The sequence below is a fragment of the Zosterops lateralis genome (genome assembly GCF_965231275.1).
Source record: "Zosterops lateralis genome assembly, chromosome: 31".
NCBI lineage: Eukaryota > Metazoa > Chordata > Aves > Passeriformes > Zosteropidae > Zosterops > Zosterops lateralis.
This window is the reverse complement of record NC_139791.1, coordinates 5,914,217-5,985,376: the sequence shown is the minus strand read 5'-3', so window position 1 is coordinate 5,985,376 and position 71,160 is coordinate 5,914,217. Positions and strand designations below refer to the sequence as shown.

The following is a 71,160-nucleotide window of genomic DNA, read 5'->3' as shown; positions in this document are numbered from 1 at the left end:
TGGGAATGGACGGGGCCTGTGATTGGCTGGGGCCTGTGGGTGGGCGGGGCTTGTGGCATGAGTGGGGCTTATGGGAGTGGGCGGGGCTTGTGAGGTGGGCGGGGCCTGATTCCTCAGGATCGCCCAAAAAAACCCCAAAACTGGCCAAAATTCATTCAGGGACCCCCCAAAATCACTCCAGGACCCCCAAATTTGACTCGGGACCCCCAAAATCTCCTCAGGGACACCCAAAATCCCCCTCAGGATGCCCCAAAACCCACCCAGGACCACGTAAATTCCCCCCCAGGACCCCCAGATCTCCCAAAACTCCTTCAGGACCCCCCAACTCTCCCTCAGGGACCCCCAAAATCCCCCCCAAGGACCCCCAAATTCTAATCAAGACCCCCCAAACCTCTTCAGGACCCCCCAAATCTCCCTCAGGGACCCCCAAAATCCTCTCAGGATCCTCAAACCCTCTCAAGACCCCCCAAATTCTACTCAGGACTCCCAAAAATCCCCTCAGGACCCCCCAAATCCTTCCTCAAGTTCCCCAAAATCCCCCAGGATCCCCCAAATCTCCCAAAACTCTTTCAGGACCCCCCAAAATCCCCCTCTGGACCCCCCAAATCCTCTCAGGACCCCCCAAATCCCACCCAAGAACCCCCAAAACCCCCTCAGGACCCCCCAAAATTCTCTTAGAATCCCCCAAACCCCTTCAGAACCCCCCAAACCCCTTCAGGACCCCCCGAAATCCCCTCAGAGACCCCCAAGCCCCCCTGATCCTCCTTCAGGGACCCCCAAACTCCCCCCAGAACCCCCAAAATCCCCCTCAGGGATCCCCAAAATCCTTTCAGGACCCCCCAAACCCCACCTAGGACCCCCCAAAATCCCCTCAGGACCCCCTAAATCCCTCCCCAAGATCCCCAAAATCCCCCAAAACTCCCTCAGGACCCCCCGAAAGCCCCTCAGGACCCCCCGAAAGCCCCTCAGGACCCTCATAATCCCAAAATTTCTCCCATGACCCCCCAAAATCCTTTCAGGACCCCCCAAAATCCCCTCAGGACCCCCTAAATCCCTCCCTAAGGCCCCCAAAATCCCCCCAGGACCCCCCAAATCCCTCCAGGACCCCCCAAACCCCCCTCAGGACCCCCCAAAATACCCCCAAAAGCCCCTCATGACCCCCCCAAATCCTTTCAGGACCCCCCAAACCCCCCCAAGACCACCCAAAATCCCCTCAGGGACCCCCAAATCCTTCCTCAAGATCCCCAAAATCCCCCAAAACTCCCTCAGGGAGCCCCAAAACCCCCTCAGGACCCCCCAAAACCCCCTCAGGGAGCCCCAAAACCCCCTCAGGACCCCCCAAAACCCCCTCAGGACCCCCCAAAATACCCCCAAATCCCCCCAGGACCCCCCAAATCCCCCCAAAACCCCCTCAGGACCCCCCAAATCCCCCCAAAACCCCCTCAGGACCCCCCAAATCCCCCCATTTCCCCCCCAGGTGTCAATCAAGGCGCTGTGCAAGGCCCGGGAGGCGGAGCTGAGGAGGCCCCGCCCCCCCAGGTGAGCCCCGCCCCTTTCCTCATTAACCCCCCTCATTAACCCCTTAATTAACTCATTAATTAGCCCTGACCTGTCAATCACCCCAGGAAACCCCGCCAGGACCCGCCCCAGGCTCGGGATTGGCTGGAACAGGCCGAGGTGGGCGTGGCTTGTGAGGGGAAAGGGGGCGTGGCTTTGCCGCGGCCCCGCCCCCTTTGCCCTGACTGACAGCGCCCCCCGCAGGCCGCGCTGATTGGCTACAGCCCCGAGGCCGTGCTGTGGGCGCTGGAGACACTGGCCAATCAGAGCACCAGGTGGGCGGGGCTTAGAGCGGGTGGGCGGGGCTTTAAAGGGGAGGGGCCAAGGGGCCCCAAAATCCATTTTTGGGTCCCCAAATTTCACTTTTGGGGTTTTTTGACCCTCCAAATCCCAATTTTGGGGTTTCTTGATGCCCCTAAATCCAATTTTTGGGGTTTCTTGACCCCCAAATCCCATTTTTGGGGTCCCAAAATCCATTTTTAGGGTCCCTAAATCAATTTTTTGGGGGTTTCTTGACCTCTAAATCCCAATTTTGGGGTTTCCTGGGTCCCAAATCCCATTTTGGGGTTTTTTGACCCCCAAATCCCATTTTTAGGTCCTAAATCCCATTTTTGGGGTCACCAAAATCCATTTTTGGGGTTTCCTGACCCCCCAAATCCCCTTTTTGGGTCCCCGAAATCCCATTTTTGGGTCCTCAAATCCCATTTTTGGGTCCCCAAATCCCATTTTTGGGTCCTCAAATCCCATTTTTGGGTCCCCAAATCCCATTTTTGGGTCCTCAAATCCCATTTTTGGGTCCCCAAATCCCATTTTTGGGTCCTCAAATCCCATTTTGGGGTCCCCAAAATCCATTTTTAGGGTCCCTAAGTCAATTTTTTGGGGGTTTCTTGACCTCTAAATCCCAATTTTGGGGTTACCTGGGTCCCAAATCCCATTTTTGGGGTCTCCAAATCCATTTTTGGGTCCTCAAATCCCATTTTGGGGTCCCAAAATGCATTTTGGGGATTTTTTGACCCTTCAAATCCCATTTTTGGGGTTTTTTGACCCCCAAATCCCATTTTTGGGGTTTCCTGAGCCCCAAATCTCATTTTTGGGTCCAAATTCCTTAAATTCCTCCCCAAAATTCCCTTTTTGGGCCCTTCTGTCTCATAAATCCCTTCAAATTTCCTCCAAAAAATCTTTTTTTTCGAGATTTTTTGTCCCCAAAATTCCTTTTTGGGCCCCCCCGACTCCCCCAAACCCCCCAGGACCCCCCAAAGCCCCCCCACCCTTCAAGGGGGACCCAAAAAAGAGGATTTTGGGGGGTCACAGGAGCCCAAAAAATATTTTGGGGGGTCCTGAGGGAATTTTGGGACCCCTGAGGTAATTTTGGGGGGGTCCTGAGGGGGTTTTGGGGGGTCCTGAAGGGATTTTGGGGCCTTGATGGGGATTTAGGGGGGTCCTGAGGGGGTTTTGGGGGGTCCTGAGGGAATTTTGGGGTCTTTGATGAATTTTTCGGGGGTCCTGATTGAATTTTGGGGATCCTGAGGGGATTTTGGGGGGTCCTGAGTGGGAATTTTGGGACCCCTGAGGTAATTTTGGGGGTTCCTGATTGAATTTTTGGGACTGGGAAGGAATTTGGGGTATTTGATGACATTTTGGGGGGTCCTGGGTGGGTTTGGGGGTCCTGAGGACATTTAGGGGGGTCCTGAGGGGGTTTTTGGGGGTCCTGAGGAAATTTTGGGGGTCCTGAGGAAATTTTGGGGGGTCCTGGGTGGGGCTTGAGGGATCCTGAGGGGATTTTGGGGTCTTTGGTGAAATTTGGGGAGTCCTGGGTGGGTTTGGGATCCCTGAGAGGATTTTGGGGGGTCCTGAGGGGATTTTGGGGGTCCTGGGTGGTTTTTGGAGGTCCCTGAGGGTGTTTTGAGGGTCCCTGATGGAATTTTGGGGGGTTCTGGGTGGGATTTTGGGGGTCCCTGAGGGGATTTTAGAGGGTCCTGATGGGATTTTGGGGTCTTTGATAGAATTTTGGGGGGTCCTGGGTGGGGTTTGGGGGTCCTGAAAGGATTTTTGGGCTTGATGGGGGTTTTGGGGAGTCCTGGGTGGGTTTGGGGGTCCTGAAGGGATTTAGGGGGGTCCTGAGGGGGTTTTAGGGGGTCCTGAGGGGATTTTGGGGGTCCTTGATGAAATTTTGGGGGCCCTGGGGAGATTTTGGGGGTCCTGAGGGAATCTTGGGACCCCTGAGGGAATTTTGGGAGGTCCTGGGTGGGATTTTGGGGTTCCCTGATGGAATTTTGGGGTCTTTGATGAATTTTTGGGGGGTCCTGGGTGGTTTTTGGGGGTCCCTGAGGAAATTTTGGGGGGTCCTGAACAAATTTTGGGGGGTCCTGGGTGGATTTGGGGGGTCCTGAGGGTGTTTTGGGGGTCCCTGATGAAATTTTGAGGGTCCCTGAGGGGAATTTTGGGACCCCTCAGGTAATTTTGGGGTCCCTGAGGGAATTTTGAGGGGTCTTGGGTGGGATTTGGAGGGTCCTGAGGGGATTTTTGGGGTCTTTGATGGAATTTTGGGGCATCCTAAGGGGATTTTGGGGACTTTTGGGGGGTCCTGAGTGGATTTGGGAGCGTTTTAGGGGCGTGGCCACAGCAACAGGGGCGTGGTTTGTCCATTTATGGGCGTGGTTTGTCCATTTATGGGCGTGGTTTATCCATTGGGGGCGTGGTCTGTCCATTGGGGCGTGGTTTGTCCATTTGGGGGCGTGGTTTGTCCACTGGGGGCGTGGTCTGCCCATTTATGGGCGTGGTTTGTCCATTGGGGGCGCGGTTTGTCCATTTATGGGCGTGGTTTGTCCATTTATGGGCGTGGTTTGTCCATTTATGGGCGTGGTTTGTCCATTGGGGGCGTGGTTTGTCCATTGGGGCGTGGTTTGTCCATTTGGGGGCGTGGTTTGTCCATTGGGGGCGTGGTTTGTCCATCGGGGGCGTGGTTTGTCCATCGGGGGCGTGGTTTGTCCATTGGGGCGCGGTTTGTCCATTTATGGGCGTGGTTTGTCCATTTATGGGCGTGGTTTGTCCATTTATGGGCGTGGTTTGTCCATTTATGGGCGTGGTTTGTCCATTTATGGGCGTGGTTTGTCCATTGGGGGCGTGGTTTGTCCATTTATGGGCGTGGTCTGTCCATTTATGGGCGTGGTTTGTCCATTTATGGGCGTGGTTTGTCCATCGGGGGCGTGGTTTGTCCATTGGGGGCGTGGTTTGTCCATTTATGGGCGCGGTTTGTCCATTTATGGGCGTGGTTTGTCCATTTATGGGCGTGGTTTGTCCATTTGTGGGCGTGGTTTGTCCATTTATGGGCGTGGTCTGTCCATTTATGGGCGTGGTTTGTCCATTTATGGGCGTGGTCTGTCCATTGGGGGCGTGGTCTGTCCATTTATGGGCGTGGTTTGTCCATTGGGGGCGTGGTCTGTCCATTTATGGGCGTGGTTTGTCCATTTATGGGCGTGGTTTGTCCATTTATGGGCGTGGTTTGTCCATTGATGGGCGTGGTTTGTCCATTGGGGGCGTGGTTTGTCCATTGATGGGCGTGGTTTGTCCATTTATGGGCGTGGTTTGTCCATTGGGGGCGTGGTTTGTCCATTTATGGGCGTGGTTTGTCCATTTATGGGCGTGGTTTGTCCATTGGGGGCGTGGTTTGTCCATTGGGGGCGTGGTTTGTCCATTGGGGGCGTGGTTTGTCCATTGGGGGCGTGGTTTGTCCATTGGGGGCGTGGTTTGTCCATTGGGGGCGTGGTTTGGCCATTTATGGGCGTGGTTTGTCCATTGGGGGCGTGGTTTGTCCATTGGGGGCGTGGTCTGTCCATTGGGGGCGTGGTTTGTCCATTGGGGGCGTGGTTTGTCCATTTATGGGCGTGGTTTGTCCATTGATGGGCGTGGTTTGTCCATTGATGGGCGTGGTTTGTCCATTGATGGGCGTGGTTTGTCCATTTATGGGCGTGGTTTGTCCATTTATGGGCGTGGTTTGTCCATTGGGGGCGTGGTCTGTCCATTGGGGGCGTGGTTTGTCCCTTTATGGGCGTGGTCTGTCCATTGGGGGCGTGGTTTGTCCCTTTATGGGCGTGGTTTGGCCATTGGGGGCGTGGTTTGTCCATTTATGGGCGTGGTTTGTCCATTGGGGGCGTGGTTTGTCCATTTATGGGCGTGGTTTGTCCATTTATGGGCGTGGTCTGTCCATTGGGGGCGTGGTTTGTCCCTTTATGGGCGTGGTCTGTCCATTGGGGGCGTGGTTTGTCCCTTTATGGGCGTGGTTTGTCCATTGATGGGCGTGGTTTGTCCATTGATGGGCGTGGTTTGTCCATTGGGGGCGTGGTTTGTCCATTGGGGCGTGGTTTGTCCATTGGGGGCGTGGTTTGTCCATTGGGGGCGTGGTTTGTCCCTTTATGGGCGTGGTTTGTCCATTTATGGGCGTGGTTTGTCCATTTGTGGGCGTGGTTTGTCCATTGGGGCGTGGTTTGTCCATTGGGGGCGTGGTTTGTCCATTGGGGGCGTGGTTTGTCTATTGGGGGCGTGGTTTGTCTATTGGGGGCGTGGTTTGTCCATTTGTGGGTGTGGTTTGTCCATTGGGGGCGTGGCTTGTCCATTTATGGGCGTGGTTTGTCCATTGGGGGCGTGGTTTGTCCATTTATGGGCGTGGTTTGTCCATTGGGGGCGTGGTTTGTCCATTGGGGGCGTGATTTGTCCATTTATGGGCGTGGTTTGGCCATTTATGGGCGTGGTTTGTCCATTGGGGGCGTGGTTTGTCCATTGATGGGCGTGGTTTGGCCATTGGGGGCGTGGTTTGTCCATTGGGGGCGTGGTTTGGCCATTGGGGGCGTGGTTTGTCCATTGGGGGCGTGGTTTGTCCATTTATGGGCGTGGTTTGTCCATTTATGGGCGTGGTTTGTCCATTGGGGGCGTGGCCTGATCCTGTCCTCTGATAGGTCGCTCCTGTCAGGCCCCGCCCCCTCCCCGGAGGCCCCGCCCCCTCTGAGGAGCCTCATCCAGGTAAAGGGGAATTGGGGATTTGGGGGAAATTTGGGGGTTTTGGGGGAGAATTTGGGGGGATTTTGGAATTTGGGGGGATTTTGGGGGGGTCCTGAAGGGATCTGGGGAGAAATTTGGGATTTTGGGGGAGAAATTTGGGGTTTTGGGGGAAGACTTTGGGATTTTGGGGGAAGAATTTGGGGTTTTGGGGTCTCTGGGGTGATTTTGGGGAGAATTTGGGGATTTTTGGGGGGACCTGAGGGGATTTTTGGGGGGAAATTTGGGGTTTTAGGGGGAAATTGGGGGATTTTGGGGGAGAAATTGGAGATTTTGGGGGCATTTTGAGGGGATTTGGGTGGGGGAATTTGGGATTTTTGGGGGGATTTGGGGGGCGAAATTTGGGGATTTTGGGGAATAAATTTGGGATTTTGAGGAGGTCCTGGGAGGATTTTGGGGGAAATTTGGGATTTTAGGGAGTGAATTTGGGGATTTGGGGGGTCTTGGGGCATTTTTCGGGGGAATTTTGGAGGAGAATTTGGAATTTTGGGGTAAAAATTTGAAATTTTGAGGAGAAATTTCAGATTTATTGGTGGGTCCTGGGGGAAATTTGGGATTTTGGGGGGTCCTGGATGGGATTTTGGGGGATAAATTGGGATTTGGGGGAGAAATTTGGGGATTTGGGGGGAATTTTGAGCGAGAATTTGGGAGAGAATTTGGGGATTTTGGGGGGAAATTCGGGATTTTGGGGTCCCTGGGGGGATTTTGGGGGCAATTTGGGATTTTGATTTTTGGGGGGAGGATTTGGGATTTTGGGGTCCCCGAGTTCATTTTTGGGGGTGAATTTTGGGGGTTTTTTGGGGTGTTTTTGGGGTTTTTGGGGTTGGCTTTGGGGATTTTGGGGTCCCTGAGCTCATTTTTAGGGAGAATTTTGGGGTTTTTGGGGCAGATTTGGGGATTTTTGTGGCAAGTTTGGGGGTTTTGGGGTCCCCGAGTCCATTTTTGGGGTCCCTGAGTTGTTTTCTGGGTGAATTTTGGGGTTTTCTGGGGCACATTTGGGGTTTTTGGGCTCAGTTTGGGGTTTTTGGGGTCCCTGAATCGTTTTCTGGGTGAATTTTGGGGACTTTGGGGTCAGTTTGGGGGTTTTGTGGCTCCCTGAGCTCATTTTTTGGGTGTTTTGTGGCTTTTTGGGGGCGAATTTGGGGTTTTTGGGGCAAATTTGGGTGTTTTTGGGGCTCTTGAGTTGGTTTTGGGGGCACATTTGGAGGTTTTGGGGGTCCTGAACTCATTTTTGAGGGTGAATTTTGGGGTTATTTGGGGGCAAATTTGGTGTTTCTTGGGTTGGGTTTGGGGTTTTTTGGGGTGGATTTGTGGTTTTTGGGGTCCCCGAGTTGATTTCTGGGGTCCCTGATCCCATTTTTGGGGTCCCTGATGTTGTTTTGGCCCCCCAGGGCTGCTGGGGGTCGGTGGGGGGTCTCTGGGGGTCTCTGCCCCCCCTCCTGTCCCGCCTGGGGCGGCTCCGGCGCCGCCTGGACGAGCTCAGGGCTCACCTGGGCCCGGCACACCTGCACAGGTAACACAGGAACCCCAAAATGTGCCCCAAAAACACCCAAATACACCCCAAAATACACCCCAAAATCCCTGAAATTTATCCCAAAATACACCCAAAATACACCCAAATACAGCCCAAAATACACCCCAAAATCCCTGAAATTTATCCCAAAATACAGCCCAAAGTTCGCCCCAAAATCTCCAAAATTCACCCCAAAATTCGCCTCAAAATCTCCAAAATTCAGCCCAAAATTCACCCCAAAATTCGGCCCAAAATCACTGAAATTCACCTCAAAAATATCCCAAAACCAGCCAAAAATCCAGCCCAAAATCCCTGAAATTTATCCCAAAATACAGCCCAAAATTCACCCCAAAATCCCCAAATTTCACCCCAAAATTCACCCCAAAATCACTGGAATTCAGCCCAAAATTCACCCCAAAACCCCCAAAGTTCATCCCAAAATTTACCCCAAAAACCCCAAAAATTAATTCCAAAACCTGCCCCAAAAACCCCAAATTTCACCCCAAAATTCTCCCCAAAACCCCTGAAATTCACCTCAAAATTCACCCCAAAACCTGCCCCAAAGTCTCCAAAATTCACCCCAAATTTTACCCCAAAATTCACCTCAAAAATCCTCAATTTCACCCCAAAACTCGTCCCAAATTTCACCTCAAAAACCCCCAATTTTATCCAAAAATTCACCCCAAAATCCCCAAAATTAACCCCAAAACCTGCCCCAAAATCTCCAAATTTCACCCCAAATTTTACCCCAAAATTCACCCCAAACTCCCCAAATTTCAAAGCAAATTTTACCCCAAAAACCCCAAAATTCACCCCAAAATCCCCAAAATTCATCCCAAAACCCGCCCCAAAATCTCCAAATTTCAACACAAAATTCACCCCAAAATCCTCCCCAAAGCCACCCCAAACCCCCCAGATTTCACCCCAAAATTCACCCCAAGAACCCCCAAATTTTACCTCAAAACCCCCAAAATTCATCTCAAACTACACCCCAAAATCCCCAGATTTCACCCCAAAATCCTCCCCAAAATCCCTGAAATTCACCCCAAAATACACCCCAAAATTGATCCCAACGACCCCAAAATTCAGCCCAAAACCCCTGAAATTCACCCCAAAACTCACCCCAAAAACCCCAAAATTCACCCCAAAACCCCTGAAATTTATCCCAAAACTCACCCCAAAATCCATCCCAAAATCTCCAAAATTCATCCCAAAGTTCGCCTCAAAAATCCCAAAATTCATCCCAAAACCTGCCCCAAAATCTCCAAATTTCACCCCAAAATTCACCCCAAACTCCCAAAATTTTACACCAAATTTCACCCCAAAACCACCAAAATTCAGTTCAAAATTCACCCCAAAATCCCTGAAATTCACCCCAATATTCACCCCAAAATCCTCCCCTAAACCACCCCCAAAACCCCCAGATTTCACTCCAAAATTTTACCCCAAAACGCCCAAAATTCATCCCAAAACCCTCCACAATGACCCCAAAATTCGCCCCAAAACCTGCCCCAAACACCCCAAATTTTACCCCAAAATTCACCCCAAGAACCCCCAAAATTCACCTCAATTTTCACCTCAAAATCTCCAAAGTTCACCTCAAAAACCCCAAAATTAACCCCAAAACCTGCCCCAAAAATCCTAAATTTTACCCCCAAATTCACCCCAAAATCCCTGAAATTCACCCCCAAATCCACCCCCAAAACCCCAAAATCCACTCCTAAATTTCACCCCAAAATCCAAAAAACACACCTCAAAATTCATCCCAAAATCCCCGAATTTCACCCCAGAATTCATCCCAAAACCCTCAAATTTTACCCCCAAACTCACCCCAAAATACACCCCAAAATATATCCCAAAACCCCCAAAATTCAACCCAAAACCTGCCCCAAAATCCCCAAATTTTCCCCCAAAACCCCTCGTTTTTTCCCCAAATCCCCTTTTTTAGTTCGCCAGAAAAATCCCAAAATTTCCCATTTTTTCCCTGAAATTCCCAGTTTTTCCCCCCATTTTCCCCCCTTTTTTACCCCAAATTCCCCATTTTTCCCCAAAATTTCCCCCAAAAAGTCCCATTTTTCCCCCATTTTCCCCCCATTTCCCCCCAAACCCCAAATTTTCCCCAAAATCCCCAATTTTCCCCCCAAAACCCCAAATTTTCCCCAAAATTCCATATTTTTCCCCCAAAATCCCCAAATTTTCCCCCCAAACCCCCCAAATTTCCCCCAAAATCCCCATTTTTCCCTCAAATTTACCCCAAAAATCCCATTTTTGCCCCATTTTCCCCCCCAAAATCCCCAAATTTTCCCCCAAACTCCCCAAATATTCCCCAAAACCCCTCATTTTTTTCCCAAAATTTCTCATTTTTCCCCCAAACCCCCAAATTTTCCCCAAAATCCTCAATTTTTGCCCCAAATTTACCCTAAAAATTCCCATTTTTCCCAAAATTTTCCCCATTTTCTCCCCCAAACCCCTCATTTTTTCCCCCAAAATCCCCAAATTTTCCCCAAAATCCCCATTTTCCCCCCGAATTTACCCTAAAAATCCCATTTTTCCCCTCAAAACCCCCAAATTTCCCCCCAAATCCCCATTTTTCCCCCATTTCCCATTCCAGGCCGTTCCTGTCCCGGGCGTTTCTCGGGGCCTTTCGGGGCTCCCTGGGCCGGGCCCTGGGGGGGCTCCGGGGGGACCCAAAATTCCCCCAAAATAACCCAAAATCCCAAAAATTCACCCCAAAATTCCCCCAAAAATCCCCAAAATCCCCAAAATCCCCCCCAAATCCCCCCCTGGGGCGGCTCCGGAGGCGCCTCCACAAGGGACGGGCTCGAGTGGTGAGTCTGAACATTTGGGGAAATTTCGGGATTTTTGGGGAAATTTGGGAAAATTTGGGATTTTTTGGGGATTTGGGGAAATTGGGGGAAATTTGGGAAAATTTGGGATTTTTGGGGGGATTTAAAGGGATTTTTTGGGATTTTTTTGGGAATTTTGGGAGGAGATTTGGGGATTTTTGGGGGAATTTTGGGGGAATTTGGGAAAATTTGGGGATTTGGGGGGTTTTTTGGGGGAGATTTGGGGAATTTTGGGGGATATTTGGGGGATTTTTGGGGGGAATTTTGGGGATTTTTGGGGGGAATTTTGGGGAAAATTTGGGGGATTTTTGGGGATTTTTGGGGATTTTTGGGGGATTTAAAGGGATTTTTTGGGATTTTTTGGGGGAATTTTGGGAGGAGATTTGGGGGATTTTGGGGGGAATTTTTGGGGGAATTTGGGAAAATTTGGGGATTTTGGGAAATTTGGGGGATTTTTGGGGGTTTGGGGAAATTTTGGAGATTTTTGGGGGAGTTTTTGGGTGAGTTGGGGGAGTTTTGGGGATTTTGGGGGAACTTTGGGGATTTTGGGGGGATTTGGAGCAATTTTGGGGGGATTTTGGGGGGATTTTGGGGAATTTTCCAGGAATTTGGGGTATTTTGGGGGGATTTTTGGGGGGATTTTTGGGGATTTCTGGGAATTTGGGGATTTTGGGGGGAGTTTTTGGGTAAGTTTGGGGATTTTTTGAGGGATTTGGGGGATTTTGGGGGAAATTTTGGGGAATTTTGGGGATTTTTGGGGAGTTTTTGGGTGAATTGGGGGAGTTTTGGGGGAATTTTGGGGGATTTTGAGGTGAATTTTGAGGGGAATTTTGGGGAGGTTTGGGGGATTTTTTGGGGGATTTTTTGGGGGAGATTTGGGGATTTTTTTGGATTTTTCAGGAATTTTTGAGGGAGATTTGGGGATTTTGGGGGGATTTTTCAGGGATTTTTGGGGGATTTTAGGGGAATTTTGGGGATTTGGGGATAATTTGGGGGGATTTTTGGGATTTTTTGGGAAATTCGGGGGAATTTTGGGGATTTTTTTTGGGATTTGGAGAAAATCTGGGGGATTTTTGGGGGGTTTAAAGGGATTTTTTGGGATTTTTTTGGGGATTTTGGGGGGAGATTTGGGGATTTTTGGGGTTTTGGGAAATTTTTGAGATTTTTGGGGGGAATTTTGGGGATTTTGGGGGAACTTTGGGGATCATGAGGTAGGAATGTGAGATTTGGGGTTTTTTGGGGGGAATTTGGGGAATTTTGAGGGATTTTTCAGGCATTTTTGGGGGAGTTTTAGGGATTTTTTGAGATTTTGGGGGGGAAGTTTTTGGAGAATTTTTGGGGGAGTTTTGGGGGAATTTGGGGGAAAATTTGGGGAATTTTGGGGAATTTTGAGGTGAATTTTGGGGGGATTTGGAGCAATTTTGGGGGGATTTTGGGGAGTTTTGGGGGAGTTTTGGGGGATTTTGGGGGAGATTTTTGGGAATTTTCAGGGATTTTTCGGGGATTTTGGGGGAATTGGGGGATTTTTTGGGGAGTTTGGAGAAATTTGGGGGAATTTTGGGGAATTTTCCAGGAATTTGGGGGATTTTCAGGGATTTTTTGGGGGAATTTTGGAGATTTTTGGGGGGAATTTTGGGGATTTTGGGGGGGGATTTTCAGGGATTTTTTGGGATATTTTGGGAATTTTGGGGATTTTTGGGGGGGATTTTTTGGGAATTTTGGTGGAATTTTGGGGAATTTTTGGGGAATTTTGGTGGAATTTTGGGGAATTTTTGGGGAATTTTTGGGGGATTTTGGGGAATTTTTGGGGAATTTTCGGGGGATTTTTTGGGGGAATTTTGGGATCTTGGGGGGGTTGGGGGATTTTCAGGGATTTTTGGGGAATTCAGGATTTTTTGGGGGGGATTTTGGGGGTTTTTGGTGAATTTTGGGGGATTTTGGAGGGAATTGGAGGATTTTGGAGGATTTTTTGGGGAGTTTGGGGAGTTTTGGGGAATTTTGAGGGATTTTAGAGGATTTTTTTTGGAATTTGGGGGATTTTTTGGAAAATTTTTGGGCCATTTTTGGGGATTTTGGGGAGTTTTTTGGGGATCCAGAGGTGGGAATTTGAGATTCGGGGATTTTGGGGGGGGGATTTTGAGGGAAAATGGGGATTTTTTTTTTGAATTTTGGGATTTGGGAATGAAGAGTTGGGAATTTTGGGGAATTTCAGGGATTTTGGGGGAAAATTTGGGGGAATTTTGGGGGATTTTGGAGATTTTTTGTGAATTTTGGGGGGTCTCGAGGTGGGAAATTGGGATTTAGGGGGGATTTTGGGAATTTTGGGGAATTTGGAGGATTTCGGGGAATTTTAAGGAATTTTTGGCGATTTTTAGGGGATCCTGAGATGGGAATTTGGGATTTACTGGGAGGATTTGGGGGGAATTTTCGGGGATTTGGGGGAATTTTGTGGCGACCTGAGGTGTCAATTCGGGCTTTGGGGGTGAAGATTTGGGGATTCGAGGAATTGTGGGTGAATTTGGGCTGATTTTGGGTGAATTTTGGCCGATTTTGGTGTTTTTCCCCCCAAAGCTCCGGCGGCAGCAGCGGCTGCGCTTCCTGAGCGCCGCCACCAGGGGGCGCCGTGCGGGGCTGCGCCGCCTGCAGGACACGGTGGGTACTGCAGCGGTATGGACCAGTATAAACCAGTGTGGGCCAGTTCCCTCCCAGTAACTCCCAGTCCCCTCCCAGTCCCCCCCAGTCCCCCCCAATTCCCTCCAGTTCCCTCCCAGTTCCTCCCAGTATAAACCAGTCCCCTCCAGTTTATCGCAGTTCCATCCCAGTCTCTCCCCCGGCTCCCCCTGGTGGCCACTTTGGGAACTGCAGCGCCCTCCCAGTAACTCCCAGTATAACCCAGTTCCCTCCCAGTCCCTCCCAGTTTATCCCAGTTTGTCCCAGTCCCTCCCAGTTTGTCCCAGTCCATCCCAGTTTGTCCCAGTCCCTCTCAATATAACCCAGTTCTCTCCCAGTATAACCCAGTCCCCTCCCAGTATAATCCAGTCCATCCAAATTCTCTCCCAGTATAACCCAGTCCCAACCCAGTCCCTCTCAATCCCCTCCCAGTCCCTCCCAGTCTGTCCAAGTCCCTCCCAGTCCCTCCCAGTTTCTCCCAGTCCGTCCCAGTATAACCCAGTCCCCTCCCAGTATAACCCAGTCCATCCCAGTCCCTCCCAGTCCCTCCCAGTTTGTCCCAGTCCCTCCCAGTCCCCTCAATGAACTCCCAGTGTCTCCCCGGCTCCCCCTGGTGGCCACTTTGGGAACTGCAGCGCCCTCCCAGTAACTCCCAGTATAAACCAGTTCCCTCCCAGTAACTCCCAGTATAAACCAGTATAACCCAGTTCATCCCAGTCCCTCCCAATCCCCTCCCAGTTTATCCCAGTATCCCCCAGTCCCCCCCATTCCCCTTTCTAACCCCGCTCTGTGATTGGCCGCAGGTTGTGGGCGTGGCGCGGGCGGGGCCGGGCTCAGCCCCGCCCCGTCTGTCGGGGGAGGGGCAGCGGCGCCGGGGGCTGGTACTGGGAGCACTGGGAGCACTGGGGGCGCCCCTCCCCCACCCCCCGGCCCCGCCCCCGCTGCGGGCGCTGATGGACATGGCGGGAAAACAGGTGGGGGCGGGGCCTAAACACAGGGGGCGGGGCTTGTGAGAGTGGAGGATGAATGGAGGGGCGGGGCTTAAACAGAGGGGCGGGGCTTATGAATGGTGCCTGAACAGAGGGGGCGGGGCTTGTGAGTGGTGCCCAAACTGAGGGGGCGGGGCTTAAACAGAGGGGCGGGGCTTATGAATGGTGCCCAAACTGAGGGGGCGGGGCTTAAGTTGGGGCGGGGTTTGAACAGGGGAGGGGCTTAAAATAAGGGAAAGGAGCTTGTGGGAGTGGGGCTGAAAGGGCGGCTAAAAGGGGAGGGGCTTAAAAAGAGTGGGAGGGGCTTGTGGGAGTGGGGTTTGAACCGAGGGGGCGGGGCTTAAATGGGGTGGGGTTTAAATGGGCGAGGCTTAAATTGGGCGGGGCTTAAACTAAAGGGGCGGGGCTTGTGAGAGTGGAGGATGAATGGAGGGGCGGGGCTTAAACAGAGGGGCGGGGCTTATGAGTGGTGACTGAACAGAGGGGGCGGGGCTTAAAAAGAGGGGCGGGGCTTATGAGTGGTGACTGAACAGAGGGGGCGGGGCTTGTGAGTGGTGCCCGAACAGAGGGGGCGGGGCTTAAGTTGGGGCAGGGTTTGAATGGGCGGGGCTTAAATTGGGGTGGGGTTTGAACAGGGGAGGGGCTTAAAATGAGGGTGAGGAGCTTGTGGGGGTGGGGCTTAAAGGGAGGCTAAAAGGGGAGGGGCTTAAAAAGAGTGGGCGGGGCTTGTGGGAGTGGGGTTTGAACTAAGGGGGTGGGGCTTAAAGAATGGGGTGGGGCTTAAATGGGGCGGGGCTTGAACTGAGGGGGAGGGGCTTGAAGAGGGGATGTGGGTCAAAGGTGAGGGGCTTGTGGGGGTGGGGCTTAAAGGGAGGGTAAAAGGGGGAGGGGCTTAAATGGGAGGGGCTTAAATGGGATGGGAAGGGGGAGGGGCTTAAATTGTGGGGGAGGGGTTTTAAGGGGAGGGGCTTGAAGGTGGGGGAGGGGCCAAGGTTGTTGGGACAAGGCTCAGAGGGGGAGGGGCTTGGAGGTCAACAGGGTGGGGGAGGGGCTTTAGGGGTGTGGCCTGATGGGTGGGGGAGGGGCTGCCAATTGTGGGCGTGGCCAACCCGCCCCCATTTCCCTCCTCCAGCAGGGGGCGCTGCTCCCCTGGGCGGCCTCCCTGCGGCAGCAGCTCCGCCAGGGGGCGCTGTCCCTGCGCCGGAGGGCGGGGCCCGCGCGGGGGGCGTGGCCACAGCCCGCCCCGCCCCTCCCCGCCCTCCCCGAGGGCGTGGCCGAGCTCCTGCCCCGCCTGCGATTGGTCAGCGCCGGCTGCCGGCAGCGAATCGCGGCCTGGCCCCACCTCCGGGGGCTGCTCGGCCAATGGTGAGACGGGGATGGGAGATGGGGGCGTGGCTTGTCCCGCCCGAGCCCCGCCCCCTTTTCTCTAACCCCGCCCCTCCCCAGGTGGGAGCAGCCGGCTCAGTTTGCCTTGGCCACGCCCCCCGGCCGCACCCCCTTCTCCCATTGGCTGCAGCGCTGGAGAGACGCCGCCCTGGCCCTGCAGGCCACGCCCACCCCCGGCCAGGCCACGCCCACTCTGCCTCTGGCCACGCCCCCCGAGGAGGAAGGGGAGGGGCGCGGGGAGGAGGCCACGCCCCCCTGAGGGGCTCCGCAGGCTCTGATTGGTTGGGAATAAAGAGATGCACAGCAAAGGGGGCGTGGCCTCAGTCTGTGCACAATGGAGGGTCCCCAGAGTGTCCCCAGGGGGGTCCTGAGGTGTCCCCAGGGTGTCCCCAGGGTGTCCCCAGGGTCCCTTCAGGGTGGCCCCGCCCCCGTCAATGCCGAGGGAAACCGGCAGGGGGCGCCCCCAGTTCATCCCAGTACAGACCAGTGTCCCCCAGTTTCCTCCCAGTCCCTCCCAGTTGATCCCAGTTTGTCCCAGTGCAAACCAGTTCATCCCAATGTGATCTCTGTGCTTCCCAGTTTATCCCAGTCCCTCCCAGTTCCCCCCAGTTCCCTCAATGTGTGGTCAGAGCCCGCAGTGACCGCCAGGGGGCGCTGAGCCGCCACTTCCCGGACTACAACTCCCATCGTGCCCCGCGCCCCATAGATTGCCGTTACTTCCGGGACTACAACTCCCGTCGTGCCCCGCGGCGGCTTCCCCGCGGTCCTTAAAGTGTAACCCAGACCCTCCCAGCGACTCCCAGTCCCTCCCAGTTTATCCCAGTCCCTCCCAGTACAACAAACTCCCTCTGTCCCAGTTTATCCCAGTCCATCCCAGTATAACAAAGCCCCAGTTTATCCCAGTTTATCCCAGTTTATCCCAGTCCATCCCAGTATAACAAAGGCCCAGTTTATCCCAGTTTATCCCAGTATAACAAAGGCCCAGTTTATCCCAGTTTATCCCAGTCCCTCCCAGTATAACAAAGCCCCAGTTTATCCCAGTTTATCCCAGTCCATCCCAGTATAACAAAGCCCCAGTTTATCCCAGTTTATCCCAGTATAACAAAGCCCCAGTTTATCCCAGTTTATCCCAGTATAACAAAGGCCCAGTTTATCCCAGTTTATCCCAGTTCCCCCAGTATAACAAAGGCCCCTCTGTCCCAGTCTGGGCCCAACAATCGCCGCCTTTGTACTGGGAGGGGGCGTGGCCTCTTTGCCCCGCCCACATTACCCATATATGGTCATAGCCCCGCCCACATGGGCGTGGCCTCGCCAAGCCCCGCCCACTCCAGCGAGCGCCGCCGCCGAGCCCGGGGGGGCTCAGGGGGGGGAAAATCCGAATTTTGGGGGAAATTTGGGGGATTTTGGGCAAATTTTGGGATTTTTTTTGGGGTCAGGGAGGAGCCCGGGACAGCGGAGGGGAAAAGGGATTTTTTGGGATTTTTTTTGGATTTTTTTTGGATTTTTTGGGGGGATTTTTAGGGATTTTTGGGCGGATTTTTGGGGTTTTTTGGGGGTTATTTTGGGGGATTTTGGGCAAATTTTGGGATTTTTCTGGGGTCAGGGAGGAGCCCGGGACAGCGGAGGGGAAAAGGGAATTTTGGGGATTTTTTTGGATTTTTTTGGATTTTTTTTGGATTTTTTTGAATTTTTTTGGATTTTTTTTGGGATTTTTTGGGGATTTTTTGGGGGATTTTTGGGCGGATTTTGGGATTTTTATTGGGATTTTTTTGGGGAGATTTTGGTGGTTTTTTTGGGGTTTTTTTTGGGATTTTTTGGGGCTTTTAAAGGATTTTTTCAGTGTTTTTATTTTCGGGGCTCGGGCTCCGCCCTGAGCTCCAAATTTGGATTTTTTGGGTTTTTTTGGTATTTTTAAAGTATTTTTTTAAAGGTTTTTTTGGGTTTTTTTTTGTGTTTTCGGTTTTTTTAAAAAGGATTTTTTGGGGATTTTTTTGGGGTTTTTTTTTTGTTTTTTTTGGGGGATTTTTAAAGTGGTTTTTAAAGGGGGTTTTTGGGTGATTTTTTAAAGGATTTTTGGGGTTTTTTTTAAAAGAATTTTAAATATTTTTAAAAAATTTTGGGTTTTTTTTTTGGTATTTTTAAAGTGTTTTTTTAAAGGTTTTTTTGGGGGATTTTTTGTGGTTTTGGGGTTTTTTAAAAGGATTTTTTGGGGATTTTTTAGGGTTTTTTTGGGGGATTTTTAAAGTGATGTTTTAAAGGGTTTTTTTGGGTTTTTTTAAAGGATTTTGGGGTTTTTTTAAAAAGGTTTTTAAATATTTTTAAAAAATTTTTTGGGTTTTTTTGGGGATTTTTAAAGGATTTTTTTTTGGTTTATTTTTTTTTTTATTTTGGGGGTTTGTTTAAAAGGATTTTTTGGTGTTTTTTTTTAAAAGGTTTTAAAATATTTTTAAAATTTTTTGGGGATTTTGAAAGTGTTTTTTTAAAGGTTTTTTTGGTGTTTTTTTTTGTGGTTTTGGGGTTTTTTTTTAAAGGATTTTTTGGGATTTTTTAAAGGATTTTTTAGGGATTTTTAAAAATATTTTTGGTTTTTTTTTTGGGATTTTTAAAGTGTTTTTTTAAAGGTTTTTTGGGGGAATTTTTTGTGGTTTTGGGTTTTTTTAAAAGGATTTTTTTTTGATTTTTTAAAGGATTTTTTAGGGATTTTTAAAAATATTTTTGGGGGATTTTTTTGGGATTTTTAAAGTGTTTTTTAAAAAGTTTTTTGGGGGAATTTTTTGTGGTTTTGGGGTTTTTTTAAAAGGATTTTTGGGGATTTTTTTGGGTTTATTTTGGAATTTTTTGGGATTTTTTGGGGGATTTTTAAAGGTTTTTTTGGGTTTTTTTTAAAGGATTTTTGGGGTTTTTAAAAGAATTTTAAATATTTTTAAAAAATTTTTGGGGTTTTTTTTGGTATTTTTAAAGTGTTTTTTTTAAAGGTTTTTTCGGTGTTTTTTTTGTGGTTTTGGGGTTTTTTTAAAAGGATTTTTTGGGATTTTTTAGGGTTTTTTTGGGGGATTTTTAAAGTGATGTTTTAAAGGGTTTTTTTGGGTTTTTTTAAAGGATTTTGGGGTTTTTTTAAAAAGGTTTTTAAATATTTTTAAAAAATTTTTTGGGTTTTTTTGGGGATTTTTAAAGGATTTTTTTTTGGTTTATTTTTTTTTTTATTTTGGGGGTTTGTTTAAAAGGATTTTTTGGTGTTTTTTTTTAAAAGGTTTTAAAATATTTTTAAAATTTTTTGGGGACTTTGAAAGTGTTTTTTTAAAGGTTTTTTTGGTGTTTTTTTTTGTGGTTTTGGGGTTTTTTTTAAAAGGATTTTTTGGGATTTTTTAAAGGATTTTTTAGGGATTTTTAAAAATATTTTTGGGGGATTTTTTGGGATTTTTAAAGTGTTTTTTTAAAGGTTTTTTGGGGGAATTTTTTGTGGTTTTGGGTTTTTTTAAAAGGATTTTTTTTGGATTTTTAAAAGGATTTTTTAGGGATTTTTAAAAATATTTTTGGGGTTTTTTTTGGGGATTTTTAAAGTGTTTTTTTAAAGGTTTTTGGGTTTTATTTTTGTGGTTTTGGGTTTTTTTAAAGGATTTTTTTGGGTTTTTTTTCAGGATTTTTTTTTTTATTTTTTTCCGGGAAATTTTCGCGAATTTTTGGGGGATTTTTTTTTTTTTTTTTTAATTTTCGGGATTTTTTTTTTGTAATTTTGGGGGGAATTTTTTCAGGAACTTTTCAGGAATTTTTCGGGATTTTTTTTTAAATTTTTTGGGAAATTTTGCGGATTTTTCCAGGATTTTTTGGGGAATTTTTTTTAGGAATTTTTGAGGGTTTTTCCAGGAAATTTTTGTGGTTTTTTTCCCGAAATTTTTGGGGAATTTTTGACGATTTTTTCCAGGAACTTTTTCGGGATTTTTTTGGGGAATTTTCGTGATTTTTTTGGGGACTTTTTGACGATTTTTTTTGGAATTTTTGGGGAATTTTTTGGGAATTTTTGACGCTTTTTTTCTGGATTTTTCCAGGAATTTTTCGTGATTTTTTTTTTTAAATTTGGGAGATTTTTTTCCAGGATTTTTCGTGAATTTTTGGGGGAATTTTCCAGGATTTTCCAGGATTTTTTCGGGAATTTTTGGGGAATTTTTGACGATTTTTTCTGGATTTTTGGGGGGAATTTTTGACGATTTTTCCAGGAAATTTCACCGAATTTTTGGAGAAATTTTTTTTTGAATTTTCAGGAATTTTTCGGGAACTTTTCGGAAATTTTGGGACAAATTTTTTCAGGAATTTTCCGGAATTTTTTCAGGATTTTTTGGTGAATTTTTTTGGATTTTTCCAGGAATTTTTCGGGAATTTTTGATGATTTTTTTTCTGGATTTTTTGGTGAATTTTTGGTGATTTTTTGGCGATTTTTTTCTGGAATTTTGGGGGCTTTTTTGGGAACTTTCCGACGATTTTTTGGGGAATTTTTCGTGATTTTTTGGGGACTTTTTGACGATTTTTCCAGGAATTTTTCGGAATTTTTGGGGGAATTTTTGACGTTTTTTTCTGGATTTTTTTGGGATTTTTTGGGAAATTTTCGTGGTGTTTTTTTTTTTTTTTTTTTTTTTTTTTTGAATTTTCGAGGATTTTTTTTTTTTTTTTTTTTTTTTGAGAATTTTTGGGGAAATTTTCGTGATATTTTGACAATTTTTCCCGGATTTTTTCGTGAATTTTCCACTATTTTTTTTAAATTTTTTCCGATTGTTTCTCCAGATTTTTCCCTGAATTTTCCCCAATTCCCCCCCCAAAAAAGCCCCAAATTTTTTTCCTTTTTTCCCCCATTTTCCCCCATTTTCCCCCATTATTTCCCCATTATTCCCCCATTATTTCCCCATTATTCCCCCATTATTTCCCCCATTATTTCCCCATTTTTTCCCTATTTTTTCTCCATTTTTCGTGAATTTTTCAGGATTTTTTTCGTGAAATTTTCGTGATTTTTTGGTGAATTTTTTTTTCCTTTTTCCCCCATTATTTCCCCCATTATTTCCCATTATTTCTCCATTTTTTTGCCATTTTTTCTCCATTATTTCCCCATTTTTTCCCCATTTTTTCTCCATTTTCCCCCCATTATTTCCCCCATTATTTCCCCATTATTTCCCTATTTTTTCTCCATTTTTTCTCCATTTTTTCTCCATTTTTTCCTCCATTATTTCCCCATTTTTTCCCAATTTTCCCCCCATTATTCCCCCATCATTTCCCCCATTTTTCCCTGAATTTCCCCAATTCCCCCCCCAAAAAAAACCCCAATTTTTTTTCCTTTTTCCCCCCATTATTTCCCCCATTTTCCCCCCATTTTTAGTGAATTTTTCGTTATTTTTTTCGTGACTTTTCCACTATTTTTTTTTTTAATTTTTCCGATTTTTTCCATATTTTTTCCCCCATTTTTCCCCCACTTTTTCTCCATTTTTTCCCCCATTTTTTCTCCATTTTTCCCCCATTTTTTCTCCATTTTTTTGCCCATTTTCCCCCCATTTTTCGTGAATTTTTCAGGATTTTTTTCGTGAATTTTTCGAGAATTTTTCGTGAATTTTGGGGGATTTTTTTCCTGGACTTTTTGGGGGAACTTTTCATGAATTTTTTGGGGAATTTTTTTGCGGATTTTTTGACAATTTTTCCGAGAATTTTTTTTTTTTTTTTTTTTTTTTTTTTTTTTTTTTTTTTTTTTTTAATTTTTGGGAATTTTTTACAATTTTCCCAGGAATTTATCGTGATTTTTTGGGAATTTTCCGTGAATTTTTGGGGACTTGTTGACGATTTTTTTTCTGAATTTTTCGGGATTTTTTGAGGACTTTTTCACGATTTTTTCCTGAATTTTTTGGGGCATTTCCACCAAAAAAAATTTAAATTTTTAAATTTTTTTTTCCTTTTTCCCCCATTTTTCCCCCCATGTGGGCCATGCCCCTCCCCCTCCTGTGTCTATTCCTGTGTCCCCTCCCCCTCGGGGCCCTGGGGGGGGTCCCGGTGTTCGGGGTCTCCCCCGGGGGGGGTCCCTGTCTTGGGGGTCCCTGTCCCGGGGGGGGGTTTGGGGGTCCCTGTCCCGGGGGCTGCGCCTGCGACGGGCCCGGCGGGTGGTGCCGGGGGGGAAAGGGGGGAGTCCCCCGGGGGTTCCCCCCCGGCCTCAGGACACTGTGAGTGAACCCCAAAAACACCCCGAATCCCCCCGAGACCCCTCCCCAAATCACCCCAAAATCCCTCCCCAAATCACCCCGAGACCCCTCCCCAAATCACCCCGAGACCCCTCCCCAAATCACCCCAAAACCCCTCCCCAAATCACCCCAAAAATACCCCAAATCACCCCGAGACCCCTCCCCAAATCACCCCAAAATCCCTCCCCAAATCACCCCGAGACCCCTCCCCGAATCACCCCGAAACCCCTCCCCAAATCACCCCAAAAATACCCCGAATCACCCCAAAAATACCCCAAATCACCCCAAAAATGCCCCAAATCACCCCGAGACCCCTCCCCAAATCACCCCGAAACCCCTCCCCAAATCACCCCGAGACCCCTCCCCAAATCACCCCGAAACCCCTCCCCAAATCACCCCGAGACCCCTCCCCAAATCACCCCGAGACCCCTCCCCAAATCACCCCAAAATCCCTCCCCAAATCACCCCAAAAATACCCCAAATCACCCCGAGACCCCTCCCCAAATCACCCCAAAAATGCCCCAAATCACCCCGAGACCCCTCCCCAAATCACCCCGAGACCCCTCCCCAAATCACCCCGAGACCCCTCCCCGAATCACCCCAAAATCCCCTCCCCAAATCACCCCGAAATCCCTCCCCAAATCACCCCCTTGACCCCAAATTTGGACCCCAAAAACCACAAAACCCCTCCCTGAACCTCCCCTTTGACCCCAAAATCCGGACCCCAAAAATTCTCCCCAAAATCTCCCCCAAAACCCTCCCTGAGCCCCCCCAAATCCTCCCCAAATCCCCCCCTTTGACCCCAAAATCTGAGACCCCAAAATCCCTCCCTGGACCCCCCTTTAACCCCAAAATCCGGACCCAAAAAACCCCCCAAAACCCTCCCCAAATCCCCCCCTTTGACCCCAAAATCCGGACCCCAAAAACCCCCAAAACCCTCCACTTGGACCCCAAAATTGGGACCCCCAAAACCCCAAAATCCGGACCCCAAAAACCCTCCCTGAACCTCCCCAATCCCTCCCCTAATCCCCCCCTTTGACCCCAATATTTGGGGCCCCAAAAACCCCAAAATCCCTCCCTGAACCCCAAAATCCCGACCCCAAAAACCCCAAAAAACCCAAAAAAATCTCCCCAAAATCCTCCCAAACCCCTCCCCAAATCCCCCCCTTTGACCCCAAAATTTGGACCCCAAAACCCCTCCCTGACCCTCCCATTTGCTCCCACAATTTGGAAGCCCAAAACCCCCCAGAAATCCTCCCCAAATCCCTCCCTTTGACCCCAAAATCTGGACCCCAAAAACGCCCAAAACCTTCCACTTGGACCCCAAATTCGGGACCCCAAAATCCCCAAAATCCCCCCAAAAAACCCTCCCCAAATCTCCCCCCCGTGCCCCAAATTTGGGACCCCAAAAACCCCAAAAACCCTCCCTGAGCCCCAAAATCCCGACCCCAAAAAACCCAAAAAAGCCCCCAAAAATTCTCCCCAAAATCCCCCCAAAACCCTCCCCAAATCCCCCCCTTTGACCCCAAAATTTGGACCCCAAAAACCCCTCCCTGACCCCCCCCTTTGACCCCAAATCTGGCACCCCCAAAACCCCCAAATTCCCCAAAACCCCTCCCCAAATCCACCCCTTTGACCCCAAAATCCGGACCCCAAAACCCCCTCCCCAAATTCCCCCCTTTGACCCCAAATTTGGGACCCCAAAACCCCCAAAATCCCCCCCCAAACCCTCCCTGAACCTCCCCAAACCCCTCCCCAAATCCCCCCCTTTCACCCCAAAATTTGGGGCCTCAAAAACCCTCCCTGAGCCTCAAAATCCAGACCCCAAAATCCCCCAAAACCCTCTCTGAACCCCCCCTTGGACCCCAAAATTGGGACCCAAAAATCCCCCAAAACCCTCCCTGAGCCCCAAAATTGGGACCCCAAAACCCCTCCCTGAACTTTCCCCTTTGACCCCAAAATCCGGACCCCAAAAACCCCCAAAAAATTCTCCCCAAAAACCCCCCCAGAAACCTCCCCAAACCCTCCCCAAAAACCTCAAAAACCCTCCCCAAATCCCCCCCTTTGACCCCAAATTTGGGACCCCAAAATCCCTCCCTGAACCCCCCTTTGACCCCAAAATCTGGACCCCAAAACCCACAAAATCTCCCCAAAAATTTTCCCCAAAAACCCTCCCCAAAACCCTCCCCAAATCCCCCCTTTGACCCCAAAATTTTGGGACCCTCCCCTTTAATGGGACCCCCAAAACCCTCCCCAAAACCCCCCCAGGACCCCAAATTTTTGGTCTCCGAGTTTGGACCAGTTTGGACCAGTTTGGTCCCAGTTTTCCCCAAAATTTCCCCAATTTCCTTCAAATTCCCCCAATTTTCCCCCAAAATTTCCTATTTTTTCCCCCAATTTTCCCCAATTTCCCCCCAATTTTCCCCCAAATTCCCAGTTTTTTCCACCCAAATTTCCCTCAAAATTTCCCCCAATTTTCCATCCAAATTTTCCCCCAAATTCCCCCAATTCCCCCCAAAATTCCCATTTTTCTCCCAATTTTCCAAATTTCCCCCAAATTTCTCAATTTCCCCCAATTTTCTCCCAAAATTTCCCCCCAAATTTCCCCCAATTTTCCAAATTTTCCCAAATTTTTCGATTTCCCCCAAATTTTCCCCCAAATTTCCCCAATTTTTCCCCCAATTTCTCCCAAAATTCCCATTTTTTCTCCAATTTTCCAAATTTCACCCCAAATTTCCCCCCAAATTCCCAGTTTTTCCTCCCAAAATTTCCCCAAAATTTCCCCAATTTTCCATCCAAATTTTCCCAAAATTCCCATTTTTACCCCCAAACTTCCCATTTCCCCCCAATTTTCCAAATTCCTCAATTTCCCCCAAATTTCCCATTTCCCCCCAAAATTTCCCCAAAATTTTCCCAAAAATTTCCTAAAAAATTCCCCCGATTTTCCCCAAAATTCCCATTTTTCTCCCTAATTCCCCCCAAATTTTCCCAAATATCTCAATTTCCCCCAAAATTCCCATTTCCCCCCCAAATTTTCCCAAATTCCCGTTTTTCCCCCCAAATTTCCCATTTTTTCCTCCAATTTCCCCCAAATTTTCACCCAAATTTCCCCCAAAAATTTCCCCAAATTTCCCCAAAAATTCCCATTTTTTCCCCCAAATTTCCCCCCAAATTCCCATTTCACCCCCAATTTTCCCAAATTTCCCCCAAAATTATCCCAAATTTCTCAATTTCCCCAAAATTTTCCCGATTTCTCCCCAAATTTCCCCCAAAATTTCCCCCAAAATTTCTCCCAAATTCCCCCAAATTTCCCCCCAAATTTCCCCAATTTTCCATCCAAATTTCCCCCAAAATTCCCCAAATTTTCCCCCCAAATTCCCCAAAAAATTTCCCCAAATTGCCCCAAAAATTCCCATTTTTTCCCCCAAATTTCCCCCAAACCCCCATTTCCCCCCAAACCCCCATTTCCCCCCGAATTCCCCATTTTTTATGTTTTTTTTCCCCGTTTTCAGCTCTTTGATCCGTTGGGATCTCGAGGCTCTTCCCGAGGGCGGCTTCCGGCACCTCCCGCAGCTCACCCTGCTGTGAGTCACCAAAAATCACCCAAAATCACCCAAAATCACCCCAAAACACCCCAAAACACCCCAAAACACCCCAAAATAGCCCAAAAATAGCCCAAAAATGACCCAAAATACCCCAAAAATCATCCAAAACAGCCCAAAAATGACCCAAAATAGCCCCAAAATAGCCCCAAATGGCCCCAAAAACCCCAAAACTGCCTCAAAATAGCCCAAAATGACCCAAAAATGCCCAAAAATGACCCAAAAATGACCCCAAATAGCACAAAATATCCCAAAATAGACCCTAAACAGCCCAAAACATCCAAAACGTCCCAAAATATCCCAAAATGGACCCAAAATATCCCAATATAGACCCAAAATAGCCCAAAAATGACCCAAAATATCCCAAAAATCACCCCAAAATACCCAAAACCATCCAAAATCACCCCAAAAATGACCCCAAAAATGCCCAAAATAGCCCAAAAATGACCCAAAACATCCCAAAATATCCCAAAACTGCCCCTAAATGACCCAAAATCACCCGAAACACCCCAAACACCCCAAAATAACCCAAAATAGCCCCCAAATTTACCCAAAACAGCTCAAAAAAGCCACAAAATGCCCCAAAACGGCCCCAAAATGACCCAAAATAGCCCAAAAACTGCCCCAAAATGCCTCAAAATAGCACAAAATAGACCCAAAATAGACCCAAAATGGCCCAAAATGGCCCAAAAATGCCCCCAAATGACCCAAAATCTCCCCAAAAATGACCCAAAACAGCCCAAAATGACCCAAAAAACCCCAAAAATGCCAAAAAATGACCCAAAATTGCCCCAAAATATCCCAAAATCTCCCCCGAATAGGCCAAAATGGACCAAAATCACCCCAAGTCACCCCAAAATAGCCCAAAAATGACCCCAAACTGCCCTAAAACACCCCAAAAACCACCCAAACCACCCCAAAATAGCCCAAAACACCCCAAAATTCACCCCAAAATCACCCCAAAATGACCCAAAAGAGCCCAAAATATCCCAAAATTACCCAAAAAACCCCAAAACTGCCCAAAATAGCCCAAAAATGACCCAAAATAGCCCAAAAATCACCCAAAATAGCCCAAAATGGACCCAAAATCTCCCAAAATATCCAAAACCAGCCCCAAAATAGACCCAAAATATTCCAAAATGGCCCCAAAACAGCCCCAAAGACCCCAAAATAGCCCAAAAATGACCCAAAACTTCCCCAAAACATCCCCAAATAGCCCCAAACTGCCCCTAAATAGCCCAAAAATGACCCAAAACGCCCCAAAATATCCCAAAATCAGCCCCAAACAGCACAAAATGACCCCAAAATAGCCCAAAAATGACCCAAAAATGCCCAAAACACCCCCAAAGGCCCCAAAATATCCCAAAATCAGCCCCAAATAGCACAAAATGACCCAAAAGAGCCCAAAATATCCCAAAATGCTCCAAAATAGCCCCAAATAGCCCCAAAAATGCCCCAAAATGACCCAAAATTGCCCCTAAAACATCGCAAAACATCCCAAATTATCTCAAAATAGCCCCAAAATGCCCCAAAACACCCAAAAAATAGCCCAAAAATGCCCCCAAACAGCCCAAACTGCCCCCCAAAATGCCTCAGGACACCCCAAAACAACCAAAAATAGCCCCAAATCCCCCCCAAAATCACCTAAAACACCCCCCAAAAAGCACAAAGCCCCCCAAAATATCCCAAAACGCCCCAAAATCGCCACAAAACCATCCCAAAATATCCCTAAAATACCCCAAAATAGCCCCAAAACCACCCAAACCACCCCAAAAATGCCCCCAAACACCCATAAAACTCCCCAGAAATGCCCCAAAATATCCCAAAATCACCCCAAAAATAGCACAAAACCCCCAAAAGAGCCCAAATGTCAAAAAAGCCCCTCAAACCACCCCAAAATATCCCAAAATGGCCCCAAAATCACCCCAAAATTACCCCAAAAAATCCCAAAAATGGTCCCAAACCCCCAAATTTTCCCAAAATGGCCCAAAATATCCCAAAATGGCCCCAAAAATAGCCCCAAATCATCCCAAAATATCCCCAAATGGACCCAAAATGGACCCAAAAATGACCCAAAATCACCCAAAATCACCCCAAAACCACTCCAAAATAGCCCCAAAATAGCCCAAAAATGACCCAAAATCACCCAAAACACGCCAAAAATGACCCCAAAAATGCCCAAAATAGCCCAAAATCACCCAAAACACCCGAAATCACCCAAAAATAGGCCCAAAATCACCCCAAAAATGCCCCAAAATGACCCAGAACTGCCCTAAAACATCCCCAAATAGCCCAAAACTGCCCTTCAGTACCCCAAAAATGACCCAAAACAGCCCAAAATAGCCCAAAATATTCCAACATCACCCAAAATATCCCAAAATAGCCCCAAAACTGCCCAAAAATGCCCCAAAATGGACCCAAAATGACCCAAAATAGCCCCAAAATATCCCCAAAATAGCCCAAAATATTCCAAAATGACCCAAAACATCCCAAGATAGCCCACAATCACCCCAAAATAGCCCAAAATGGCCCCAAAATGCCTCAAAATAGCCCCAAAACACCCCAAAACACCCTAAAATGTCCCTAAAATAGCACAAAACACCCCAAAATTCCCCAAATAGCCCAAAACACCCCAAAAACATCTCAAAGCAGCTCCAAATGGACCCAAAACAGCCCCAAACACCCAAAACATCCCGAAACGCCCCCAAATGCCCCAAAATAGCCCAAAAATGCCCCAAAAACGTCCAAAATGTCCCAAAATAGCCCAAAATACCCCCAAAATAGCACAAAACACCCTAAACAGCCCCAAACTGCCCCAAAATAGCCCAAACTGACCCAAAATAGCCCCAAATAGGCCAAAATGGACCCAAAATAGCCCCAAATAGGCCAAAATGGCCCCAAAATCACACCAAAAAAGCTCAAAAATGCCGAAAACTGCTCTAAAACATCCCCAAATAGCCCCAAACTGCCTCCAAATCGCCCAAAAATGACCCAAAATGACCCAAAACTGCCCAAAACACCCAAAAATCACCCAAAATATTCCAACATCACCCAAAATATCCCAAAATAGCCCCAAAATAGACCAAAATGGCACCAAAACTGCCCAAAAATGCCCCAAAATGGCCCCAAAATGACCCAAAATAGCCCCAAAATATCCCCAAAAATTACCCAAATGGCCCAAAATAGCCCAAAAATGCCCAAAAATATCCCAAAACAGCCCAAAATAACCCAAAATAGCCCAAAATATTTCAAAATGGCCCCCAAATGACCCAAACACCCCAAAATACCCCAAAAATTACCCAAAACAGCCCAAAAATGCCACAAAATAACCCAAAACTGCCCTAAAACATCCCCAAAAAGCCCAAAACTGCCCCTAAATAGCCCAAAAACTGCCCCAAATGACCCAAGTATCCCAAAAACACCCCCAAAACATCCCAAAATATCCCAAAACACCCACAAAAATCACTCAAAACACCCCAAAAATGCCCCAAATCGCCCCAAAATAGCCCAAGAACTGCCTCAAAATGCCCCAAAAACACCCAAAACGCCTCAAAAATGCCTCAAAATCGCCCCATATAGCCCAAAATAGCCCCAAAATAGCCCAAAACTGCCCCAAATTGACCCAAAATATCCCAAAATCACCCCCAAATAGCCCAAAATATTCCAAAATCGCCCAAAATATCCCAAAATAGCCCAAAATGGCCCAAAAATGACCCAAAAAATACCCAAATCACCCCAAAATATCCCAAAATGAACCCAAAATACCCCAAAACACCCCAAAACAACCAAAACCTGCCCAAAAATGCCACAAAATAGCCCAAATCACCCCAAAACCACCCAAATGGACCCAAAATATCTCAAAATATCCCCCAAACACCTTGAAACAGCCCAAAACACCCCAAAAACATCCCAAAAAAGCCCCAAATAGCCCAAAACTCGCCAAAACACCCCCAAAATAGCCCAAAAATGACCCAAAATAGCCCCAAAATATCCCAAAAAATCCCAAAATTGCCCCAAATGGCCCCAAAATTATCCCCAAATGGCCCCAAATGTCCCCAAAATTGCCCCAAAATGTCCCAATTTTGCCCCAAATTGTCCCAAAATTGTCCAAAAATGTCCCAAATTTACCCCCAATTTTCCCCAAATGTCCCCAAATTGTCCCAAAAATTCTCTCAAATTGATCCCAAAATTCCTAAAATTGACCCCAAATTGTCCCAAAATGTCCCAAAATGTCCCCAAATGTCCCCAAATTGTCCCCGAAGTGACCATAAAATGTCCTGATTTTCCCCCAAATTGTCCCAAAATTGTCCCAAATGACCCTAAAAATATCCCAAAATGTCCCCAAATGTCCCAAATTTGCCCCAAATTGACTCAAAATGTCCCCAAGTTGTCCCTAATTGACCCCAAATGTCCCCAATGTCCCCAATGTCCCCAATGTCCCCCCAATGTCCCCAATGTCCCCAATGTCCCCAATGTCCCCAATGTCCCCCAATGACCCCAAATGTCCCCCCAATGTCCCCCCAATGTCCCCAATGTCCCCAATGTCCCCAATGTCCCCAATGTCCCCCAATGACCCCAAATGTCCCCCCAATGTCCCCCCAATGTCCCCAATGTCCCCCCAATGTCCCCCCAATGTCCCCAATGTCCCCAAATGTCCCCCCAATGTCCCCCAATGTCCCCAATGTCCCCAATGTCCCCAATGTCCCCCAATGACCCCAAATGTCCCCCCAATGTCCCCCCAATGTCCCCAATGTCCCCAATGTCCCCCAATGTCCCCAAATGTCCCCAATGTCCCCAATGTCCCCAATGTCCCCAATGTCCCCCCAATGTCCCCAATGTCCCCAATGTCCCCCAATGTCCCCCAATGTCCCCAAATGTCCCCAATGTCCCCAATGTCCCCAAATGTCCCCAATGTCCCCAATGTCCCCCCAATGTCCCCAATGTCCCCCCAATGTCCCCAATGTCCCCAATGTCCCCAATGTCCCCCCAATGTCCCCCAATGTCCCCAATGTCCCCAATGTCCCCAATGTCCCCCCAATGTCCCCAATGTCCCCCCAATGTCCCCAATGTCCCCAATGTCCCCAATGTCCCCCCAATGTCCCCAATGTCCCCCCAATGTCCCCCAATGTCCCCAATGTCCCCAATGTCCCCAATGTCCCCCCAATGTCCCCAATGTCCCCCAATGTCCCCAATGTCCCCAATGTCCCCCAATGTCCCCAATGTCCCCACTGTCCCCAATGTCCCCCCAATGTCCCCCAATGTCCCCAATGTCCCCAATGTCCCCAATGTCCCCCCAATGTCCCCAATGTCCCCCCAATGTCCCCCAATGTCCCCAATGTCCCCCCAATGTCCCCAATGTCCCCCCAATGTCCCCAATGTCCCCCCAATGTCCCCAATGTCCCCAATGTCCCCAATGTCCCCCCAATGTCCCCAATGTCCCCCCAATGTCCCCCAATGTCCCCAATGTCCCCAATGTCCCCAATGTCCCCCCAATGTCCCCAATGTCCCCCAATGTCCCCAATGTCCCCAATGTCCCCCAATGTCCCCAATGTCCCCACTGTCCCCAATGTCCCCCCAATGTCCCCAATGTCCCCCAATGTCCCCAATGTCACAGGTTGGTGACCTCGGGCCGTTTGGGGACAATCGGGGACGGCGCCTTCGACGGGCTGGGGGCGCTCGAGTACCTGTGAGAGACTGGGGGGACTGGGGGGACTGGGGGGGACTGGGTTATACTGGGAGGGCACTGGGATAAACTGGGACAAACTGGGAGGGACTGGTTTATACTGGGAGGAAAAACCCGGGGGTTTTGGGGTGAAAAATGGGGATTTTAGAGGCAAAAATTGGGATTTTTTTGGGGTAAAAATGGGACTGGGATATACTGGGATATACTGGGGTGGACTGGGATGGACTGGGAGGGACTGGGAGGGAACTGGTTTATACTGGGAGTTACTGGGAGGGCGCTGCAGTTCCCAAAGTGGCCACCAGGGGGAGCCGGGGAGACACTGGGAGTTCATTGAGGGGAACTGGGACAAACTGGGAGGGGACTGGAGGGGAACTGGGTTATACTGGGTTATACTGGTTTATACTGGGAGTTACTGGGATGGACTGGGAGGGGACTGGGTTATACTGGTTTATACTGGGAGGGAAAAATCCGGGGGTTTTGGGGTGAAAAATGGGGATTTTAGAGGTAAAATTTGGGACTTTGGGGATAAAAAATAGGACTGGGTTGGACTGGGATATACTGGGAGATACTGGGTTATACTGGGAGGGAACTGGGATAAACTGGGATGGACTGGGATCAACTGGGTTAAACTGGGAGTGGCTCGGAGGGACTGGGGCCACTTTAAGGACCGCGGGGCACGATGGGAGTTGTAGTCCCGGAAGTAACGGCAGTCTATGGGGCGCGGGGCACGATGGGAGTTGTAGTCCCGGAAGTGGCGGCTCAGCGCCCCCTGTCGGTCACTGCGGGCTCCGCCCCCACATTGAGGGGACTGGGGGGAAACTGGTCCACACTGGTCCACACTGGTCCATACTGGTCCATACTGGTCCGTACTGGTCCGTACTGGTCCGTACTGGTCCATACTGGTCCATACTGGTGCAGGTTCATCGAGGACACCCAGCTGGGCTCCATCGCCCCCACGGCCCTGAGGGGACTCCGGGGGCTCCTGTTCCTGTGAGTGTCCCCAGAGTGTCCCCAAATGTCCCCAATGTCCCCAAAGTGTCCCCAAATCACCCCAAAATTCCCCCCAAATTGTCCCCAAATTTTCCCCAAATTTTCCCCAAAATGTCCCTAAAATGTCCCCAAATGTCCCTAAAATGTCCCCAAATCTCCCAAAATGTCCCCTAAATGTCCCCAAATGTCCCAAATTCACCCCAAATTTTCCCCAAATCATCCCCAAATGTCCCCAAATGTCCCCAATGTCCCCAAACATCCCCAAATGTCCCCAATTTCCTCAATGTCCCCCACTGTCCCCAAATGTCCCCAAAATCACCCCAAAATTCCCCCAAAATTGTCCCAAATTTCCCCAAATTTCCCCCAAATTTTCCCCAAATTATCCCCAAATTATCCCCAAATGTCCCCAATGTCCCCAAAATTCCCCCAAAATCTCCCCAAAATTCCCCCAAATTGTCCCAAATTTACCCCAAATTTTCCCCAAATGTCCCCAAATTTCCCCCAAATTATCCCAAATTTCCCTCAAAATTCCCCCAAATTTTCCCCAAATTATCCCCAATCTTCCCATTGTCCCCAAATGTCCCTAAACTGTCCCCAAATGTCCCCACAGGAGTTTGGCCAACAACCGCCTGGAGTCGCTGCCCCGGGGCCTCTTCCAGGATCTGGGGACACTGACCCAGCTGTGGGTGACACTGGGGACACTGGGGACACTGGGGACATTGGGGACACTGACCCAGCTGTGGGTGACACTGGGGACACTGGGGACATTGGGGACATTGGGGACACTGACCCAGCTGTGGGTGACACTGGGGACACTGGGGACACTGGGGACACTGACCCAGCTGTGGGTGACATGGGGACACTGGGGACACTGAGGGGACACTGACCCAGCTGTGGGTGACATGGGGACACTGGGGACACTGAGGGGACACTGACCCAGCTGTGGGTGACACTGGGGACACTGGGGGGACATTGGGGACATTGGGGACATTGGGGACATTGGGGACATTGGGGACATTGGGGACACTGAGGGGACACTGACCCAGCTGTGGGTGACACTGAGGGGACACTGGGGACACTGAGGGGACACTGACCCAGCTGTGGGTGACACTGAGGGGACACTGGGGGGACATTGGGGACACTGGGGACACTGACCCAGCTGTGGGTGACATGGGGACATTGGGGACATTGGGGACATTGGGGGACATTGGGGGACATTGGGGACATTGGGGACATTGGGGACACTGAGGGGACACTGACCCAGCTGTGGGTGACATGGGGACATTGGGGACATTGGGGACACTGGGGACACTGGGGACACTGGGGGGACATTGGGGACATTGGGGACATTGGGGACATTGGGGGACATTGGGGGACATTGGGGACATTGGGGACACTGAGGGGACACTGACCCAGCTGTGGGTGACATGGGGACATTGGGGACATTGGGGACACTGGGGACACTGGGGACACTGGGGGGACATTGGGGACATTGGGGACATTGGGGACATTGGGGACACTGGGGACACTGGGGGGACATTGGGGACACTGGGGACACTGGGGACACTTGGGGGACATTGGGGACATTGGGGACACTGGGGACATTGGGGACACTGGGGGGACATTGGGGGACATTGGGGGGCACTGGGGACATTGGAGACATTGGGGACACTGGGGGGACACTGGGGGACACTGGGGGGACATTGGGGGACATTGGGGACATTGGGGACATTTGGAGACATTGAGGGGACATTGGGGACACTGGGGACATTGGGGGCACTGGGGACATTGGAGACATTGGGGACACTGGGGGGACATTGGGGACACTGGGGGGACATTGGGGGACATTGGGGGACATTGGGGACACTGGGGACATTGGGGACACTGGGGACATTGGGGGCATTGGGGACATTGGAGACATTGGGGACACTGGGGGGACACTGGGGAGGTTGGTGGCACTTTGGTGTCACTTCAGTGTCACCTTGATGTCACCTGCTGTCATTTGATGTCCCTTTGGTGCCACTCGGGGCCATTTTGTGCCACTTTGATGCCATTTTGTGTCCCTTTAGTGTCACTTTGGTGCCATTTGTTGTCACTTTGGCGCCACCTGGTGACACTTCGGTGACAATTTGGTGCCACTTGATGACACTTGGTGACACTTTGGGGCCATTTTGTGTCCCTTTAGTGCCACATTGGTGCCATTTGATGCCACTTGGGGCCATTTGGTGTCACTTGGTGCCACTTGATGTCACTTTGATGCCACTTGGGCCCATTTGGTGCCACTTTAGTGTCCCTTTAGTGTCACTCTGGTGACATTTGATGACAATTTGGTGCCACTTGGTGACACTTTGGTGCCACTTGGTGCCATTTTGTGCCACTTTGGGGCCATTTGGTGTCCCTTTAGTGTCACTTCGGTGCCATTTGGTGCCATTTGGTGCCACTCTGTGTCACTTTGGCGCCACCTGGTGGCATTTGCTGACAATTCAGTGCCACTTAGTGCCACTTTGGGGCCATTTGGTGTCACTGTGGTGTCACTTTGGTGACACCTGGTGCCATTTGATGTCCCTTTGGCGCCACCTGGTGTCACTTTGTGTCCCTTTAGTGTCACTTTGGTGCCATTTGGTGTCACTGTGGCGCCACCTGGTGTCACTTGATGCCACTTTGGTGACACTTGGTGTCCCTTTAGTGCCACCTGGTGACACTTGGTGTCCCTTTAGTGCCACCTGGTGACACTTGATGACACTCAATGACACTTTGGTGACACTTGATGACACTTTGTGTCCCTTTACTGTCACTTGGTGTCATTTTGATGCCATTTTGTGCCACTTGGGACCATTTAATGTCCCTTTAGTGCCACTTTGGTGACATTTGGCGCCACCTGGTGCCATTTGGTGTCACTTGATGACACTTTGGTGCCACCTGGTGACACTTGGTGCCATTTTGTGCCACTTTGGTGCCATTTAATGTCCCTGTGGTGTCACTTTGGTGCCACTTCAGTGTCACTTTGATGCCACCTGGTGCCATTTGCTGACACTTGGTGTCCCTTTACTGTCACTTGGTGTCACTTTGGTGCCACTTGGTGCCACCTGGTGTCACTCAATGACACTTTGGTGACGCTTGGTGTCACTTTAGTGTCCCTTTGGTGCCACCTGGTGCCACTTGATGGGACTTGGTGACACTTTGGGGCCATTTTGTGTCACTTTGGTGTTGCTCTGGTGGCATTTGATGCCACCTGGTGCCATTTGGTGACAATTTGGTGCCATTTAATGTCCCTTTAGTGTCACTTGGTGCCACTTGGTGTCACTTTGGCGCCACCTGGTGGCATTTACTGTCACTTTGGTGCCACTTGATGTCACTTGATGACACTTGGTGTCCCTTTAGTGCCACTTTGGTGCCACCTGGTGCCACTTGGGGCCATTTGCTGAGAATTTGGTGCCACTTGGTGCCACTTTAGTGTCACTCCATGACACTTTGGTGCCATTGGGGCCATTTAATGTCCCTTTGGTACCACCTGGTGACACTTTGATGACACTTGGTGACCCTTTAGTGCCACTTGGGGCCATTTGGTGTCACTCAGTGCCACTTCGGTGACACCTGGTGCCATTTAGTGACAATTTGGTGCCATTTGATGTCCCTTTAGTGTCACTTGGTGCCACTTGGTGTCACTTTGGCGCCACCTGGTGGCATTTACTGTCACTTTGGTGCCACTTGATGTCACTTTGGTGACACCTGGGGCCATTTAATGTCCCTTTGGTGCCATTTGATGTCACTTGATGACACTTGGTGTCCCTTTAGTGCCACTTTGGTGCCACCTGGTGCCATTTGGTGCCACTTTGGTGCCATTTAATGTCCCTGTGGTGTCACTTTGGTGCCACTTCAGTGTCACTTTGATGCCACCTGGTGCCATTTGATGACACTTGGTGTCCCTTTACTGTCACTTGGTGTCACTTTGGTGCCACTTGGTGCCACCTGGTGTCACTCGATGACACTTTGGCGACGCTTGGTGTCACTTTAGTGTCCCTTTGGTGCCACCTGGTGGCACTTGATGGGACTTGGTGACACTTTGGGGCCATTTTGTGTCACTTTGGTGTCGCTCTGGTGGCATTTGGTGCCACCTGGTGCCATTTAACGTCCCTTTAGTGCCACTTTGGTGCCATTTGGTGTCACTTGGGGCCATTTTGTGTCCCTTGAGTGTCACTTGGTGCCATTTAATGTCACTCTGGTGCCACTCTGGTGGCCTTTGGTGACATTTCATGTCACTTTGGGCCCATTTGGTGACACTCAGTGTCCCTTTAGTGCCACTCTGGTGCCACTTGATGACAATTCAGTGCCACTTAGTGCCACTTTGGGGACATTTGATGTCACTTTAGTGTCACTTTGATGCCACTTGATGACACTTTGGTGTCACTTTAGTGTCACTTGGTGTCACTTTAGTGCCATTTGGCGCCACCTGGTGTCATTTGCTGACACTTTGGTGCCACCTGGTGCCATTTGATGACACTTGGTGTCCCTTTACTGTCACTTGATGTCACTTTGATGCCATTTTGTGCCACTTGGGGCCATTTTGTGCCACTTGGGGCCATTTTGTGTCCCTTTAGTGTCATTTTGGTGCCATTTGGTGCCACCTGGTGCCATTTGGTGTCACTTGATGACACTTGGTGCCACCTGGTGATACTTGGTGCCATTTTGTGCCACTTTGGTGCCATTTAATGTCCCTTTGGTGTCACTTTGGTGCCATTTGGTGCCACTTGGTGACACTCGATGTCCCTTTGATGCCACTTGGTGTCACTTCAGCGTCACTTTGATGCCACCTGGTGCCATTTGCTGACACTTGGTGTCCCTTTACTGTCACTTGGTGTCACTTTGGTGCCACTTGATGTCACTCGATGACACTTTGGTGTCACTCTGATGCCACTTTGTCCCCCTGTGACCTCAGTGACCTCCGTGGGAACCCGTTCCGCTGTGACTGTCACCTGCGGTGGCTCCTGCGCTGGTTGGGGACCCGCCCCGGCCCCTCCCCCACCGAGGGCGGGGGGCGCTGCCGGGGGCCCCTCCCCCACCAGGGCACCCCCCTGGCCCTGCTCAGCCCCCGCCAGCTCCAGTGCCACCGCCACGGTAACTGGGGGGACTGGTTTATACTGGGAGGGGCTGGGGGGAAAAAACCCGGGGGTTTTGGGGTGAAAAATGGGGATTTTAGGGGTAAAAATGGGACTGGGAGGGAACTGGTTTATACTGGGAGTTACTGGGAGGGCGCTGCAGTTCCCAAAGTGGCCACCAGGGGGAGCCGGGGAGACACTGGGAGTTCATTGAGGGGAACTGGGAGGGACTGGGACAAACTGGGAGGGGCTGGGAGGGAACTGGGTTATACTGGGAGGGACTGGGAGGAAAAAATCCGGGGGTTTTGGGGTGAAAAATGGAGATTTTGGGGTGAAAAATGGTATTTTTTGGGTAAAAATGGGACTGGGAGAGGACTGGGTTATACTGGGTTATACTGGGAGGGACTGGAGGGAACTGGAGGGAACTGGGAGGGAAAATCTGGGGGTTTTGGGGTGAAAAATGGGGTTTTTAGGGGTAAAAATTGGAGTGGGAGGGGACTGGGTTATACTGGGATATACTGAGAGGGACTGGGAGGAAAAAACCCGGTGGTTTTAGGGTGAAAAATGGGGATTTTAGAGGTAAAAATGGGATTTTTGGGGTAAAAATGGGACCGGGAGAGGACTGGGTTATACTGGGATGAACTGGAAGGGACTGGGAGGGACTGGGAGGAAAAAATCCGGTGGTTTTGGGGTGAAAAATGGGGATTTTGGGGGTAAAAATGGGAGTGGGAGGGGACTGGGTTATACTGGGACATATTGGGTTATACTGGGAGGGACTGGGAGGAAAAAACCCGGTGGTTTTTAGGGTGAAAAATGGGGATTTTAGAGGTAAAAATTGGGATTTTGGGGGTAAAAATGAGACTGGATTATACTGGAGGGAACTGGGATGAACTGGAAGGGACTGGGAGGGACTGGGAGTGGTAGAAAAGGGGATTTGGGGTTACTGGTTTATACTGGGAAGGACTGGGAGGGAATGGGAGGAAAAAATCGGGGGGTTTTGGGGTGAAAAATGGGGATTTTAGGGGTAAGAATTGGGATTTTTTTTGGGTAAAAATGGGACTGGGAAGGAACTGGGTTATACTGGGATGAACTGGGAGTGTCCCCAGGCTGTCCCTTGGTGTGTCCCCGTGTCCCCGTGGATGTCCCCATGTCCCTGGTGATGTCCCCAGGCTGTCCCTGGCTGTGTCCCCATGTCCCCAGGGATGTCCCCGTGTCCCCAGGGATGTCCCCAAGCTGTCCCCGTGTCCCTGAGGATGTCCTTGGGGTGTCCCCGTGTCCCCAGGGATGTCCCCGTGTCCCCTGGGCTGTCCCTGGGTGTGTCCCTGTGTCCCCAGGGATGTCCCCATGTCCCCAGAGCTGTCCCCAAGCTGTCCCCATGTCCCCAGAGCTGTCCCCAGCTGTCCCCGTGTCCCCAGAGCTGTCCCCAGCTGTCCCCGTGTCCCCAGAGCTGTCCCCAAGCTGTCCCCATGTCCCCAGAGCTGTCCCTGGCTGTGTCCCCATGTTCCCAGTGATGTCCCCTGTCCCCAGAGCTGTCCCCAAGCTGTCCCTGTGTCCCCTGAGCTGTCCCTGGCTGTGTCCCCGTGTCCCCAAGCTGTCCCCTGTCCCCAGAGCTGTCCCCAAGCTGTCCCCAAGCTGTCCCCTGTCCCCAGAGCTGTCCCCAAGCTGTCCCCATGTCCCCAGAGCTGTCCCTGGCTGTGTCCCCATGTTCCCAGTGATGTCCCCTGTCCCCAGAGCTGTCCCCAAGCTGTCCCTGTGTCCCCTGAGCTGTCCCTGGCTGTGTCCCCGTGTCCCCAAGCTGTCCCCTGTCCCCAGAGCTGTCCCCAAGCTGTCCCCAAGCTGTCCCCTGTCCCCAGAGCTGTCCCTGGGTGTGTCCCCGTGTCCCCAGAGCTGTCCCCTGTCCCCAGAGCTGTCCCCAAGCTGTCTCCATGTCCCTGTGTCCCCTGGGCTGTCCCTGGCTGTGTCCCCGTGTCCCCAGAGCTGTCCCCAAGCTGTCCCCAGAGCTGTCCCCAAGCTGTCCCCAAGCTGTCCCCTGTCCCCAGAGCTGCGGCCGTTCCAGTCTCTCCCGTTCTCGTCCCTGGGGGCCGAGCCCTTCACCCTGGGGGGGCACCCCGGGGTGGCCCTGGCCCAGCCCGTGGCCGGAGCCTGCGCCCTGCTGGAGTGGGACCAGCTCGGGGGGCGCTTCCGGGCCCCCACCGTCATCAACAGTGAGAGAAACGGGGGGAAAATGGGGGAAATGGGGAAAATGGGAAAAAATGGGGGAAAATGGGGAAAAACAAGGAAAAAATGGAGGGAAATGGGGGAAATATGGGGAGGAGGTTCTGGGCCCCACCGTCATCAACAGTGAGAAAAAATGGGGGGAAATGGGGAAAAATGGGGAAAAAATCAGAAAAAACTGAAAAAAAGGAGAAAAATGGGGAAAATGGGGAAAAATGGGGAAAAAATGGGACCAGGTCAAGGGGAGGTTCTGGGCCCCACCGTCATCAACTGTGAGAGAAACGGGGGAAAACGGGAAAAATGGAGAAAAAACCTGGAAAAATTGGTGACAAATTATGAAAAAAATGGGGGGAAATGGGGAAAAATGGGGAAAAATGAGAAAAAAAACAAGGAAAAGATGGGGAAAAATGGTGAGGAGATTCTGGGCCCTCACCATCATCAACTGTGTGAGAAATGGGGGGAAAACAGGAAAAAAAAGGGTAAAATCTGCAAAAAAATGGTAAAAATCTGAAAAAAAATGGGGAAAAAATGGAGGAAAAAACTGTAAAAATCTGCAAAAAAAAGGGGAAAAATGGGGAAAATCAAGGAAAAGATGGGGGGAAATATGGGGGAAAATTGGGGGGAAATATGGGGAGGAGATTCCGGGCCCCCACATCATCAATGGTGAGAGGAATGGGGGGAAATGGGGAAAAATGGGAGAATCTGCAAAAAAATGGGGAAAATCTGCAAAAAAATGGGGGAAAAATGAAAAATAATGGAGAAAAAATGGGGAAAAAATGAGGAAAAATGGGGAGGAGATTCTGGGCCCCACCATCATCAACAGTGAGAGAAACGGGGGGAAAAATGGAAAAAAAATGGGGGAAAATTGGGAAAAAATGGGGGAAATATGGGGGGAAATGGGGGGAAATGGGGTGGGAGTGGGACCAGGTCAAAGGGAGGTTCTGGGCCCCACCGTCATCAACTGTGAGAGAAAACAGGGAAAAATGGGAAAAATGGGGGAATGGGGGGAAAATGGGGGGAAATGGGGGGAAATGGGATGGGAGTGGGACCAGGTCAAGGGGAGGTTCTCCAATGTCCCCAAGGTCCCCATCACCCCAACATCCCCAATGTCCCCAAGGTCCCCATCATGACATCTCCAATGTCCCCAAGGTCTCCAATGTCCCCAAGGTCCCCAATGTCCCCAATGTCTTCAGTGTCCCCAGTGTCCCCAAGATCTCCAGTGTCCCCAAGGTCTCCAATGTCCCCAGTGTCCCCAATGTCCCCAAGGTCCCCAAGGTCCCCATCAACCCATCTCCAATGTCCCCAAGGTCTCTATAACCCAAATAACTCCAATGTCCCCAAAGTCCCCAAGGTCCCCATCACCCCAATATCCACAATGTCCCCAAGATCCCCAATGTCCCCAAGGTCCCCAGTGTCCTCAAGGTCCCCAATGTCCCCAAGGTCCCCAAAGTCCCCAATGTCCCCATCACCCCAACATCCCCAATGTCCCCAATGTCCCCACTGTCCCCGAGGTCCCCAACATCTCCAATGTCCCCAATGTCCCCAGTGCCCCCAATGTCCCCAAGGTCCCCAACACCCCCAGCCCCTCCAACACCTCCCTCACCCCTTCTCCCCCCCCATCCCCTCACCCCTTCACCCCCCTAACGTCCCCTCCTGTCCCCTCCTGTCCCCTCGGTGTCCCCAGGCTCCTCCCCCGTGGCCTGCCACCCCCTGCCCATGGACAACGACACCCTGCTGATGGTGGTGGCCCAGCTGGGCGGCGGCTCCTGGGTTTGGCGTCGCTCCGGCGGCCCCGGCTCGTCCTTCGTGCGTCACCAAGCCCTGGGCTCGGGCCACCTGCGCCGTCCCCACGCCGTGGCCTCGGCCCGCCTGGGTGGCCACCTCTACCTGGGGGTGGCCGACAGCTCCAAGGGCGGCACCAGCACCGTGTTCCGCTGGGGCTCGGGCGGCTTCTACCCGCACCAGACGCTGCGGGCGTGGCAGAGGGACACGCACCTGGAGTTCCTGGAGCTGGGCGGGCGGCCGGCGCTGGTGCTGTGCAGCGCGGCGCGGCGGCCCCTGGTTTACCGCTGGAGCGGCGGCGGCTTCGCGCCCCACACCGACATCCCGCACGTGCCCGACGTCTACGCCGCCAAGCATTTCCGGCTCAGGGGGAGCGTCTTCCTCTGCCTGACGCGGTTCCTGGGGGACGCCAAGGTGATATATGGGGTGGGGGTGTGGGGTGGGGATTGGGGTGTGTAAGGGGGTGTGGGGTTATGGGGGTCCATGAAGGTCATGGGGTTATGGGGGTTATTGGGGTTGTGGGGTTATTGGGGTTATGGGGTTATGGGAGTCAACAAGGTCATGGGGTTATGGGGGTCCATGAAGGTCATGGGGTTATGGGGGTTATTGGGGTTGTGGGGTTATTGGGGTCATGGGGTTATGGGAGTCAACAGGGTCATGGGGTTATGGGGCTCATCGGAGCCATGGGGTTATGGGGGTCCATGAAGGTCATGGGGTTATGGGGGATCATTGGGGTTATGGGGGTTATTGGGGTTGTGGGGTTATTGGGGTCATGGGGTTATGGGAGTCAACAGGGTCATGGGGTTATGGGGCTCATTGGAGCCATGGGGTTATGGGGGTCCATGAAGGTCATGGGGTTATGGGGGTCTTAAGGGTTGTGGGCTTATGAGAGTCATCAGGGTCACAGGGTTATGGGGAGTCCATGAAGGTCGTGGGGTTATAGGGGGTCATTGGGGTATGGGGGTTATCAGGGTTGTGGAGGGTCATCAGGGTCATCAGGGTCATGGAGAGTCAACAGGGTTGTGGGGTTATGGGGGTTATTGGGGTTGTGGGGTCATGGGGGTCATCAGGGTCATGGGGTTATGGGGGTCATTGGGGTTATGGGGGTCCATGAAGGTCATGGGGTTATGGGGCTTATTGGGGTTGTGGGTTCATCAGGGTCATGGGGTTATGGGGGTCATCGGGGTTATGGGGGGTTCCATCAGGGTTATGGGGTTATGGGGGTCCATGAAGGTCATGGGGTTATGGGGGTCATCAGAGTCGTGGGGTTATGGGGGTCATTGGGGTTGTGGGGTTCCATCAGGGTTACGGAGGCTTATCAAGGTCATGGGATCATGTGGCCATGGAGGGGTCATCAGGGTTGTGGGGTCATGGAGGGTCATCAGGGTCATGGGTTTATGGGGGTCAACAGGGTCATGGGGGGTAAGAAGAGTAACAGGTCCGTGGGGTTCTATCAGGGCCATGGGTTTATGGGGGTCATTGGGGCCATGGGGTTATGGGGGTTATTGGGGTCATGAGGTTATGGGGGTCCATGAAGGTCATGGGGTTATGGGGGTCCATGAAGGTCATGGAGGGTCATCACGGTCATGGCGTTGTGGGGATACATTAGGGTTATGGGGTTATGGGGTTATGGGGGTCCATGAAGGTCATGGGGTTATGGGGTCATCAGGGTCGTGGGGTTATGGTGGTGATCAGGGTTATGGGGTTATGGGAGTCAACAGGGTTATGGGGTTATGGGGGTCCATTAAGGTTATGAAGGTCATAAGGGTAATGTGGGCATGGGGGGCCATCAGGGTCATGGAGGTCAACAGGGTCATGGGGTTATGGGGATCCATGAAGGACAGGGGGTTATGGGGGTTATTGGAGTTGTGGGGTTATGGGGGTCCATTAGGGTCATGGGGGTCATAAGGGTAATGTGGGCATGGGGGTCCATCAAGGTCATGGGGTTCATCAGGGTCATGGGGTAATGGGAGTCAACAGGGTCGTGGGGTTATGGGGGTCCATGAAGGACAGGGGGTTATGGCGGTCATCAGGGTTGTGGGGCTATGGGGGTCAACAGGGTCATTGGGGTTATGGGGGTCATCAGTGTTATGGGGTTATGGGGGGGGTCATCCGGGTTGTGGGGTTATGGGGAGTCAACAGGGTCGTGGGGTTATGGGGGTCCATGAAGGACATGAGGTTATAGGGGTCCATGAAGGTCATGGGGTTGTGGGGAGTTTTCAGGGTCATGGGGGTCATCAGGATAACAGGGGTTGTGGAGTTATGGGCGTCCATCAGGGTCATGGGGGTCATAAGGGTCATGTGGACATGGGCGTCCATCAAGGTCATGGGATTCATCAGGGTTGTGGGGTTATGGGGGTCATCAGGGTCATGGGGGTCATCAAGGTCATGAGATTATAGGGGAACATGAAGGTCATGGTGTCATGGGGGTCAGCAGGGTCATGGGGTTACGGGGTCATCAGAGTCACAGGTCTGTGGGGGTCATCAGGGTCATGGGGTTATGGGGGTCCATGAAGCTCATGGGGTTATGGGGGTCCATTAGGGTTATGGGGGTCATAAGGGTAATGTGGGTATGGGAGGCTGTCAGGGTCATGTGGACAAGGGTGTCCATCAAGGTCATGGGGTCAGGGGGGTCACTGGGGCCATGAGGTCATGGGGTTCCCTCAGGGTTATGGAGGGTCATCAGAGTCATGGGGTTATGGGGGTCCATTAGGGTTATGGGGGTCATAAGGGTAATGTGGGCATGGGGGGCCATCGTGGTCATGGGGTTATGGGAGTCATTGGGGTCATGGAGGGTCATCAGGGTCATTGGGGTTATGGGGGTCATCACGGTTATGGGGTTATGGGGAGTCATCAGGGTTGTGGGGTTATGGGGGTCCATGAAGGTTGTGGGGTTATGGGGGTACATTAGGGTTATGGGGTTATGGGGAGTCCATGAAGGTCATGGGGTTATAGGGGGTCATTGGGGTATGGGGGTTATCAGGGTTGTGGGGTTATGGGGGGTCAACAGGGTCATGGGGTTATGGGGGTCATCCGAGTTGTGGGGTTATGGGGGTACATTACGGTTATGGGGGTCATAGAGGTTATGGGGTTATGGGGAGTCAATAGGGTCATGGGGTTATGGGGAGTTATCAGGGTCATGGGGTTATGGGAGTACATCAGGGTTGTGGGGTTATGGGGGTTATTGGGGTTGTGGGGTTATGGGGGTCATCAGGGTTGTGAGGTCATGGGATCATGGGCGTCATCAGGGTTGTGGGGTTATGGGGGTTATTGGGGTTGTGAGGTCATGGGGGTTATGGGGGTTATGGGGGTTGGGGGGTTATGGGAGTTATTGGGGTTGTGGGTGTCATCAGGGTCCATGAAGGTCATGGAGGGTCATCACGGTCGTGGGGGTCATCAGGGTCATGGGGTTATAGGGGTCCATGATGGTCATGGGGGATCATCAGGGTAACGGGGTTATGGGGGTCATCAGGGCCATGGGGTCACGGAGGGTCATCGGGGTTGTAGTTTATGGGGGTCCGTCAAAGTCATGGGTCTGTTGGGGTCCATCAAGGTCATGGGGTCAGGGGGGTCACTGGGGGCATGAGGTCATGGGGTTCCCTCAGGGTTATGGAGGGTCATCACAGTCATGGGGTTATGGGGGTCATTGGGGTCATGGAGGGTCATCAGGGTCATTGGGGTATGGGGGTTATCAGGGTTGTGGGGTCATCAGGGTCATGGGGAGTCAACAGGGTTGTGGGGTTATGGAGGTCATTGGGGTCGTGGGGTTATGGGGAGTCAATACGGTCATGGGGGGGTTCCATCAGGGTTGTGGGGTTATGGGGGTCCATGAAGGTCATGGGGTTATGGGGGTCATTGGGCTTGTGGGGTTATAGGGGGTAATCAGGGTCATGGGGGTCCATGAAGGTCATGGGGTTATGGGGGTCATCAGGGTTATGGGGGTCCATGAAGGTCATGGGGTCATGGGGGTCATCAGGGTTATGGGGTTATGGGGAGTTATCAGAGTTGTGGGGTTATGGGGTTATGGGGGGTCAACAGGGTCATGGGGTTATGGGGGTCATCAGGGTTATGGGGTCATGGAGGGTCCATCGAGGTGATGTGGTCATGAGGTTCCATCAAGGTCATGGGGTTATGGGAGTCATCAGGGTTGTGGGGTTATGGGGGTCCGTGAAGATCTTGGAGGGTCATCAGGGTCATGGGTTTATGGGGGTACATTAGGGTCATGGGGTTATGGGAGTCATCGGGGTTGTGGGGTTATGGGGAGTTATCAGAGTCATGGGGTTATGGGGGTACATCAGGGTTGTGGGGTTATGGGGCTTATTGGGGTTGTGGGTTCATCAGGGTCATGGGGTTATGGGGGTCATCAGGGTTATGGGGGGTTCCATCAGGGTTATGGGGTTATGGGGGTCCATGAAGGTCATGGGGTTATGGGGGTCATCAGAGTCGTGGGGTTATGGGGGTCATTGGGGTTGTGGGGTTCCATCAGGGTTATGGAGGCTTATCAAGGTCATGGGATCATGTGGCCATGGAGGGGTCATCAGGGTTGTGGGGTCATGGAGGGTCATCAGGGTCATGGGGTTATGGGAGTCCATGAAGGTCATGGGGTTATGGGGGGTCATCAAGGTTGTGGGGTTATGGGGTCCATCAGGGTTATGAGGGTCTTAAGGGTAATGTGGGCATGGGGGGCCATCACCGTCATCAGGTTATGGGAGGTCATCAGGGTCATGGGGTTATGAGGGTCATCTGGGTTGTGGGGTTATGGGGGTTCATCAGGGTCATGGGGTTATGGGGGTCATCTGGGTTGTGGGGTTATGGGGTCATCAGGGTCGTGGGGTTATGGGGTCATCAGGGTCGTGGGGTTATGGGGTCATCAGGGTCATGGGGTTATGAGGGTCATCTGGGTTGTGGGGTTATGGGGTCATCAGGGTCGTGGGGTTATGGGGTCATCAGGGTCGTGGGGTTATGGGGGTCATCGGGGTCATGGGGTTAGTAGGGGTCATCGGGGTTGTGGTGTTATTATGGGGGTCCATGAAGGTCATGGAGGGTCATCAGGGTTATGGGGTTATGCGGAGTCATCAGAGTCATGGGGTTATGGGGGTCCATGAAGGTCATGGGGTTATGGGGTCCATCAGGGTGATGTAACCCCACCTCTGACCCCCTGACCCCACCTCTGACCCCCTGACCCCATCAGCGCAACCCATCACTCATCCCATGACCCCACCCCCTGACCCCATCACCCATCCCATGATCCCACAGTCCCATCACCCACCCCTTGGTCCCATCACCCACCCCATGACCTCACCCCATGGTCCTATCACCCATCCCACGGTCCCATCACCCAACCCTTGACCCTACAACCCACCCCCTGACCCCATTACTGACCCCACCCCATTGCCCCACAGGTGATGTGGTGGGAGGGCTCCAACCCAACCCAACCAATCCCATGGCCCCACCACCCACCCCATGACCCCATGACCCATCCCATGACCCCCTGACCCCATGGCTGTCCCCCTGACCCCTGACCCCACCCCATTGTCCCACAGGTGATGTGGTGGGAGGGCTCCAACCCAACCCAACCAATCCCATGGCCCCACCATCCACCCCATGACCCCACCCCCTGACCCCATCACCCATCCCATGGTCCCAAAAGTCATCCTATGACCCCATGACCCATCACCCAACCCTTGATCCCATTCCATGACCCCATCACCAATCCCATGACCCCATGACCCATCCCTTGACCCTACAACCCACCCCCTGACCCCGTTACTGACCCCACCCTGTTGTCCCCCAGGTGATGCGGTGGGAGGGCTCCAACCCAACCCAACCCAACCAATCCCATGGCCCCACCATCCACCCCATGACCCATCCCATGACCCCATCACCCATCCCATGGTCCTGTGATCCCATCACCCAACCCTTGACCCTACAACTCAGGCCATGACCCCATGACCCACCCTATGACCCCATGACCCATCCCATGGTCCCATGACCCCATCCCTTGGTCCCATCACTCATCCCATGATCCCATGACCCATCACCCAACCCTTGACCCTACAACTCACTCCATGACCCCACCACCCACCCCATGACCCCCTGACCCCCTGCCTGACCCCATTGCTGTCCCCCTGACCCCATTGCTGTCCCCCTGACCCCATGACTGACCCCACTGCTGACCCCCTGACCCCCTCACTGTCCCCCTGACCCCATTGCTGTCCCCCTGACTGCATGACTGACCCCTCACTGTCCCCCTGACCCCCTCACTGTCCCCCTGACCCCCTCACTGTCCCCCTGACCCCTCACTGTCCCCCTGACCCCCTCACTGTCCCCCTGACCCCATTGCTGTCCCCCTGACCCCCTCACTGTCCCCCTGACCCCATGACTGACCCCCTGACCCCCTCACTGTCCCCCTGGCCCCCTCACTGTCCCCCTGACCCCTCACTGTCCCCCTGACCCCTCACTGTCCCCCTGACCCCATTGCTGTCCCCCTGACCCCCTCACTGTCCCCCTGACCCCTCACTGTCCCCCTGACCCCATTGCTGTCCCCCTGACCCCCTCACTGTCCCCCTGACCCCCTCACTGTCCCCCTGACCCCATTGCTGTCCCCCTGACCCCATTGCTGTCCCCCTGACCCCCTCACTGTCCCCCTGACCCCTCACTGTCCCCCTGACCCCCTCACTGTCCCCCTGACCCCATTGCTGTCCCCCTGACCCCTCACTGTCCCCCTGACCCCTCACTGACCCCCTGACCCCATTGCTGTCCCCCTGACCCAATTGCCGTCCCCCTGACCCCATTGCCGTCCCCCTGACCCCATTGCTGTCCCCCTGACCCCTCACTGTCCCCCTGACCCCTCACTGTCCCCCTGACCCCCTCACTGTCCCCCTGACCCCATTGCTGTCCCCCTGACCTCCTCACTGTCCCCCTGACCCCATTGCTGTCCCCCTGACCCCATTGCTGTCCCCCTGACCTCCTCACTGTCCCCCTGACCCCATTGCTGTCCCCCTGACCCCATTGCTGTCCCCCTGACCCCTCACTGTCCCCCCGACCCCTCACTGACCCCGTTGCCGCCCCGCAGGTGATGCGCTGGGAGGGCTCCATGTTCCGCGAGGTGCAGCAGGTGCCGGCCCGCGGCTCCATGGTGTTCCAGCCGCTGCTCCTGGCCGGCCACCGCTACGTCCTGCTGGGCAACGACTTCGCCCCCAGCCGCGTCTTCCGCCTGGGCGCCGGCGGCCGCCTGGAGCCCGCCCAGGAGCTGCCCGCGCCCACGCCCCGCGCCTTCGTGCCCCTGCCCGTGGGCCACCGGCACTTCCTGGTGGCCACCAGCTTCAAGGGGGCCACCCAGATCTACGCCCACGTCACCGAGGACATCGGGACGTGACGGGACGGATGAGGACACGGAGGGGACATCGGCCCGTGGCGTTGTGGACTTTGGGACATGAGGGGACACGGAGGGGACATTGGTCACTGTGGAGATGGGCGTGTGTGAGAACATGGGGACATTGGTCACAGCCGGTGTGGGGACGTGATGGGACATCAGGGGACACGTGGTGGCGGCTGGAGGGACATGGGGACAATGGCCACTGTGTCACCATGAAGACATGAGGGGACACCATGGGGACACATGATGGTGGCTGGAGGGACATGGGGACAATGGCGATGACATCACCATGGGGATGGGGACATGAGGGGACATCATGAGAACATGGGGACATCGGTGACGGTGTGGGGATGTGATGGGACATCAGGGGACACGTCATGGCAGTTGGAGGGACATGGGGACAATGGCCACCACATCACCATGGGGATGGGGACATGAGGGGACACCATGAGAACATGGGGACATTGGTCACGGTGTGGGGACATGATGGGACACCATGGGGACACGTCATGGCTGGAGGGACATGGGGACAGTGACCACCACATCACCATGGGGATGGGGACATGAGGGGACACCATGGGGACATGTGGTGGCAGCTGGAGACATGGGGATGGTGGCCACCACGTCACCATGGAGACATGAGGGGACATCAGGGGACACGTAATGGCTGGAGGGACATGGGGACAATGGCCACTGTGTCACCATGGGGATGGGGACATGAGGTGACATCGAGGGGATGTTGAAGTGACATCTGGGGACATTGGCCAGTGTCACATCCTGGTGGCCTCTGGCTCCAAGGGGCCACCCAGATCTATGGCCACGTCACCGAGGACATCGGGACGTGAGGGGACAGGAGGGGACATGAGGGGACACGGAGGGGACATTGGTCACTGTGGAGATGGGCGTGTGTGAGAACATGGGGACATTGGTCACAGCCGGTGTGGGGACGTGACGGGACATCATGGGGACATGTGGTGGCAGCTGGAGGGACATGGGGACAATGGTCACAACATCACCATGGGGATGGGGACATGAGGGGACACCGTGAGAACATGGGGACACTGGTCACAGTCGGTGTGGGGACGTGATGGGACATCAGGGGACACGTCATGGCTGGAGGGACATGGGGACAGTGGCCACAGTGTCAGCATGGGGATGGGGACATGAGGGGACATTGAGGGAATGTTGAAGGGGACATTGGGGACATTGGCCGGTGCCACGTCCTGGTGGCCTCCACTCCAAGGGGCCACCCAGATCTACGGCCACGTCACCGAGGACATCGGGACGTGAGGGGACATGAGGGGACAGGAGGGGACATGAGGGGACAGGAGGGGACATTGGTCACTGTGGAGATGGGCGTGTGTGAGAACATGGGGACATTGGTCACAGTCGGTGTGGGGACATGAGGGGACACCTTAGGGACATGTGGTGACACCTGGAGGGACATGGGGACGGTGACCATGTCACCATGGAGACATGAGGGGACACCATGGGGACACATCATGGCTGGAGGGACATGGGGACAGTGGCCACCATGTCATCATGGAGCTGGGGACATCTGGGGACACCGTGAGAACATGGGGACATTGGTCACAGCCAGTGTGGGGACATGAGGTGACATCAGGGGACACGTCATGGCTGGAGGGACATGGGGACAGTGGCCACCACAGTGTCACCATGGGGACACATGATGGCGGCTGGAGGGACATGGGGACAGTGGCCACTGTGTCACCATGGGGGTGGGGACATGAGGGGACATCGAGGGGATATTGAGGGGACATTGGGGACATTGGCTGATGCCACGTCCTGGTGGCCTCCAGCTCCAGGGGCCACCCAGATCTACGGCCACGTCACCGAGGACATCGGGACGTGAGGGGACATGAGGGGACAGGAGGGGACATTGGTCACTGTGGAGATGGGCGTGTGTGAGAACATGGGGACATTGGTCACAGTCGGTGTGGGGACGTGATGGCAGCTGGAGGGACATGGGGGCAATGGCCACCATGGAGATGGGGACGTGATGGGACATGAGGGGACATGTAATGGCAGTTGGAGGGACATGGGGACAATGGCCACTGTGTCACCATGGAGATTGGGGCATGAGGGGACACCGTGAGAACATGGGGACACTGGTCACAGTCGGTGTGGGGACGGGATGGGACATCAGGGGACACGTGGTGGCAGTTGGAGGGACATGGGGACAATGGCCATGACATCACCATGGGGATGGGGACATGAGGGGACATCAAGGGGATGTTGAAGGGACACCTGGGGACATTGGCCGGTGCCATGTCCCGGTGGCCTCCACTCCAAGGGGCCACCCAGATCTACGGCCACGTCACCGAGGACATCGGGACGTGAGGGGACATGAGGGGACAGGAGGGGACATGAGGGGACAGGAGGGGACAGGAGGGGACAGGAGGGGACATTGGTCACTGTGGAGATGGGCGTGTGTGAGAACATGGGGACACTGGTCACAGTCGGTGTGGGGACGTGATGGGACATCAGGTGACACGTGGTGGCAGCTGGAGGGACATGGGGACAATGGCCACTACAGTGTCACCATGGAGATGGGGACATGAGGGGACACCGTGAGAACATGGGGACATTGGTCACAGCCGGTGTGGGGACATGAGGGGACATCTTAGGGACATGTGGTGACACCTGGAGGGACATGGGGACGGTGACCATGTCACCATGGAGACATGAGGGGACACCATGGGGACACATCATGGCTGGAGGGACATGGGGACAGTGGCCACCATGTCATCATGGAGCTGGGGACATCTGGGGACACCGTGAGAACATGGGGACAGTGGTCACAGCCAGTGTGGGGACATGAGGTGACATCAGGGGACACGTCATGGCTGGAGGGACATGGGGACAATGGTCACAACATCACCATGGGGATGGGGGCATGAGGGGACACTGTGAGAACATGGGGACACTGGTCACAGTCGGTGTGGGGACGTGATGGGACATCAGGTGACACGTGGTGGCAGCTGGAGGGACATGGGGACAATGGCCACTACAGTGTCACCATGGAGATGGGGACATGAGGGGACACCGTGGGGACATGGGGACATTGGTCACGGTGTGGGGACATGATGGGACACCATGGGGACACGTCATGGCTGGAGGGACATGGGGACAGTGACCACCACATCACCATGGGGATGGGGACATGAGGGGACACCATGGGGACATGTGGTGGCAGCTGGAGACATGGGGATGGTGGCCACCACGTCACCATGGAGACATGAGGGGACATCAGGGGACACGTAATGGCTGGAGGGACATGGGGACAATGGCCACAGTGTCACCATGGGGATGGGGACATGAGGTGACATCGAGGGGATGTTGAAGTGACATCTGGGGACATTGGCCAGTGTCACATCCTGGTGGCCTCTGGCTCCAAGGGGCCACCCAGATCTACGGCCACGTCACCGAGGACATCGGGACGTGAGGGGACACGGAGGGGACATTGGTCACTGTGGAGATGGGCGTGTGTGAGAACATGGGGACATTGGTCACAGCCGGTGTGGGGACGTGACGGGACATCAGGGGACACGTCATGGCTGGAGGGACATGGGGACAATGGTCACAACATCACCATGGGGATGGGGACATGAGGGGACACCGTGAGAACATGGGGACATTGGTCACAGTCGGTGTGGGGACATGAGGGGACATCAGGGGACACGTAATGGCTGGAGGGACATGGGGACAATGGCCACAGTGTCAGCATGGGGATGGGGACATGAGGGGACATTGAGGGAATGTTGAAGGGGACATTGGGGACATTGGCCGGTGCCACATCCTGGTGGCCTCCACTCCAAGGGGCCACCCAGATCTACGGCCACGTCACCGAGGACATCGGGACGTGAGGGGACACGAGGGGACAGGAGGGGACATTGGTCACTGTGGAGATGGGCGTGTGTGAGAACATGGGGACATTGGTCACAGTCGGTGTGGGGACGTGATGGGACATCAGGGGACACGTGGTGGCAGCTGGAGGGACATGGGGACAATGGCCATCATGTCATCATGGAGCTGGGGACATCAGGGGACACCGTGGGGACATCAGGGGACACCGTGGGGACACATCTGGTCTCGTGGTGTGGAGGGAGGGACAGTGGCACCTCTGGGGACACCGTGGGGGACGTGGGGACAGCAGCCACCGTGGTGGTGTGGAGGTGGGGACACGAGGGGACACTGTGGGGACATCCCCGTGGTCACCTGAGGGACGTGGGGACATTGACCGGACACCAGCAGGGACCTGGGGACACCCTCGGCCCCGATGTCCCCAAGGCCACCAGCGACCTGATGTCCCCAAGGCCTCGTGTCACCTCCCGGTGCCACCATCGCCCTGCTGTCCCCTCCCCACTGTCCCCGTGTCCCCCCCACAATGTCCCCAATGACCAAAATCCTTTTTTTTCACCCATTTTTATTCATGGCCCTCCTTGGGGACATTTTGGGGACATTTTGGGGACATTTTGGGGGAGTTCAGCCCCCAGATAAACCCAGCCCCTCCCCCCCCGTTGTCACCTCTTGGGGACACTTGGGGACACTTGGGGACAGCTCAGCACGAGCTGGCGGCTCCTGCGGAGAGACGGGGGGGTCAGGTCCCCTCATTGTCCCCAATGTCCCCTCATTGTCCCCAGTGTCCCCTCCCTGTCCCCAATGTCCCCCGGATGTCCCCAAGGCGGGGAGGGGACACTCACCTGTCCCAGGCAGAGGTGACAGCTCCGGGGGGCGGCGGCGGCTGCGGGGACACCTCAATGTCCCCAAAGTGTCCCCAAATCCATCCAAATGTCCCCAAGGCCCCCAAATGTCCACAATGTCCCCAATGTCTCCCAATTCCCCAAATGTCCCAAATGTTCCCAAATGTCCCCGATGACCCCAAATGTCCCCAACTGTCCTCAATGTCCCCAAATGTCCCCCAATGTCCTCAAATGTCCCCAAGGCCCCCAAATGTCCACAATGTCCCCCAGTGTCCCCAATGTCTCCAATCCCCCAAATGTCCTCAATGTCCCCAATGTCTCCAAATGTCCCAAGTGCCCCAATGTCCCCAATTATCCCCAAATGTCCTCAATGTCCCCAAATGTCCTCAATACCCCCCAAGTGTCCTCAATGTCACCAATCCCCCAAATGTTTCCAATGTCCCCAATGTCCCCAAAGCATCCCCAATGTTCCCAAGTCTTTGATGTCCCCAAAGTGTCCCCAGTGTCCCCAAAGATCCCAAATGTTCCCAATGTCCCCAACTCCTAGTGTCCCCAATTATCCCCAAATGTCCCCAATGTCCCAAATGTTCTCAACGCCTCTCAAGTGTCCTCAATGTCCCCAATGCCCCCAAATGTCCCAAATATCCCCAAATCCCCCTGATGTCCCCAAATGTCCTGTGAGTGTCCCAAATGTCCCCAATCCCTCAATTTCTCCAAAGTGTCCCCAAATCCATCCAAATGTCCCCAATGTCCCCAAAGCATCCCCCAATGTCCCCAAGCCCTCAATGTCCCCAAAGTGTCCCCAATGTCCCCAACTCCCAATGTCCCCAATATCCCCAAATGTCCCCAGTGTCCCCAAATGTCCCAAATGTCCCCAATGTCCCCAACTCCCAATGTCCCCAAATGTCCCCAATGTCCCAAATTATCTCCAAATGTCCCCAATGTCCGCAATTCCCCAAATGTCACAAATGTCCCCAAATGTCCCTGATGTCCCCCAGTGTCCCTGTGTCCCCAGATGTCCCCAATGTCCCCAAAGTGTCCCCAAATGTCCCCAGTGTCTCCACTGTCTCCAAATGTCCCCAGTGTCCCCAAATGCCCCCCAATTCCCAATGTCCCCAAATATCCCCAAATGTCCCCCAATGTTCCCCAATGTCCCCAACGTCCCCAATGTCCCCAACTCCCAATGTCCCCAATTATCCCCAAATGTCCCCAATGTCCCAAATTATCTCCAAATGTCCCCAATCCCCCAAATGCCCCCAATTGTCCCCAAATGTCCCCGATGTCCCCAAATGTCCCCAAATTTCCCCAAATGTCCCCAATTCACCCAAATGTCCCCAATGTCCCCTCGTGTCAGAAGGTCCCACCTGGCCTTGCTCCGGCACTTGCACTTCCCACCTGAGGGGACACACAGGTGACATTGGGACACACAGGTGACACTGGGGGGGACACAGGTGACATTGGGGGGGACACACAGGTGATACAGGTGACAGGGACCAGTGACAATGGGGTGACACAGGTGACACAGGGGTGGCACACAGGTCACACACAGGTGGCACAGGGAGGTGACACAGGTGACAATGGGGTGACACAGGTGACAAGGGTGGCACACAGGTGACATGAGTGGCACACAGGTCACACACAGGTGACACAGGGAGGTGACACAGGTGATAGCGATGGCACAGGTGACAGGGGTGGCAGAGAGGTGACACAGGTGACACAGGGGTGGCACAGAGGTGACACAGGTGACACACACAGCTGACACAGGTGACAGGGGTGGCACTCACTGAAGAGGACGATGATCCCCAGCACGCTCAGCACTGCGGCCACCACCAGGCCACCGACCCGCAGGTGACACCAGTCTGGGGACAGCACAGGGGACACTGGGGACAGCTGGGGACAGCTGGGGACACACCTGGGGACACCTGGGGACACACCTGGGGACACACCAGGGACACACCTGGGACACACCTGGGGACACACCTGGGGACACACCTGGGACACACCTGGGGACACACCAGGGACACACCTGGGACACACCTGGGGACACACCTGGGACACACCTGGGGACACACCTGGGGACACACCTGGGGACACACCTGGGACACACCTGGGGACACACCTGGGGACACACCTGGGGACACCTGGGGACACACCTGGGGACAGCTGGGACACACCTGGGACACACCTGGGGACACACCTGGGGACACACCAGGGACACACCTGGGACACACCTGGGGACACACCTGGGGACAGCTGGGACACACCTGGGGACACACCTGGGACACACCTGGGGACACACCTGGGGACAGCTGGGGACACACCTGGGGACACACCTGGGGACACACCTGGGACACACCTGGGACACACCTGGGGACACACCTGGGACACACCTGGGACACACCTGGGGACAGCTGGGGACACACCTGGGGACACACCTGGGGACACACCTGGGACACACCTGGGGACACACCTGGGGACAGCTGGGACACACCTGGGGACACACCTGGGACACACCTGGGGACAGCTGGGGACACACCTGGGACACACCTGGGGACACACCTGGGGACAGCTGGGGACAGCTGGGACACACCTGGGGACACACCTGGGGACACACCTGGGGACAGCTGGGACACACCTGGGACACACCTGGGGACAGCTAGGGACACACCTGGGGACACCTGGGACACACCTGGGACACACCTGGGGACACACCTGGGACACACCTGGGGACACCTGGGACACACCTGGGACACACCTGGGGACACACCTGGGGACACACCTGGGGACATTCCCAGTCCCTCCCAGTTCCCGCACTCACCGTAGTGGAAGGGACTGGTGGCATCTGGTTGGGGAGGAAAGGAGGAGTTAGAGGGACCAGTATAAACCAGTATAGACCAGTATAAACCAGTACGGACCAGTATGGACCAGTATAGACCAGTATGGACCAGTATAAACCAGTATGGGTTTTCTATCCCAGTATGACCCAGTCCATTCCCAGTCCCCTCCCAGTCCTTCCCAGTCTCTCCCAGTCCCTCCCAGTTCCTCCCAGTCCATCCCAGTCCCTCCCAGTCCCTCCCAGTCCTTCCCAGTCTCTCCCAGTCCCTCCCAGTCCCTCCCAGTCCCTCCCAGTCCCTCCCAGTCCATCCCAGTCCCTCCCAGTCTCTCCCAGTCCCTCCCAGTCCATCCCAGTCACTCACCGGGGGGGTCTCCTCTGGCCAGGGACAGAACTGGGAGGGGGGAGGGGACACCAGTTAAACCAGTTTGGGGCAGGCACCGGGCCCAGTTCCTCCCAGTGACCCCCCCGGAATCATCCCAGTTCAAACCAGTTCCCTCCCAGTTCATCCCAGTTCAAACCAGTAAACCCCCGGAGTTATCCCAGTTCATCCCAGTTCCCTCCCAGTTCATCCCAGTTTATCCCAGTGCATCCCAGTCTATCCCAATCCCCTCCCAGGTAATTCCAGCCCATCCCAATCCCCTCCCAGTCCATCCCAGTCCATCCCAGTTACCCCCAAATCCTTCCCAGTTCCCTCCCAGTCCCCCCCAGTCTCTCCCAGTTTGTCCCAGTCCCCCCCAGTCCCCCCCAGTCCCCCCCAGTCCCCCCCAGTCTCTCCCAGTCTCTCCCAGTACCTCCCAGTATCACCAGTGCTCCGAGCCTTTCCCGCTCCATTCCGTGACCTTTGACCCCTGAGGGGGAGGGGAGGGGAAATTCCAGAGGGTCCCGGGGGGAGGAACTGGGACAAACTGGGACAAACTGGGACAAACTGGGAGGGGACTGGGACAAACTAGAGGGAACTGGAACTGACTGGGAGGGAACTGGGAAGGAGTTGGGAAGAAACTGGGAAGGACTGGGAGGGAACTGGGAGGAAAAACCCCGATGGTTTTAGGGTGAAAAATGGGGATTTTAGGGTGAAAATTGGGACTGGGAGGGGCTGGGTTATACTGGGAGGGACTGGGAGGAGACTGAGACAAACTGGGAGGGGACTGGGACAAACTGGGAGGGGACTGGAGGGGACAGGGTGAGTCACTGGGATTCCCGAGCAGGGTGGGACTGCAACAAACTGGGGGGAACTGGGACTGACTGGGAGGGACTGGAATGAACTGGGAGGGGACTAGAAGGAGATTGAGACAAACTGGGAGGAGACTGGGGCAAACTGGGGGGAACTGGGACTGACTGGGAGGGACTGGGACTGACTGGGAGGGACTGGAATGGACTGGGAGGGAACTGGGACGGACTAGGGGGGACTGAGAGGGGACTGAGACAAACTGGGTGGAGACTGGGACAAACTGGGGGGGCTGGGGGGGACAGGGTGAGTCACTGAGATTCCTGAGCAGGGCGGGATTGGGACAAACTGGAGGGAACTGGAACGGACTGGGAGGGACTGGGAGGGACTGGGACAAACTGGGGGGGACTGGGAGGGAGTGGGGAGAACTGGGAGGGGCTGGGACAAACTGGGACAAACTGGAGGGGACTGGAACTGACTGGGAGGGAGTGAGGGGGGGGAAATTTGGGGTGACTGGGAGAGAACTGGGGGGGACTGGGACAAACTGGGGGAACTGGGAGGGAACTGGAACTGACTGGGAGGGGACTGGGGGGGACTGGGGGGGGGGGATGAGTCACTGGGATTCCTGAGCAGGGCGGGACTGGGACAAACTGGGGGGAACTGGGGGGACTGGGGGGGAGATCTGGGGGGACTGGGAGAGAACTGGGGGGACTGGGATAAACTGGGAGGGACTGGGGGGTTACTGGGATGAACTGGGATGGACTAGGAGTTACTGGGATGGACTGGGTGGGGCTGGGGTTTACTGGGATGAACTGGGGGGGACTGGGGGATAACTGGGCTGGACTGGGGGGTTACTGGGATGGACTGGAAGGGACTGGGGGGTTACTGGGGGGTTACTGGGATGGACTTGGGCGTTACTGGGATGGACTGGGAGGGACTGGGGGATTACTGGGATGGACTGGGAGATTACTGGGGGGTTACTGGGATGGACTGGGAGGGACTGGGGGCCCCACTCACCTTCCAGAGCAGCCACGAGGAACTGGAAATGGGGGGGGGGGGGGAAGGGGGGAACTGGGAGGGGGCGGGGCAAGAAAGAAAGGGGCGTGGCCAACTGGGAGGGGGCGTGGCCAGAGCAGAAACAGGCTGGGAATGATACTGGGATGAACTGGGACATGCTGGGAATGGCACTGGGAGACATTGGGGCAAACTGGAACGTACTGGGAGTGATACTGGAGTGGACTGGGACATACTGGGGGACACTGGGGGGGTGCTGGGAGGGACTGGAGGGAACTGGGCTGTACTGGGAAGGTCTAGAGGGGCACTGGGGGTGAACTGGGCCGTACTGGGAGGGCCTGGAGGGGCACTGGGGATGTACTGGTCCGTACTGGGGATGAACTGGGCTGTACTGGGAGAGACTAGAGCCGTTAATTGGGCTGTTCCCGCATCTGCCACCTCCCATTGGCTGAAAGTCCTGCCCATCACCGCTCTTAGCCAATCAGCATCCAGAAACGGGGCCTAAGGCGGGACCTGCAGGCGGAGCCATTTTGGTCACTTTTAGCCTACAACTCCCGTCATGCCCCGCGGCCCCATAGCACCCAAATGGAGTCGGGCCTACGCGTCCCGTCATGCCCCGCGGCCGAGACTACAAGTCCCATCAGGCCGCGCGCTCCAGAGCGGCCCCCGTTATCCGCCCCAGGGCTCCACAGGCGCCCCCCAGACCCTCCGAGACCCCCGAGCGCCTCCCCAGAGCCCACTCGGGAGCGCCAAACGCCTCCTCGGACCCACAAACGCCCTAAACCGCAGAGAGGCCTCCTAACGCCATTCTCGGGACTACAGCTCCCATCATGCACCGCAGTACGGGCGTAGAGCCCTCAAAGCTGGGGCTACAGCTCCCGTCATGCCCCGCGGTCTCGGCGCGCTTTCCTAATGCAGCCCTGGCCCTACAAGTCCCGCGCCCCAAAGAGACCAAAAGCAGCGCCCCAAGCGTCCCCCGAGGACTTCCCGACCCCCAAAGGATCCCCTGTGGACCCTCAAATACCCGCCCGGACCCCCCAAACGCTCCGTTACAGCCACCCCCGGGACTACAGCTCCCAGCATGCCCTGCGGCCGCATTGAGCGCTATTGAAGCAGCGCCCCCAACCTCCCGTGATGCTCCACGGCCACGTTACGCTGTTATGCCCACACCTACAACTCCCACAATGCTCCGCGGTCCCATTAAACGGCGTTATACCCGCGCCTACATCTCCCGTGATCCTCCGCGGCCACGTTACGCTGTGTTATACCCGCGCCTACAACTCCCATCACCCCCCGCGCCCCAGAGTCCTCTCAAAGCCCCCCAAGTTCTTTCCAAATTCCCTCCTAAAACTGCCCCAAAACACGAAAACAAAAATATCTCTATTTATTTGGACACTAAAACTCACGAGTCTCCCGATCACCCCATCCTTTAATATTTAAATTTCGCTTCTCTTTAAAAATCTTCCTTTCGTCCCTGGTTCAGTTCGTCCGCATTTTGATTTTATTTCTCCTCCTTATTCCTCTTCCTCTCGCTCCTCCCGGGGGGGTTTGCGGGTCTCTCGTTGCGGGGATGACTCTGAGGATCTCGAGGGAGATTTTTGGGCTCGCTCAGAGCACGGTCCGGCCCCGCTGCGTTAACAGGACCCCGAAGCGCCGCTTCAGGGCCAGACGGTGCCGGGAGAATTTATCATCCGGCGAGAAACGGGCCGGGTGCGCCGAGCGTGTGGGGACCCCGTCCGGGGACACCTTCTGTGGGGGGAATGAAGTCAAGGAGACACCGTCAACACCCCAAAATCCCCTCAAAACCCTTCCCAAATCCCTTCTAAACATCCCCAAACCCCTCAAAATCCCCGCCGTACCCTCAGGGTGTAAACGCGCTCCCCGCGCTCGTTGTTGTAGCACTGCAGGAACATGGCGGCGCCGGCGGGAACCGTGACCGGAAGTCGCCTCAGAGTAAAGCCTGAGGGGGGGCGGGGTTTGTACCGGAAATGGCGCGAATGGGGTGATGGGAATTGTAGTCCCGGAAGTGAGCGGGGAGTACAGGTCAACCCAGGGGGTGCAATGGGGGAAATTTGGGGTAAAAAAAGGGAAAATTTGGGGTAAAAAAAGGGAAATTTGGGATTAAAAAGGGGTGTTTGGTCTGAAACTGGAGATTTTGGGTACAAAAAGGGAAAATATGGGTATAAAAATGGGGAACTGGGGCGCTCAGATGGGAAATTTGGACTCAAAAAGAAGAAATTTGGCCCTAAAAAGGGGAAGTTTGGACCCAAAAAAGGGGAAGTTTGGACCCAAAAAGGGGAAATTTGGCCCCAAAAAGGGGAACTGGGGCACTCAGATGGGAAGTTTGGATCGAAAAAAACTGAATTTAGGTCCAGAAAGGGAGATTTTGGGCACAAAAAGGGGAATTTGTGCCCAGGAAGGGAAAATTTAAGCCATAAAAAGGGAAAATTTGGAGTCAAAAAGGAGAAATTTGAGCCCAAATAAGGTGAATGTGTGAATATTATAAAATTGGCTTTTCGCAAGGTGCGTAATGATGATTAATAATTTTGTGGTGAGGATAGTAAAAATAATAATTAATAATTATTATTGAAATAATTAATAATTTTGTGCTGTTAGTAACGAAAATTAAGCACGGTGGTAGCAGCTGATATAGTAATTGGTTAAAGTGCCTGTTTAATTAAAATAAAATCCAATAAACATGTAAAAAACCCTGATATTGATATTAAATGGTTCAAATATCTATTTAATTAAAATAACATTCAATAAACATAAAAAACCCCCTTGATATTGATATTATATGTTTAAAATGTCTGTTTAATTAAAATAAAATCCAATAAAGATATAAAACACCCATTATATTGATATTAAATGGTTAAAATGTCTGTTTAATTAAAATAAAATCCAATAAACATGTAAAAAACCTTGATATTGATATTATACGCTTAAAATGTTTAATTAAAATAACATCCAAAAACATGTAAAGAAGACCCTGCAATTGATATTATATGATTAAAATATCTGTTTAATTAAAATAAAATCCAATAAACATGTAAAAAACATGATATTGATATTAAATGGTTAAAATGTTTGTTTAATTAAAATAACATTCAATAAATATACAAAAACCATGATATTGATATTAAATGGTTAAAATATCAGTTTAATTAAAATAAAATTCAATAAACAGGTAAAAACCATGATATTGATATTAAATGGTTAAAATGTCTGTTTAATTAAAATAATATTCAATAAACATATAAAAAACATGATATTGATATTATATGATTAAAATGTCTGTTTAATTAAAATAAAATCCAATAAACATATAAAAACACCCTGCTATTGATATTATATGGTTAAAATGTCAATTTAATTAAAATAAAATCCAATAAACATGTAAAAAAACATGATATTGATATTATATGATTAAAATGTCTGTTTAATTAAAATAATATTCAATAAAAATATTTTAAAAATAATATTGATATTATATGGTTAAAAATGTCAATTTAATTAAAATAAAATCCAATAAACATATAAAAAACCCTGATATTGATACATCAACTATCAGCATCTCCCATCTGAACAAAATATGGACCAAAGTGATAACGAATGTGATAATGAAGATGATAATGAGGGTGATAATGAAGGAGATAATGAGGGTGATAATTAAGGTGACAATGAAGGTGACAAGGTGATAATGAAGGTGACAATTAAGGTGACAATTAAAGTGACAATGAAGGTGACAAGGTGATAATGAAGGTGACAATTAAGGTGACAATTAAGGTTACAATGCAGGTGATAATGAGGATTATAATGAAGGTGACAATGAAGGTTATAATGAGGGTTATGATAATGAGGGTTATAATTAAGGTGATAATTAAGGAGATAATGAAGACACAGCCAAGAAACACACACAGGACAAACCCAAAGAGGGACCAGACAAAACAGTTCCTGGAATATAAAAAATACTTTGTGGAAAAAAAAAAAAATGAATATTCATCAAACTGATGCAACAGAAAAGTGAATTTAAAGAAATTATCTGTAATAGACACGGCTGAATTCCAAATCACCCGGCCTGGCTGTGATTCCCTTTTGTTTAATTTGTTTATTAATTGTATTATTATTATTAATATTATTATTATTATTAAACCTTTTTTTTTTTTTAGAATTTAGCAGGAAAATGAACTGTGTTTTTCCCACTGGCTCAGACCTCCAGGCACAGCCCCTGGATCAACATCAATAATAAAATTATAAAAATAATAAAATATTCCCTTTATAACAGGAACGGGTAATTATTAGAAGTTATTTGAATTTTTTTTTTTTTCCATAACTGCAGTAGAAAAAACTTTCCTAATGAACTGCACCAGACCAGAGGGAAATCATGGTTTGATCCCAAAGAGCCCTCGAGGCCTGAGAGGAGATTGCACAAAAAAATTCACCAAAATTTCATATTTTTGACCCCCCAAAAAAATGACAAAAAAAAAAAAATTGGGGATTTTGACCAAAAAAAATGGCCCGAAATTTCATGATTTTAAGCCAAAAAAAAAAAAAATGTCCTAAAATTTCTGGGTTTTAATAAGAAAAAAGGTCCCAAAATTTCATGATTTTAACACAAAGTTTCGTGATTTTGACCCAAAAAATGGCCCCAAAATGTCGTGATTTTATCATGAAAAAAAATAGCCCAAATTTTGTGATTTTAATACGAAAAAACGTCCCGAAATTTTGTTATTTTAACCCAGAAAATGGCCCAAAAGTCGTTGGTTGGGAGTCCGAGTCAGAGGAAAAAACCCAAAGTGTCTCAGAGCATCAATGAGCCCCACTGAGTGTCAGTACAAAGCCTCTCCAGGGACTAATTACAGCAGATAATTGGAGGCCAGGATTGCACAAACCCCTCAGAGACTCCCAGGCCAAAGCAAAACCCAAAGTCCTTTGAAAAACCTGCAGTCCCTGGGAGCATTAAGGAGCCCCCAGGGCCATTCCTGGCCAAGGCTCCCCAGAGACTGGTCCCAGCAGATCCCTGAGGCCACTGGGATGTGGGTGCTGCCCGTTCCCGAGAGAAAACACAAACCAACAGAGTGTCAGTTTATGCGGTGCTTTATTCAGGGCCCGGGGACCTGAGGACTAATGTCTCAAAGTCAGCGTCCCGAGTTGGTTACAAAAGATGCTCATCTTTTATACCTTTGTTACAAGTCTTACTTCATCAGCCTACGTGCAGTCTCCTACGTACGTTCACATTCATCTTACAGGTAACCTTTCTAAAGGCTATAAATTTTGCACGCTTGCTCTAGCTAAAATTAAGGTCAATTCTCTAAGCTTAACTCCCACCGTAGAAAACATTTTATTGGTAACCATGTAATCATATTTCACAAGTAATTTGTATACCTATGTACTATATGCTCTACTAAGTCCTTTAAACGTTGTTCCTTGCATCAGCAGATTCTCAGGCCTCATTTCTCAGGTTTGGTTCCCATGGGCCTGCACAGGGACCAACTCCTTAGCCTAACTACTGCTAACGGAGGCCTTATGGCAACAACTCCCCCCTTTTGAGCATTCTTCAACCAGTTGCAAGGATGCTCAATTTTCTTCTTCATGCAGCAGTCTCCATATAAGATGGTGGTGGAGTAATTCTTGTCATGACTTCATTTCGGGTCATGGCCTTCATGACTCTTCTCGTATGCATCCTTTCCCTAAAGATCATTCTTAAGAAACAACGATATGCTACAAAAATCATCACAACCAAAATTATAATCATTATTACATATTGAATAACAGAGGATATCCAACCAGAAACCTGGATCCCTAAGGAGCTAAATATTGCTCCAATCCAATTGTGTTCAGCATCTTCTTTGGTTTCCTGTATCTTAGACTCTATATCTTCCAATTGACTTATGTCTTTCTCTACTTCCTTTGTAACGTTTGGGATATGGATACAGCAATGATCTGTTCTATCATGTAGGTACCCGCAGACACCATGTTCCTTTAATAACAACATATCCAATGCCATTCGATTCTGTGTAGCCATCCTACTAGTTCCTTGTAGCTGCAAATTCAAATCCTTAAACCCCTTTTTAGTGGCTGATGCTAATCTCTCAGTTTGTCCCAAAAGCCGGTAGAGCATTTCCCTATTTCTGTAGGTCGATATGGGAGCAAATAATGATTCTAACATCCAACCCAATTTGACCCCTCCTGATGGTTCATGCCACTCATCTTCTGGATTTATTCCTTCCATGACCTCTCTTTTATTCCTCCTTCCTATGTCCAAATCTGTCAATCTTGATTGTTTCCAGAATGGGCATAATGTGGGCACTCCCAACGTTATTTGGGTCACCAATCCATCTATAGGTATATGTGTGGTTCACATTCCATGTCCCATGACCCATACTAAATTCCCTGGACTCCTTATGGTAGTAGTTTTGCAATTCACCCGCTTTTGTCCTTTTAATTCTCCTTTTATAGAGTGGTTGTATCCTCTGCATTCATATCCCCATTTCAGCAAAATCTTCACTGGTACCAGCCCTATCTGCTCTCCTGGTGTATCACACGTAATTACCCTTGTGCAATTCCATGACTCTACTTTCTCTGTCATTTTCCTATTACTTGTTTCTGCTGTCAGGACATGGGCATGTGTCTGGTTCTTTCTACCAGTCCATTGTATACACCATCCAATTTTCCCCAGATAACTATATGTTTCCAGCAAGCTTGGCCCCCAGATTGCTTGCCATGTAGTCCACTCTTCCTTGCCATCCTGGCAAACTACTTCATAGTAATATTTTGTAGTGGGCATTTTATGCAATTGCACCTCATCATATTCACACCATCCTACATTTTTGAATCGTCCAATCGTGATGAATTTGGAATTGGTTAAGGCTTCACAATCCCCTCTGCTTCCAGGTGATGACCACTGTTTACGGAGAATCGTTGTTTTAACTGTCCACTCAGTACGGTTATGTAACTCTTTCCTACATTCCTTTGTCTCATTTCTGGTGATTGGGGCATTTCAGTGATAGGAATAATTCCCCAGGGTATGGGATCTCCTGCTGCATGGGGTAAAGGTAGACAAGCAGTTATGGATGACACATTCTGAGTTTTTCCAAAGTCTCGTATCAGTCCTACTACCAGATTTTCCTGTTTAGAGTTTCTTGGTAACCCTACCTCATTATCTACCTGCCGAGTCACTCTCATCTCACCTAGGTACATCATCGTTCTTGCATGTGGCCACCAATCATCCTGTGCTATCCAACACCAGTAAATGCCTTCATCTTTCCCTGGCTGCACATTCCTTACTATCAGGATAATTGATTCTCCTAATCTTCTTTCTATCTGATACTTCCCTCCAGATGTTAAATTTTTCCCAAACCACCATCCATACTCGGAAAAATGCTGGCCTTCTTTAACTTCACAGGTAAGAATCACATCCTTCCCTTTGGTTACTCGGTATTCTCCATGTTGGGCCTTAATTTCAGAGCCTCAGTGGGCCCTTGCCTCCACCTTTCGTAACCCAAAATTTCCTTTCCCTCCACAGGACACTATGCACAAATATATACCTTCTGTCTCTCCTATCTTCGGATCAGTATAATTCAGCCACCCCTTCCCATAAGTTCCCAGAGTCCACCAACTTATATTCCCCAGCTGTCTTTCCCATTGCTGATGTTTATTCTGTTTCCACCATTTGACTTGGATATCTTGATAACATTTTTTTCCAATTTGAAGGTACACTTTATTCTCAAAGGAGGTCTGTCCCACATATCCACCTGAGTTGAGACTGGAGTTACATTTACAGCTACAGTTTCTCCACTTATTCTCCCAGTATCCCATGGTAAAACCTTCAATTTGAAACTCCCATAATCAAAACTCTCTCTTATCCAGACTACGCAACGATAAACGTCGCTGTCATTTATCGTGACATTGGATAGTTGCAGGGTGGTATTTCCCTTTTGCTCATCCTCATCCCAAACCATAGTTATACCTGTATGAATTTGTTCTGCCCCCGTCTCCTCCACTTTATATTGATTTCTTCGGATCCAACTTTCTGGTTGTCCGTAAACAGACAGGTCATAGACACATTCATTCCTTCCATCATCACTATTTTGGGTTTGAATTCTGTAATAACTAAAAATTCATTGGTTAAAGGTAATAAACGGATCAGCAAGAACCCAACTGTCAGAATCCGACCTTGGGCCGGAACACCATTCGAGTGGGGGTTAACGGTTGAACTTCCCAACGGGTCGGCACCTTCTTGACTCGGGTGTAATGTATCCAGTTGTCGATCCCGTCGACTTTTACTGCGGTGAAGGTAGTCATGATCACTTGTCGTGGGCCTTCCCATGTTTCATTCAGGGGGTCTGTGTTCCAATTCTTCACACAGACCTGGTCTCCCGGCTGGATGTCATGGACAGGATTTTCCAGCGGCAGGGGTCTGTTCCATTGCAGGGCTCCTTTTAGGGCAGTGAGTACCTTATTCAGAGACAACACATAATTAAAAAGCACATCATTCCCTACTACATGAGGGTCTCCCTTTATTACTGTAGCATGATATGGTCTGCCATACAGTATCTCGTATGGACTTACTCCTATCCTCTCCCGGGGTTTAATCTTAATTCTTAACAAGGCTAATGGTAGGGCCTGAGGCCAATGGATTTTGGCCTCTTGACAGATTTTCTTAATCTGTCCTTTCAGGGTTTGATTCATCCTCTCTACTTGCCCGCTGGATTGAGGCCTCTATGGGGTATGCAAATTCCAGGTAACATCTGACAGTCGGGCAACTGTCTGTACCACTCCTGCCACAAAATGAGGTCCCCTGTCAGAAGAGGTTCCCAATGGAACCCCAAATCTCGGAATGATTTCTCTCATTAATGTTTTCACTACTTCTTTGGCCTGATTAGTTCTGCAAGGGAAAGCCTCTGGCCATCCCGAGAATGTGCAGACATACACCAGCAGATACCTGTATCCTTGTGATCGGGGCAATTCGGAAAAATCTATCTGCCAATAATCTCCTGGCTCTCTCCTACCTGTAATTTCCCTAGTTGTATCTGCTTCCTCACTATTGGATTATTTTTAAGGCACACTGGGCACATGGCATTCACTCGTTTAGCCATTGTTAACATCTGGTTAGAGATAATTTCCCTCTTCAGAAATTTTACCAATACCTCTGCTCCCCAGTGGCATTTATTATGCTCAGTTTCTAAAATCACCTTCATCAATTTGGTAGGGACCACTACTTGGCCAATCCCAGTCACATACCATCCCATTGCATTCTTCTGGGCCTGGACCAGCTGTGCCAATTTCTCCTCCTCAGCGGAATAACTGGGGTTTTGTCCCATATAAGGTTGTACCGGTCCTACCTTCGTTGGAATCAGCGCCATTTCAGTCCAGACCTCTCTGGCAGCTTTTCGTGTGCTTAAGTCAGCCAGCCGATTCCCTCGAAAGATCTTTCCCTCATCTCTCTGGTGTCCTTTCACATGCATCACAGCCACTTCCACTGGCTTATACACAGCTTCCAGTAGCAGCAGGATCTCATTCCGATGTCGAATGGATGTCTCCTGTGAACTTAACAGTCCTCTCTCTTTCCATAAAGCCCCATGTACGTGCAGAACTCCAAATGCATATTTTGAATCTGTCCATATATTTACCTTTTTCCCACTGCTCAGGACCAGGGCTCTGGTTAATGCTATAATTTCAGCCTTCTGTGCAGATGTTCCTGGGGTGAGGGCCTTAGCTTCCACCACCTGCGTGAGGGTCACCACCGCATACCCGGCATACCTGGTTCCATTCTCTACGAAGCTGGATCCATCGGTATACAGTTCCCAGTCTGGCACCTCCAGGGGCACATCTCTCAGGTCCGGTCGGCTAGCGTATACCTGTTCGATGGTTTCCACACAGTCATGTGTTAATTTGCCCTCATTCTGCTCACTGCGGAGGAACTCTGCTGGATTGATGCAATTAGTCACTTTGAGCTCAACATCATCCTGTTCTCTGAGCAATGCATGGTATTGTAATAATCTGCTAGAGGATATCCAATGCCCCTCTTTTTGTTCCAAAACTGCCAGTACCATATGGGGCACAAACACCTCCATCTTTCTCCCCAGAGTCAATTTTCGGGCCTCCTGGATCAGTATCACTGTGGCTGACACTGCCCGCAAGCATGCCGGCCATCCTGCGCTCACAGTGTCCAGTTGTTTAGAGAAATACCCAACAGGCCTCTTCCACGATCCGAGGGTTTGGGTTAGTACGCCCAGGGCCAGTCGCTGCCTCTCATTGACATATAGCTGAAAGTCTTTATTTAAGTCTGGTAGGCCGAGTGCAGGTGCCTCTTTCAAGGCCCGTTTCAGATCTAGGAAGGCCTTCTCCTGTGGTTTGTTCCACTGCAGTTGAGACTCCTTTAAAGCCCCATGAAGGGGTTTAGCCATTAGCCCAAAGTTTGGTATCCAGAGTCTACACCAACCCACCATTCCTAAAAAGGATCTTAGTTCTTGGTGGTTTCGGGGTGTGGGTATTGCACAGATAGCTTCAACTCTATTGATTCCAATTTCCTTACCCCCTTTGAGATTTCACAGCCTAGGTATATTACACTCTCTTGGACTAATTGGCCTTTTCCTTCGAAACCCGATATCCTCCTTGTCCCAGCATATTCAGCAGTTCTATGGTTAGGGTTAAACAGACCTCCCGTTGTTCTGTAGCCAAAAAGATGTCGTCCACATACTGGAGGAGAACGTAAGAGAAGGGTGATTCTCTTACCTGAGTCGTCTTCCATTCCTCCAGCTCTTTGGCTAATTGATTTCCAAAAATTGTAGGAGAATTCTTAAATCCTTGGGGAAGTCGTGTCCAAGTGAGCTGCCTTTTTCGTCCAGTATCCGGATTTTCCCATTCGAAGGCAAAATATTTCCTACTTTCTAATGCCAGTGGGATGCAGAAGAAGGCATCTTTTAAATCGATAACTGTAAACCATTGGAATTTCTCTGACACAGATGTTAACAAAGTATACGGATTGGCCACCACCGGGTGAATGTCTTTGACAATGTTATTTATTGCCCTTAAATCCTGCACTAGTCTATACTTACCATTTGTATATTTCTTTCACTGATGCTAGCAATGTATAAGGATTAGCAACTACTAGATGAATGTCTTTTTAGTTATCTCATTTATGCCCCTTAAATCTTGTACAAGTCTATACTCACCATTAAATTTCTTTACTGGGAATATTGCAGTATTGTATTTTAATTCACATTCTTCTAGAATTTGGTACTTTAGGAATTTATCAATGGTCTTTACTATTCCCTATCATGCTTCTGCCTTGATAGGATATTGTTTATTTGCATGGCACTTGCCCCTTCCTTCAATTCTACCTGTACTGGCTGTGCCAATTTAGATTTCCTTAGTATATCCGTTTTCCACACAGAGGGAATCACTACTTCTTCTACTTTTTTTTTTTTTTTTTTTTTTTTTTTTTAGGAATATTGGAGTTGGTTTCTCTTTTACCATTAAAATCTTTCCTGGTTTAGACTCGGGTATCCTCATTACAAGTTCACCATTCTCAAAAGTAATCACTGCCTCTAGAGCTGCCAGAAAATCACATCCTAAAAGCAGAGCTGAACACCCAGGCATATATAAAAATTTATGTGTTAAAGTTTTATTTCCAAAGCTCAGATCTAGGGGTTGCAGGAATGGACAGATCTCCTCCTTCCCTGTGGCTCCAATAATTACAGTCTTTTTTTTTTTTTTTTTCCAATCTGCCCTTCTACATAATTTAATATGAAGTATTTACAAGAAAAGTGACATCTTTCCCTTCTAAGCGCAGAGTGACCATCTGTTCCTTTGATCCTGGCTTCCCCTCACAGATCCATGACTCTGGCCATGCTATCCAACTGAGGCTGAACATACTGACTAAACCAGTTTGGGCACTCTCGCTTTCAATGTCCTTCTAATTTATTTATTCTTAATACTCCACAGCCTCTGCCAAAACCACCTCTATTACTGTCCCGACCGGTTCTGCCACCACGTCCTCGCCACCTCTAAAAGCTTGTCCAAACTTCTTAACTTTCCGCTTTCCAGTTTCTGTAACTTTTCCTAATGTCCTCCTGTGATTGGTCTAGAAAAATAAAGGCGAGCTGAATCCTTGCTTGCTCACTATCTATCTAAAGACCAGTATATTTCCTGGCTGCATCTGAGCTATCCTCTCCACTATCACTGCTTTCCGTTCTGTCCCTTCTGCATCTCCCTCCCCTTCATCCCCACCCCACAGTCAAATCCTGATTGTTGTCAGGGATAGAAGCAGTGGGCAACTTTGGCAGAGGAGGATTGGGGATAGGGGACAGGAGCCGATGGCATAGGCGTAGGTGGGAGAGGAGGGTCGGTAGAGGGATAAATCTTTGAGCAAGTGTCAGCAGAGAAGGGGGATAGCCAGGAGAAGCATTTTGGATAGGCGCAAGCAGGGGAGAGGAAACAGAATCAGGTG

General features: G+C 51.1%; 2 protein-coding genes and 1 long non-coding RNA gene across 3 annotated transcripts; 1 reads left to right on the top strand and 2 right to left on the bottom strand.

Annotated features, from left to right (window-relative positions):
• Positions 1-17,834: 17,834 nt before the first annotated feature.
• LOC310920635 lies at positions 17,835-20,340 on the bottom strand. The gene is made up of 2 exons (XR_014592025.1): positions 20,217-20,340; positions 17,835-20,037 (listed from the first exon to the last, which is right to left on the bottom strand). It is a non-coding gene; the product is annotated as an uncharacterized lncRNA (long non-coding RNA).
• Positions 20,341-21,962: 1,622 nt separating this feature from the next.
• Positions 21,963-48,967, top strand: LOC310920634 (leucine-rich repeat LGI family member 4-like; the record flags this gene model as incomplete). The annotated part of the gene is made up of 9 exons (XM_083880699.1): positions 21,963-22,204; positions 25,735-25,806; positions 31,439-31,510; positions 32,426-32,497; positions 33,108-33,179; positions 37,434-37,612; positions 39,633-39,797; positions 41,492-42,006; positions 48,665-48,967. 9 exons carry the CDS (start codon positions 21,963-21,965, stop codon positions 48,965-48,967), a joined length of 1,692 nt encoding a protein of 563 aa, XP_083736825.1.
• A 4,448-nt stretch (positions 48,968-53,415) lies between these two features.
• On the bottom strand, positions 53,416-58,742 carry LOC310920811 (FXYD domain-containing ion transport regulator 3-like). Its single transcript, XM_083880865.1, has 8 exons — positions 58,710-58,742; positions 57,319-57,375; positions 56,889-56,918; positions 56,510-56,533; positions 55,476-55,550; positions 55,056-55,086; positions 53,692-53,732; positions 53,416-53,569 (listed from the first exon to the last, which is right to left on the bottom strand). The coding sequence occupies exons 2-8, from the start codon at positions 57,356-57,358 to the stop codon at positions 53,550-53,552; spliced, it is 261 nt and encodes an 86-aa protein (XP_083736991.1). The 5' UTR covers positions 57,359-57,375; positions 58,710-58,742; the 3' UTR covers positions 53,416-53,549.
• Between the last annotated feature and the right edge of the window lie 12,418 nt (positions 58,743-71,160).

What these genes read in the sequence shown, in the direction of transcription:
- LOC310920811 (XM_083880865.1), bottom strand. Translation starts at nt 57,358, where the DNA reads ATGGAGCGGGAAAGGCTCGGAGCACTGGTGATACTGGGAG. An exon ending in GGCCAGAGGAGACCCCCCCG is followed by an intron (nt 56,534 to 56,888) that starts GTGAGTGACTGG and finishes CTCCCCAACCAG; the next exon opens with ATGCCACCAGTCCCTTCCAC. An exon ending in AAGTGCCGGAGCAAGGCCAG is followed by an intron (nt 53,733 to 55,055) that starts GTGGGACCTTCT and finishes GTGTCCCCGCAG; the next exon opens with CCGCCGCCGCCCCCCGGAGC.